Raw genomic sequence first — 71,699 nt, 5'->3', positions numbered from 1 at the left:
TTTTAGCTACGCATGCATATAAAGAACGTCAAAAACGGAGCTCGTATGCGAAAGTTATGGATTTTAGAAGTTCAGGGCTCAAAATTCGAAAAATTTCGCATGAACAATAACCGGACACGTCACCTCGCCGAAGCTGCTGCGTCACCGAGGATGTGGCCAAATCCAGATGCGACGCGTGTCTCTATTCCCTCAGACTGAAGCCTCGGCCAATCAGAAGTCGCCTCGTAGCCGCCGCGTGTCCGAGTCTCACAGGGCTACGTCCGAGCTTCGTAGCTCGCCTCCGTGTCTCGCCTCGCACCAACCACCTGTCTCGCTCCTTCGCTGCCACGTCTCCCTTCCGTGTCCGAATGTCGCAGCTGCTACGTGGAAGCTTCTCAGCCACGACGACCTCGGCCTCGCACCCTATAAATAGGGGGGCTGCGAGATCTCCCGACTACTTTTAGAAATTTGACATTTTTCACCCCTAAACTTATATTTTGACTATTTTGACTTCCCCCGAAGCCCCGGTATCATTTTTAAAGCCCGGAATACGTCCCGAAGTGCCCGAAAACCCAGAAAATTTTATCTTTTCGGTTTTGAAGCTCCAACTCTCGCAGAACCCGGTTTCTCAATAAAACTCTCAGAAACGATCATTTTAAGGAACGAATTGCTGCCCGATTATCATCAAATCAAGTGAGTGTATAGTCACTTTCATCTTACATATAGATATGAAGTATTTTCTATAAAATACGTGTTATGTGTAATTATATTGATTGTTTATTTGAGATGATTGTTGAATACAATGTTTTATACAAGTTATAAACTGTATATGTATTTTATCTACAAATATGTTGGGTAGAACATGGGTAGACAAAATAGTTGATGTGTCTTAAAATGATGAGAGGTCTCGATGTTGTTGTTGTTCCAGTCATCTAGCGGAGTATGGATGACGACCACAGACTCTTCTAGACAGTCCAGTGGAACGCTAGCAGGCTCGCAACCTATAGGTGTTGTGAACGATGTGTTCACCGATGTACTCCATCCCCCTCATGGTTGCCTTTAGGACATTTATTGTTGAGAAACCCCCTTAGCAGTAGTGTTCATCCCGATGATAAAATCCTTAGACTAGGTCCCTTGTATAGGTGTTTAGGGACGTAAAGTGAGGATAATGGGAATGGGTAATCAGGGTTATTGTTGGTTTGATGAAATTAGTAAATTTATTATTGATCGATGAAATTAATAAATTTATTATTATTTGTGGGTTAAAAACCCTATATGCTCACCAGGCTCCTAAGCCTAACCCACTCAGCTTACTGTTTTACAGGTAGTGGACTCAGAGCATAATTATGATGATGATGAGGGACTTTTCGATTATAGGCCATTAGTTGTAAATAACTGTTGTAAGGCTTATAATGTACTGTTTATACTTATGTACTGTATCGAACATGACATCCCGAGTCTTTTAATGAAATACATTTCTAAGGAAATGCTTTTGATAAATCTTTATCATATTATTATTTTGGGACAAATTCCGCAATTCTTTTATTAAAAGGTTACTCTGATTTTGAAATAAAGTATAAACAAAACCAGTCTTTTCTAGCCGTGAAATTGGGGATGTCACACTACATGTGGTTATGATCTGTTAGATCTGAATCAAGGTAGACAGTATGTTATGCTCTTATGATCCGTAGGGATTGGTATGTTAGTGACCTACTAGGTTGGTGCTCTGGTTACGAGAGAATTTTATGATTAATGATCAGTGAGATAGACTGTAGGCCCCGTAGGGTGGCCCAGTCAGGCCGATGGCCCATTATGCATGTTGATTGATTGATTATTACTAATATGGTATTGTTAGTGAGGTATTGGTATTTTGGGGGTAGCTCACTAAGCCCTCGGGCTTAAAGTTTTCAGTTTATTGTTTCAAGTACTTCAGAAGATCATGGCAAGGCGAAGGTGTGACCGTACCGCTCCTCATCCTTATGATATGATTTTGGGACACTCTGATGGATAATAATTTGAAAAAATTATTGTAAAAAAATGCTTTTTGATTTTTATTTATGGTTGAAAAAGTTTCGATTTGGCGTAAAATTTATGGGTGTTACACCCAGCGTACGTAGAAGATCTTGCATCACCTTTTTAATGAACTACGCTCAACGTACTCATAAGGTACACCTCACGTAAGGACTGAAATTGCCAAACCTTTATACTTAAAGCCAAAATTGAAAAGTACCTGGAACACGGGAGTTAAAAATCTCCCACACTTGAATCATACCTTATCCTCGAAGGTCGCTGCAACAAACAAGTTTGGTTAGCTCTCCCCCATCTTATCATCAGGCTCCCATGTCCATTCAGAGCTTTTCCGGTGCTGCCATTGCACCTTCACCAGGTTTAACACCTTATTGTGCAGATTCTTGGTCTTATTGTCAAGAATAGCAATCGGTTTCTCCACGTAGTTCAGGTGCTCATCGACCTGAATGTCATCTAAAATAATCACCGCAAAATCATCGGCTAAACTGTTTCGCAACTGAGAGACATGGAAAGTGTTGTGGATCTAGCTGAGCTTATCAGGAAAATCTAGTTAATATGCAACCTTACACGTCCGGGAGGTAACCCTGAAGGTACCAATAAACTGGGGGATCAACTAGCCCCGCTTTCGAAACCAAATGACACCTTACAAGGGTAACATAAGTAGATAGTCCCCCACCTGAAACTCAAGGTCTGAATGACGATGATCTGCATAACTCGTATGTCGGCTTTGTGCAATCACAATCAGTCACGCACTTATTTTATCATCTCCGTGGTCTTGAGAACTACTTTAGTACTCCCTATAACCTGATGCCCGACCTCGCCCCAACAAACGGGGGTCCTACACCTCCTTCCGTGCAACTTCTTGAAAGGAGTTTGATCAATACTGATGTTTTGGTCAAAAATTACACAAGTAATAATCAACCAAATTAAATGAGAGGATGTGATGTTCAGATTGTGTAATAGCAAGTAGTAAAAGAAAAATGACATGATGGTTTACAAGGAAATCCCTCGATCCTTGCTAGGATCTCCGACATAAAAATTTCGGAGGTGATAATGATCACCTGCCTTGATGATTTTATTGATATAAAGTAAATATTACAATGATTTCTTAGTAAAAATGAGCAAAGAATTTCGTAGAGTAAGCTTAAACTAAAGAACAGTGTGTTGTTTGCAGATTACAAGTGTCGATTTATAGTCTAATCCAACCAACAAGATGTCCGATATTTCTAGGATCCTCTATGACCAACTTCATGAATGTTATTTGACTAAGTATTCCAGGTCTTTAGCATAGTTGAAATTATTCTTCGTTGAGAATTTGTCTTCCCTTGACTACTATTGCACACGTGTTAGTTATAGACAAATTTTGATTGTTATAAATATTGATAAAAATAATAATGGTATTTAATCGGGATCCTGATGTTTCTGAGGATCCTGGATATTTGAGGATCATGTATATAGTAAGGATCCTGGTCCAAACAATTGCCCCCAAGTTATTCCTGAAAATATATGGGTTTGTTCCGCAAATATTAAAGGAATAATTTAAAGTAAATAGATAACAGGGATTTGAATTTGATTTTTGAGGCATAAGTCTTATCTTTATTGAGATAATCGAGAAATTGTCAAATCATCTTTGTCATCTTTTTCTAGCTATAAATGAGGGCTTTCAGTAACTCCTCTTTTTACTCTTTCAAATCGCCATCATCTCGTTGTGAAGGTAATCATTTTTCCCTTTCATTCGTTCTCCTGTTATTTTTTATTTTCATTGTCATGGCTAAGAAAATTAACCGTTCTCGAGCCAGCATTATTATTCCTTTCGAGAATGATTTTAACGATCAAGGAATCTTAAGCTATGACAAGGTTTGTTCTTTTGAAAATGAAGACATGGAATCATTGAAATCCATCAGGGCTTTCCCTTCTGATGTGGTTTTTCGTCCTTTAGAGGCTTCTGTTTAACCTGATTTTGTGTCACCAACATGGGTTTGTTTTCCCGAATATCCATTCACTCTAGGTTTAAACTATCCTTTTACTGGTATAATTCGTGATTTCTTTCTGTGTACCTAAATCTCCTATATCCAAACTATGCCTGTGGTTTGAAGGATCCTCTTTTGGATTGATCGCCTAAATCAGTCCAAAAATATGGACATTGGATTAACTGAGTTGGCCTCTATCTATGATCTTTCCACTTTTGGTTCCTCTCACTTCCTGTTAAGAGTTAAGACAAATAAACCCCAGCTCATTCTGAAATCTAAACAAAACGACAGTGCTTGGAAAGAAAAAAATTTCTTCGTGAGGCATGATTTGATTCCTGAGGGGGACTCCCTACCAAGATCATGGGTTAAAAAGGGTAGGTCAAGCCTAGAAGATTTCTTCAAAGGCTCCTTATATAAGGAGATTAGGTTGCTTGGTCACCAAGTAAATTGATCTAGGGCTTATCCTTTAAACCCTAAATTTGGCCCCAAGATTCCTCAACTATATAAGGCCATCCCCAGCACCATATTTCGTACACTCCTCTCTTCCCTAACGCTTGGAAAAAAATTGTTACTCTCCCCTCTCCTCCTTCAAGTCATCTTATTGCTAGCTTGGGTGTGATTCCATTAAAGGCACGACATTTGTGGTGCTACCTTTCAAGAGATCTACAAGTGAAGGATCATTGTTATTTACTACAATAACATTAAGGTATCTAATTCTCAACCTTTTTGATATTTTCGAAAATAGCCTATACCATCTAGGTTTTCTTATTTGGTGTTCATAGTTATAGGTTCAATAGTGAAAACGTAGATCCTTAGGTTGCATGAAACTTGAGAGCTTTTGTTTTGCATAAAACCTATAAAGTAAACCTAACCCCATATAGATAGTGCCTCCAAATCTTCAGGGAAAAAACCATAGCCCCAAACTCCAAATCTTGTGTAGCATAATTCGCCTCATGAGGCTTCAGCTACCTTGAAATGTATGCAACCACGTGTCCTCTTTGCATGAGAACTCCTCCTAAACCCGAGATAGACGTATCACAATAAACCACAAAATCATCCATGCCCTCGGGAAGCGAAAGAATCAGGGCTTTACATAATCTTTGCCTCATCGTCTCAAATGCTGACTGCTACTCAACCCCCCCCCCCCCCCACCGAAAAGTAACATTTCTTTGTCAAGCGGGTCAATAGCACAACAATTTGTAGAAATCCTAGATGAATCTCCGATAATATCCTGCAAGACCTAGGAAGCTCCGCATCTCATATTGGGTCCTTGGAACCTCACATCTCATCACGTCCTCAATCTTTGCTAGGTTGACCAATATACCTTTCTGGTTGATGATGTGCCCCAAGAACTGCACCCCGCGCAACAAAAACTCGCATTTGGAGAACTTGGCATACAATCTCTCTCTCCTCAGGGTCTCTAACACCACCTGCAAATGATCCTCATGTTGCTCCTTGGTCTTTGATTAGACCAAAATATTATCAATAAACATGATCACTGGCTGATCCAGAATCGGTCTGCATACTCGGTTCATGAGATCCATGAACGTTGCTGGCACATTGGTGAGACCGAATGGCATCACCACGAACTTGTAATGAACATAACGAGTCTTGAAGGCCTTCTTCTGCACATCCTCATCTATGAAACTCATCTAGTGGTAACCTGATCGCAAATAAATATTGGAAAACCAAGATGCACCCTAAAGCTGGTCAAATAAGTCGCCGATCCTCAGAAGTGGGTAACGGTTCTTCATTGTTAGCTTATTCAACTCCTGATAGACAATTCACATCCTGTGTGAGTTGTCCTTCTTTTTTACGAACATGATCGGTGCTTCCCATGGTTACCTACTCAGTCTAATAAACCCATTTTCTAGCAGCTCCTAAAGTTGCATAGACAACTCCTGCATCTCTAGCGGTGCCAATCAATATCGTGCTTTTGCCATCGGGACCGCATCGGGAACTAAATCAATGTGAAAGGCCATCATCGCAGATCTCAATGCTTGGCCGAACTCATCCTACTAGTCACGTGCTCGACCTCTTAGTAGGTAAGATGTAAACCCTACCTTTTCCCCCTCATGGAAAAAAACTCATCCGTTGAGCTTTCTCCATGTTGGTGATCCAGCATCAGCTATCAATGGGGTCCTTATCCTCGAAGAACTTTGGAACTCCTAACTATCCTACAATGATCTATGCCCAAAAGTTCCTTAGTTGCTCATCCATAAGCTCTATAATCCCCACCTTGATAGTACCAAACATCATAGGAGTATCATCCAAGATACCGCGAGTAACCTCGACTGCAATAAACTTGCATAGCCTCTCGTCCATCGGTTCTATGCCTGAGCCAGAAGCAGAACAAGAACCTAAAACAAAACCTCATCCTTAAGTGATCACCACCATACTTAAACTGAAATACAAACATATAAATGATCATCATAAAACTAAAGGGAACTCCCACCATACATGTCTCCTTAGAATCTTCAAGATTGTCCTTGTCTCAAGTACAAATCTCGTGCTTCCAGTAGTACGATCCAAATACTACAATCCTGAATCCTCTAAGTCACACTAAATCCATATGCCAATCCTATTTAATACTGCATGCAAATTCTACTATGGCATCACCTAGGCTCTCCTAGGAATTCTCAATTCGACCGCCTCTACAATACTAAGAATCTCAACCAACACTATTGGTTTCCTTAAGCATGCAAATTATACAAAAGATGGGATCACATAGACTATCAAATAATGATCCAACCCTAAGTCCACAAACAAACAAAGAACAAGAAATGAGGCTAAATCGATCATTTTAAGGCTATATGATCCTAACTATATACAACTTTTAAAGTATACACTTAGTAATTAACTAAGTCAATATCAATTTCAAGTAATATGTAGCATCCAATTCTCCTAGGCTATAAGGCATCACACAAATCAGAAAATTTTATCATACGATTCCTGAAGGTGTCTTTAGCCCTACTCAAGCATGAAATTCATATATAAGGCATACTATTCATAACACATAGATATGGGTATTTTGGGAATCACTAACTTGATCTTGGTTGATTGCATGCATCACACCCCCCATCCCTTCTATTTTGTAACAAAAAATCTTTTAGAAATTTATTTATTTTCTTCTGAAAAGAATATCAATTCCTCACTTTGAGATCTGACACACCCAAAAGTTTGCCTGAATCTCTCAAACCAAGGTTTTGATACCGACTTGTAACATCCCAAAAACAGTGATAAAATTTTCTTTTTTAAATTCATCAATCACATGTATCATAAGTCTCGAAAACATCCATGATACAACATATCCCAAAACATCAAATTAAAAGAAATCATAATTGTGGAAACATGAGGGTGAGAATGTTGTGCCATCATGATAGGCTCTTCCGTTTCATTCCTAAAGTACCTAAAACCATAAATATAACTATAAGAATAAAGCTTAGTGAGCATCCCCAAAATACCACATACAACATACACATAAATATAACAACATGTGGCTATGTCGAGTTCTTATCATCCTTAGGGTCCAAATCAACCTATATACAAGCAAGTAGTTATGTCAGTCCATATCAACCCCGAGTCCATATTGACTTTGAGCCCAGACTGGTTCAATAGATATATCATACAATCATATCAATAAAAGTCACATAGTCATATACATCCATCATGTACGAAATAGTGGTCCGACATTAGTGCCTTTGACCCACTAGTGTGGAGAGAAGACTCACCTCAAACTGAAGATATTTGAATCACACACTCCAGCTGCTACTACCATGGCTCCTCACACTGATCACAACCCAAATTCAACCCTAATTAATAATCGGTATTTTAACCCATAATCTGAGGTCTAATTCATCTTTAATCATACTAAGGGTAAAAGACCATTTTGCCTTTCCCAAACAAGACCCAAATATGTCAAGTCCCAAAACCCCTAATGACCCAAGGCCCAAAAAAGGCCCAAATGAGTTTCTAGGAGTATGTCACGCATACTCTTATTAAGCCCAACGTATACTTGATCTCGGAAGGGTTACGGGGCCACAGCTCACTACGCTCAGCGTAGTCAAGGGTTACGCCCAACGAAACCTCCTAGTGCACAAACTATTAATCAAGCTCTTAATGCATAAAGACCTAACGTCCAAACTTCAGATCTAACCCTAATGAATGTCTTTTATGTTGTGTTTCACAGACATCATGGTTGGGACACGCCATACACCAGGGGGCAGCAGCGTTGGCGACCAGTAGATTCGTTGGATGATTCATGACGAGGTAGTCGTGGGGATCCGGGAGGCCATACCGAAGATGTTTGGGTCTATCAAGACCATGCTGATTGAGAAGTTTGATGAGAGATATGCTGCTGTCATTGAGGCAGCTGCTGCTGCAGCCACGGCAGTTGTCGCTGCCGTGAGGCCACAGGGGGGTGACTCGTTGCTGTACCGAGAGTTCAGCAACACGAAGCCACCGGAGTTTGATGGGACTTAGGATCCGATAGTCGTGATGAGGTGGATCTATGACATTTAGGGACTTTTCTACACCTGCTCTTGTATGAAGTATATGAGGGTATGGTTCGCTCTGAACCAACTTCGCTTGGGAAAGAAGGACTGGTGGAAATTTGTGAAGGCTGATTTCACTCCTGTAGAGATTACAACGGTGACCTGGGAGAGGTTCACCACCATTTTCAGAGATGAGTATGTTCCTCGGTGGAGAGGGAATGGTTGGCGTAGGAGTTCTTGTCCCTCAAGCAGGGGACGGAGTCCGTGACTGTTATTACACGGATGTTTCATGAGAGGGCGTTGTTTTGCCCTAAGCACGTGTCCAACAAGCAGGAACGTATGAGCTGATATCTAAGCATACTGAGGAGAGATATTTGTAAGTTCATGGAAAACTCAACATACCAGACATTTTCCAAGCTCCAGGAAAATTCCTGGAAAAGGGAGATTGAGCTAGAGACATAGGCCAGGGAGGAGGACGGGTCTCAGAGGAGGGACAGGCGACCGGTGCAGTCACATCTGGCAGCCAAGCGGACAAAGCCTGCTGATTCGAGATCTGGGGGATAGAAGGGTCGCACTTTTTGGAAGTAAGGCAAGAGCCATGAGGGAGTATGCAGAACGGGGGTGTGCTAAAGTGTGGCAAAGAGGGGCATTTTGCGAGTGATTGCCCCAAGGGGTTTGCAGTTTGCTTTCAGTGCAACCAGACGGGGGCATCAAAAGGCCAAGTGCCCACAGCTACTTCAAGGATCTGCACCCGCTTCTAGCGCTACCGAGGTCCGGCCAGTGAAGGCCGAGGCACCGAAGGCTCGTGGGAGATCCTTTCAGTTGACAGCGGAGGAGGTTCGTGCAGTGCCCGATGTCGTGGCTAGTATGTATTCATTTATTTACTTGCACTGAGTTTGAGATATTTTTCTTATATTGTGGTATGCATAGGTACTTTTCTTGTGAGTTTTGTACTTGCTTTAGTGTTATTTGACTCGGGTGCGAGTCGATCTTTCGTGTTATTAGCATTTAGCCAGCACATCAGTATCCGACGAGATGCGTTGAGTTGACCTCTGTGAGTTTTTGTAGCCGACGAGCGAGCGGTGTATGCTATTGATGTGATTCGAGGATGTGTACTCGAGATTTTCGGTGTTGGGCTTCCGATTGATCTGGTACCAATTGCGATGGGGGATGTTTCTGTCATTGTGGGCATGGACTGATTGAGCCAATTTGGAGTTGTTATCGACTGCGAGCGTCAGCTGGTGACCATACGAGACCCTAGTAAGGGAGTACTTACGGTGTATGGCGAAGGTACCCGATCTGGGTCAGCATTTTGCTCAGCTGCTAGAGCGAGATAGAGTCTACAGCAAGGCTGTAAAGGGTTTATATCCTATGTAATGGATACACGAGTTACCGTAGAGAAGCCAAGTTCTGTCGATGAGGTATCGATAGTGCGTGAGTTCCCGGATGTTTTTCCCGAGGAGTTGTCAGGTGTGCCTCCGGAGAGGCAGGTGGAGTTCCATATTGATTTGGTTCCAGGAACTGCGCTTATTGCCAAGGCACCCTATCACCCTACGCCACCAGAGATGCAGGAGTTATCCTCGTTGCTTCAGGAGCCGTTGGGGAAGGGATTCATCCGACTGAGTAGCTCGCCATGGGGAGCGCCGATACTTTTTTCAAGAAAAAGGATGGTTCACACCAGATGTGCATTGATTACCGGGAGTTGAACAAGTTGGTGGTCAAGAACCGTTATCCACTACCGAGGATCGACGACTTATTCGATCAGTTGCAGGGTGCATCTTGGTTCTCCAAGAAAGACTTGAGGTCTAGCTATCATCAGATGAAGGTGCGTGATGAGGATATTTTGAAGACAGCGTTTAGGACTCATTATGGGCACTACGAGTTCGTGGTGATACCTTTTGGGCTTACCAATGCACCAGCAGCATTCCTGGATATCATGAACCGAGTGTGCATACCGATGTTAGATCGATCAGTGATTGTGTTCATTGATAACATTCTAGTGTATTCGAGATCCAGAGAGCAGCGTGAGGAGCATCTGAGACAGATCCTTGGAGTATTGAGATCAGAGAGGATTTATGCCAAATTCTCCAAGTGTGATTTCTGGTTACGAGAGGTCCAGTTCTTGGGGCACCTCGTTAATCAGAATGGGATATTGGTCGATCCGGCCAAGATTGAGGTTGTTATGAGTTGGGAGGTGCCGAGATCCCCCACCGAGATCAGGAGTTTTCTGGGGTTTGTCGGCTACTAACGGAGATTTAATAGAGACTTCTCCAAGATTTCCGTTCCTCTCACTAGATTGACCCGGAAGGGCGTTGCTTTTACTTGGGGTCCCGAGCAGTAGACCTCGTTTGAGAATCTTTGCCAGAGATTATGCGAAGCACTGATGTTAGCTTTTCTGGAGGGAATGGAGGATTTCGTGGTGTATTGTGATGCATCTAAATTGGGGTTGGGTGCGATGCTTATGTAGAGAGGGAACGTGATAGCATACACGTCGAGGCAGCTGAAGCCTCATGAGAAAAGGTACCCCACCCACAATTTGGAGTTGGGGGCAGTGGTGTTCGCCTTTAAGATATGGCAACATTATTTGTATGGCGTTCGGTCTACCATATACACGGACCACAAGAGTTTGAAGTATCTGATGGATTAGCCCAACCTGAATATGCGTCAGAGGAGATGGTTGGATGTGGTAAAGGATTACGATTGTGAGATCCTGTACCACCCGTGCAAGGCTAACGTAGTAGCCGATGCTTTGAGCCGCAGGGTGGAGAGTGCCCCAATTTAAGATATATGTATGAGGATGACGGTAATGACTCTAGTGTTGGATACGATTCGAGAGGCCCAGACAGAGGCTATAAGACTGTAGAACCTCAAGAGAGAGCGGGTGATTAGGCAGGTGTCCGAGTTTGTTACCGATAGTCGAGGGCTTATGACCTTTCATGGTCGCATTTGGGTGTCGTTTATGGGCGGGGCATGTAGTATACTGATGAAGGAGGCACACAGGTCGAGATTCTGGATCCACCCCGGGGCCATTAAGATGTATCTGGACCTGAAGAGAGACTATCGGTGGCCTTGTATGAAGAGGGATGTGCGTGGGTAGTAGAGAGGTGCTTGACCTGTTTTCGGGTTAAGGCCAAGCACCAGCATCCGCATGGCAAGTTGCAACCACTAGAGGTTCCCCAGTGGAAGTGGGAACAGATTTCTATGGACTTCATCACCAAATTGCCAAGGACCGTGAGGGGTGTTGATGCAATTTGGGTGATTGTGGATCGGCTGACAAAGAGCACTCACTTCCTTGCTATCAGTGAGAGCTCTTCTGTAGAGAGGCTAGCAGAGATATATGTTAGAGAGGTGGTGTCGCAGTATTGAGTGTCGATCTCGATTGTGTCAGACCGAGATGTACGTTTCACTTCTAGGTTCTGGAATAAGTTCCATGAGGAGTTGGGTATGAGATTGCACTTTAGTACTGCTTACCACCCACAGGCGGATAGCCAGAGTGAGCAAACGATACAAACGCTTGAGGACATGTTTCGAGCATGTGTTATGGAGTTCGGGGGAATTTGGGACACATACCTACCTTTGGACGAGTTGTCTTACAACAACATCCACCATTCGAGTATTGGTATGCCTCCCTTTGAGCTTTTGTATGGGAGGAGGTGTTGGACTCCCATCTGTTGGGGAGAGGTAGGGCAGCGAGTGATGGCTAGCACTGAGATAGCGCTTAAGACGACTGACCAGATACAACAAGTCAGACATAGGTTACTGACAGCCCAGAGCTGCCAGAAGAGTTATGCGGATAGGTGGCGATCCAAGCTCGAGTTCCAGGTTGGAGACTTTCTACTCCTGAAGGTATCTCCTTGGAAGGGAGTGATCCGATTCAGGAAGAGGGGCAAACTGGGGCCCCGATACATTGGTCCTTTCAGGGTGATCGCCAGAGTGGGCAAGGTAGCATACCGTTTAGAGTTACCCGAGGAGTTGGGTCAGATCCATGATACCTTCCACGTATCCCAATTGAGGAAGTGTATAGTCGATGAGACGGCAGTAGTGTCGCTAGAGGATATTCAGGTGGATCCGAGTCCGAATTACATTGAGAGGCCGATCACGATCTTGGATCGGAAGATCAAGGTTCTGAGTAACAAAGAGGTGCCCCTGGTTCAAGTCCAGTGGCAACATCGAAGACGGTCTAAGCTGACTTGGGAGCCAGAGACGGAGATGCGGGAGCAGTATCCAGAGTTGTTTGCAGAGTGAGACTTTGAGGGTGAAGTCTGATTCTAGTGGGTGAGAATTTTAACATTCGGATTTCCAGGTATCATAATTTAAGTATTTAATTTTGAGTTAAGAAGAGAGACTCGACGAGTTGACGCCTAAACTCATCGAGTAGGATCACGACTGGTGACTCAGATTAATGAATGGACTCGACGAGTCGGTGAGTCGACTCAGCTAGTCTGCGCTATTGGCAGAAACCCTAAATCTTTGGGTCTGATCCCTATTTAAAGGCACTTATGGCCTTCATTTGCAGCTACCTTTCCAGAAGAGAGAACCCTAGCGAGCTTGAGTGTGTATAGTGAGAGAAAGAGCTATCTTGAGCTATTTGGTGTGATTTTTCAAGAGAGGAGAAGAGTTCCAGCAAGAAGGACCAAAGGAGGCTATTGTTTTGAGTTATTCAAGCAAGGAGCTTCATTCGGAGGTACCAAATCGAACCCCTTTTCTTCCTTATTGTATGGATTCCATTTTTGGGATTAGAGCTTGAATCATTTCATTTTTGGGGTTTGGAATGCCTCAAATCGCTCTTGCAAGTTTGTGTTGTAGATCTAGACCTTTCTAGGTCCAGAAAGCCCGAAAGTATGAAGCTTTAGTAGTGTAGACCTTACGGTTGGAAGTTAGGAAGCTATAATGGGGTTTTATGGTATATAATGCAAGATACACCATGCATGGACACCAAGTTCAGACCTTTACATGATTTTTGGGTGTTAGAAGGCCAGATCTATAAGTTAGAGAAACACATCTGACCTTAGAAGGTCAATGAGTAATGCCCTAGAGGAAACTCGCCGAGTCCATTGGAGGAATTGACGAGTCGGACCGGGTTGCCCCGCGATTCGTGACTAGTGGTAACCCGTTGAGTTGAGAGGTTAACTCGACGAGTCGAGTGAGGCCTTAAGAGGAGTCAGAGGATACGCATGGACTCACTGAGTCACCCAAGTGCACTCGGTGAGTCTGTTCAAAGTTGGACCGTTGATTGAGTTGATTTCAGTTGACCTTAGGTTTGGTCAAACTGATTTAAAGAGAGGTCAGGAAGGGTAGAATAGCCTTCTACCCATTCTTAGATAGGAGGGACTAATGAGTAGTATTTATGTGCAGAACGGAGGGTCATAGGAAGTGAGTCTTCTCACTATACATTACCTAGAGTGGTATTTATGTGCAGACCGGAGGGTCTTATGTGTATGTGTATGTTTGAGATTTATGTGCATTGTGTTATGTATGTTATGTGCTATATAGACCGGAACAGACGATCCAACAACTCATGAGGCCAGGGGGTCCTTGATCAGACCGTACCGGAGGGTCCAATAATTTAGACCGGACCGAAGGGTACAACATGCTACGGGACTGGAGGGTCCCGCTGAGACACATTGACCGGAGGGTCATACCGAGTTATAGCCTCGAGTGGCTTATGTGATGTATGTGGTATATTTGGGAACTCACTAAGCATTTATGTTTACCGTGTTATGTAATATGTGTTTCAGGTACCAATGAGGATCGTAGGAAGGCACCGACATGATTTGTACCCACTTATGGAGTATTATGTATTATGTACTTGAGATTCTGGGATATGTTTTTACTGTGATAACAGTTGATACATTTGAGTTTTGAAATTACTTTATGAGATGTGTTATGTTTTAAATTGATAAATTGTTTTGGAAATTCACGTTGTTACAACCAAGATCCCATTTTTATGAATCACAAGGCTCTGGAATGAAGAGAAACACTCCTCATCAGGTATGGAGTTTCTCAAACTCAAAAGATCCAAGACTATGGGACAAAAGTGAATAAAATTTAACAACAAGCTAGATCTAAGGAAACATTCATCAAGCCCAAAACTTTATACCTTATGGAGTTTGCTAAAAAGGTGCAAATCCCAGATCTACAAATGATTGAAGCCTCCAAGTGCACTTCAAATATCTCATTCCTTCAATAATAGACACACAACACTCAAAAAGCTCAAAATCTCACCATGGAAAGTTAGGCTTTGCAAAAGGGGCCATTTAGAAGATGAAGGTTGAAGGTAAGGGAGGGCTTAAGGTCATAAGGTCCTTTAAATAGGGTCCAAAACCTAAAAATTAGGGTTTGGTATCTTCGTGAGTACACTCAGTGGACGCAAAACAACCAACGTCGCCTTTTTAATGAACTACGCTCGGCGTACCTATAAGGCACGCCCCGCGTAAGGACATAAATTGCTAAAATTTTATACTTAAAGCCAAAACTGAAAAGTACCTGGAACATGGGCGTTACAGCTTAGCGAGTTCCCCTAAAATGCCCACACAACAATATATATATATATATATATATATATACACACACACACACACACACACACACACACACACAATGCATGCACACTGGACACACAACATAAAACTGGATTGTCCTCGTGCCCATAACATAAGACTGGATTGCCCCTTATTCGGCCCTCAGCTTATGACTGGCTTGCTCCCGAGCCCACAACATAAGACTAGGTTTCCATCCTGGCCCTCAGCTTATGAATGGATTCCTCCTGGGTTTGTTGGCTTACAGCAGAAAGCAACATTGCCTCAACCCAAACACACAATGTCGACATATATAAACATTAATCAATAACCAGTAAGTACAAGTAATCATACAGATCTACCAAATCTAATAGATCACTACAATATACCACCATCCTACACACAAGGACATATACTGCATTATAAAGTATGGTGAGAAAATGCACCTCACAATCTAGAAGATAACAACATTGTTCACAGATCCAATAACCGGCATTATAGGTCACCTATACAACAAACAGGGACCAAATCCCAAACTCCAACCATAAACCCTATTTTTGGCCTAAATTCAAACTTGGTCAAAAGTCAACAAATAAATTCAAAGTCAACACTCAAGGTTCATTCAGCTAGTCGACACGTCGTGACCACCCGTTGGTTACGTCGTGGCAGAGTGAAGACAGAACAATCACGAAACAACCCTCGTCACGTCGTGACAACTAACTTGTCACGTCGTGAAGAATGCTTTGAACAACTTAATTCAGTAAGCTCTTAATCCTTCAAGCCAATCAACCAAACATTCTAGAAGGCTTTCTCCATCTCAAAATACCATAAAAATCATTGCTTTTAGACATCATGTCCAATGCATGTCTTAAACACCAACTAGGTCAAAATGAAAGGAAAATGAGATCAAATCCCACACATGGAACCCAAATCTCACTGATATTCACGATCTGAGACAAAGGGATACAAAAGAGTCACAAGAACTCATAAAGTTACCAACTTTATGAGTTTCCAACACTCAAATTCCCTCAAAGGGTTAGAAAAGTGAACCAAACCCTAGATCTAACATGCTTGAGCTAAAAAGGCAAGAACTTGCAGACTTACAAGAGTCCTAATGCAACTCAAGATGATGAGGGAGTTGCTTGCTAGCTAAGATAGTGCACATAAATGGCTTCTCTTCTTCTTCTTCAAGGCTTTAAATCACCAAAAATGGGCTCAAAGATCAAATATGGAGGATTAAGGTTTCTTGAGGGAGAAGGGAGGTGATGGAGGTTGAGGGTGTGCAAACCCTAGCCCCTCACTTCCCTTAAATAGGGGGCCAACCTCGAAATCGGGATTTTCACGCACAGGATGTCATGACGTGACAAACATATGTCACGTCGTAATAGCCAATGAGATGCACGTTCCTCACCGGGCACCGTCATGTCGTGACACAAACGTGCTCACGTAGTGACTAAGGCTTTCATCCTTAAAACTTCAATAATTATGTAGAAAGCATGCTTACCTGAGACTGTACATTACACTCTAATAGATAATAACACTAACTAGTTATTTATTTGTTTCCTATAAAACTTTGGTAAAGTCATACATATATTATTTAAAAAAACTTATGCCAACCGTTTATAAATTTATAAGCTATTTGAAAAAACTTTGAATTGAATCTCACTATATATACTTTTTATTTTTGTTTTTTTAGAACGACTTATACACACATAAACTAATTTACTACTTTACTCTTAAACGTACATATTTCATCCACAAAGACCAAAGACCTTTTTATTTGAAAATTTGTTTGATCCAGAAGGTTTTTGAAGATCGTATTATAGATGTTGTTATAACCTTTTATTTACTATCAAATGTCATCTATAGAAATAACCCTATAGAAATAAAGTGTGTTCAGCACAAAGAATTTTGAAAGCTTCTTGAAGCTTTAAAAAAAGGGTGAAAAAAATAAAGTTTTGTTTGGTAAAAGAAGTTATTAACTTTTATTTTAAACAAAAAGTTTTTAACCCAAAACCTAGTTAAGGTAGTTTTTAGAAGTGTTTACTTCAACTTATTTTTTATTATGTCATTTTACGTTTTTTAAAAATAACAATTACTTTTACAAAATATTTCTACACAAATAAAAACTATAATTTTTAGTTTTCAATTACTAGTTTCCAACTTCTAGCCAGTTGTACGAACACCGTCATAAGTATTTAAGATTTTTCAAACGTGGTACGCAACAATGAAAATCTTTCATATATGTGTGAATTCTATTTAAAATATCTCAATTTAATTTCATATTAGAACATTGTTAAATGAATAATTATACAAATATGAAGCCTATTTATGCGAATTCTATAAAATCAGTTAGAAGTTTAATTTTCAACTTAAAAATCAAGTTTCATGCAGAAAAGATTTGCATGCTAGACCTACCGGTCTATTATATTTAAAATCAATTTACATAACAAAAATTATTGAAATGATTAGTATCGTTTTATTTATAAAAAATAAAACAATGCAACTTCAATCATCGGAATAAATGAACTGTTGGGAAAATAAAAACCAAACAATCTCATAAAAATTCTCATAATGAAATACGGATATTCCCATAAAAACCATTTCTCACATTTCATTCGTACATGTATTCTTTGCTAACCTAAGAGCAATTTTTTTCTTTAAATAAAATAAATAACAATACAGATGTACTATCTTATACTATATTAGTTATATATTTCGACCAAACACCAACTTAAGTAATCATAAAAATGATACTCTCATATTATTTTAGTTTGCCTGAGACGTGGATCTTTTACAAAAAAAAAAAATGGCATCCTTGTTATTTTAATATTTTTTTAATCAAAGGCCTTAGTCAAAGCAACTTCAATATATATCGTGGTAACAAAATTTTAAAATTTTCAAAAGAACACGTGACAAAAAAAAAATGTATTTGCTGTTGGTGTTTGGTCTCATCCTTGCATCTCACAAATTATTTGTATTTAAAATTTTGAACAGGATATGACACAACATGTTTGATTTGTCTAATTGATGTTTCGATGAAAAAAATATACATGACATATAAATGTACTTCCAGTTCCAAATTAAGAATGGGACCACATCACCACAATGTGTCCATTCATGTAATTGCAATTTGCATGTGCCTCGACGGGAATTAATTCAAAGCTCCAGGACTTGACAAGGTTTGATGGCCGACTGAAAATGATTTGATTGTATAAATCTAAAAAAAGGAAAGAACGTTTTTTTTCTAATTCCGAATTAAAACAAGAACAACGATAAGCGATAAGATTAACAGATCGTCACGGTTGAATACTTTTTTTAGTCATTACGTATGAATTGAACAAGTCTCGATCATATTCTGATATATACAAGTAAATGACTATATTAAATTTCAATTTATTGCGGTATGTATGTTTAATGAGATTTATTTTTCAAGATGACTTTACCTAATATTACAACAAAGACTTTGTTGCACTCTTTTCTTGAATTATGAGTAGTTTAGAGTACTTGGATTTGTTGTTTCAAAAGAAAAAAAAATCACATGTTTCAAATCAAAGGGTATGTGGTTTAGTGGTATATGAGTTGACGAAAATATGCACTGCAGTCAAAGATTGAGGTTCAGCCCTGTTTGAAAAGAAAATTATAAGTTTATGAGTAGGATAGTAAATGCATGACTTAGCAGCCCTGTTTGAAAAGAAATTTATAAGTTTATGAGTAGGATAATAAATGCATGATTTAGCGTTTAAAAAACATGTTGTAAAATATATGAATAAGAAATAATATTTGGATATGTAATGGAAATATATTAATAGTTCATAATATTGTATTTATCCAAGTTTTATATCCTCACAAAAAGACGTAGCACACAACTTCATTTTGAAAGGTGAATTTGTGAAAACGTTTGGATCACAACAGGTCAATTCGTGACGATTAACATTTGATAAAGAAAGAAGGAGCAACGACCAAGGAATGTGATGATAAGGTTTGTTAGTGTTTGTTTTTAGTCTGCAGATCTTCGTAACCTCTTATGTCTGCACCGCGCAGACCACACGCAGACATTAGCCTTCGCAGACTGTTTGTTTTTTTTTAAGACTGCAGACCTAAAAATGTATGCGCGCCCTCTTTTTGGCGCAGATGTGGACCAGACTCTTCTAACATCTTCAGACATCTTCTAGCCTAAAAAAACATATATATCTTTATTTTTTTCAAGTTTTTTTAAATTTATATTTTTTTCAACTTTATTAATGATAAACAATTTGAAAAAAAAAATACAAAACTTAAGAAAAAAACGTTCGACGATACAAACATGATATTTTGACAAATTTATAAATATAAATTTATTACAATAACAGTCGTTGAAGTTGTTTATATAAATATTAAAAAAAATCATAATATATTCTAATATTTTTTTGACAAATTTTGTAAAACATTATTTAATACAATATCATCAATTTCTCGAGAAAATATTTATGGTACGTTTTTAATGAATTTAATTGAAAAAAATCAAATTTTATTTTCATTCATTTATGTATCAAATTTTTTGATCACTAATTGTAATGTTTAGTTATAACTTTGCAACCAAAGTTGTTGGTTTTTATCAAATATATACGTTAATTTAGTATCATTTTTATTTTTATTTTTTATACAACAATACATAAAAGTTGATATAGATTCTTTAATTATTTATAAGAAAATCATAAAAAATATTAAAAAATCATTTTGAAGTTAAAAAAAATCAGTTTATTTAGATTTCAGTTAATTTTAGTAGTCCGCGGATGAAAAAACAAACAGTCTTCTTTTTTTCAGACTGCAGACGTTTGGTTCACCTCTTCTACTGCAGAGGTCTACAGATGTGATCCGCAAATTGCAAACATTTTGCCTCAGGAAAAAAAAAACAACACCTAAGGTAGACTTTATTTGGTCGGAATCTTCTACTATAATAAATAAAAGGTTTTTTGTCAAATGTTACATTCTAATCCAATTTGTCAAATGTCATTTTGTATTTATTTTGAATTAATTTTTTTTTCCACATATCATTTTATAGGTTTTTCCATTTTAATAAATTTCACATGGTACTTTAATATAAGAATTACAATAAATATAGTAATTGATTTATCTTTAAAAATTCAAAATTAAAGCTCATTAGTTTATTTTGTTTATTTATTTAAATTTAAAAGATAAAAAATCAATTTTAATAATTTATTAATTTTTTTATTTCCTTATAAATCTAAAGTTCATAAATATTTAGATATTTATATTTAATTTTTTTAATTAACCCATGTAATACATGGATCTTACACCTAGTGATAAAATAAATTTAAATTTGTTTTTTAGAATCGATAACATTATTTTTAAAATTTTAATGACTTAAAAAAATAAGTTGATAAAAAAATGGATGTAGCATTAATCCAACTGCTTGAAATATATTATGTACTTAACAAATATTCAGAAAACAATTTATTTGTTAGTTAGAAAAAGTGATTATTAAATAGAAATTTTGATTGATTAAACTATGATAAAATAACAAATTAGTATAAAAAATTGATAGGCTGTTTTTTTATGGTTTTAAATAATTATAAAGTTGGTCCCGTTTAACTAAACATGGATAACAATAAGTATTAAAATATTAAATGGCCGATTTACTATTGTTTTGTTTTTGTTTTCTTATTTTCTTCTTTTAAGTTTTTAATAAAAAAGAATAAAAAGGTAAAAAAAGAAAAGAAAAAATAAACCCCTAGGTTTCCTCTTTGATATATTTCCACTACGAACATCATCTCACTTCTAATCTCACCTTACCATGTAAGTCTCTAGCAAGCATCCCCTCACCTCACTCTTTGTGTCTCCAGCAAGCCTCATCCTTTTGGTCTCCACTCAAAGGTCTCCACTCAACATTTGTAGATTTAATCGACAGTGTAGGTTTGTTGGTGAAGGTTTAATAATGAATGTTTGTTAAAAATTGCTCATCCCTTCGGTTCCCTTCAATTCGATCTATATGGTCAAAAACACATGTGGATTTTGTTTTCATCCCATCCACGTCCCATTCTAGCTTCTAATCCGACAAACCTTGATAGGTAAAGATGAGAGGTTTGTCCATCACTGACTCATCCATATGGTCGAAACACACATGTGAATTTTCTGCCTTTTTTCAAATGTTGAATATTATATATAAAATAACACTAACAAGAACCTAACGAATCAAAAAATTACATAGGTATGTCTGGAATCAAATTTTGAATCCAAAATGGCCATCCGATACGAACGTTTTGTTTTCTGTGCACAACTCAAATTTACAAGCACGTAATAATATTATCATAAAGCCTATATCGCCTCGGTCTATATATTGAGTAAGAATCTTTTAGCTCGAACAATAAACTAAGTTGGGAAATTAAAAAATGTAGAATATGTAAATAAAAATTAATCTAGGAACAAAAGTATGAAGAAGAACAATGATATAGATCATTTGTTAGAAAACATTCTCTTAATTGTTGGGCTTTCATGTATCCTCCTGTTTTTCGGTGGAGATTGGATGAGATATTGAGTATTTGACCACATATCACGGCCATTTGTTGTTATGATGTTATAATCGTAGGACTTTAGGTGCATTTACTTTTTTTTTTTTTTTTTTACTGGAAACTAATGTTGCATGTTGTGTCCTTGTTTATATATGACAAAATCGCCAACAAATGTATACATCTTACACCACCTAATTTACATATTCTTTAGGAGCATATATTTTCTTTAATGTGAACTTCATAAGACAAAACTCCATTCCTTACCTTCCACTTGCAACAACTACAAAATGCAAGTTTAGAAAAATCAAAGCTATTAAATGGCACGATGAAACATGATAACTAAAATTCTCACCATACCTTTGGTCCATTTTAAGTTTTCAAATTTTCTAACATTGACAGACAAACATTGGTGTCCTATTTTTGTCATTTCTTATGATATTCCAGGCAGGAGTATCGGTTGCAGTCACCGCAGCATTGACACATATTCATAACGGAAACAAAGGTGGCGGTAATGGTCAAGGAACTGGAAGCTCGAGCCAAGGAATGAACCAAGTTCCTACAAAAGTCTGCACCTACAAAGACTTTTTGAATGCCAAACCACGAACGTTCAATGGAACAGGAGGCGTGATAACTTTAAAGAGATAGATGGAAAAGATTGAGTCGGTCTTTGAGATCTGTGGATGCCCTGAAGAATGCAAGGTGAAATTCACAGTTTACACGTTTGTCGACCAAGCGCTTTCGTCGTGGAACGGTCATGTGCAGGCTAAGACACTCGCAGTGGCAAATGTCATGCCATGGGAGAAGCTCAAGGAAATGTTGATGGCAGAGTACTGTCCCCGTGGGGAGATACAGAAATTGGAGCAGGAGTTATGGAACCTCACCGTACAAAACTCAGACATCGAGGCTTACATCTCAAGGTTTAGTGAACTAGCCCTTCTGTGCCCGGGCATGATCACATCAGAAGGGAAGAAGATTGAGCGGTTCATTTGGGGATTAACTACTCCAATCCAAGGAAACGTGATTGCGGCAAATCCAGAAACTTTTGACAGTGCAAAAAGGCTAACTCATAAGCTTTACGGCCATGGCAACAAGAAAGGAGCCAAAACTGCTGATACAGAGACCAAGAAGGAAAGAATAACAAGAAAAATAAGGACAACAAACAAAAGGGACGACAGAACCAGGGATCCTCCAAAAAGCAACAAAACGTAGCAGTTCACGCTGTTGTTGCTCAAGTTGCGCCAGTACCAACTACTCCAGCCTTAACTACGCAAACCACTACCAGACAATACTCAGGAACTTTACCAAAATGTAACAAATGCAGCTACCACCGCCACGGCGAGTGCAGAGAAATACAATGTACCAACTATAACCGCAAGGGGCACACCATACGGTACTGCAGATCTCAACCCTAACCAAACCAACAGCCAAACAACAACAACGTCGGGGCCAACCATACTTGTTATGGATGTGGAGGAACTGGCCATTTTAGGCGCAATTACCCCAAAGCCAACAACCAAGGAGCAGGAGGATCGGGCAGGGTCCTGACCTTGGGACAAGGAGAGGTAGTTCAAGACCTAATGGTTTTCATTGGTACGTTCCTCCTCAACAACACTTACGCATGCATTCTATTTGACAATGGAGCTGATCGGAGTTGTGTGTAACACCCGTAGATTAGGACTAGTCAATTTAAGGACAATAAGTGTCAAAAAATGAGTTTTTGATGGAAGATTATTTTGAAGGAATAATCTTAACTAAGTTGTAGTATATGTTACAAGGATTACGTACATATAAAGAACGTTGAAATCCGAGTTATAACGAAGAAGTTATGACACGTCGAAGTTTCGCGATGGAACCAGCACGACGCTAAATGACGTAAAAAGTGAATTTACCTTAGAGCGATATTTAGCCTTAGCGATCTAAACAAAAGTCATAGAGTTCATTAAATCGTGAGCGTGCATAAAAAGAACGTCCAAATATGACTTCGTATGAAGAAGTTATGATTTTTCTAAGTTTCGACTTAGCGGTATGCAGCCCGAATATTCGATTTGAGATCGAGCGGTCTTTAGTCGAAACAATCTAAACGAGAATCAAAGATCTTGTTGATAGTAGTGCAACGGTAAAAAGACAGACGAAAATGGACGTCGGATGAAGAAGTTATGAATTTATAACGGAGTTTTCTTGTCCCGGTCTACTAAAAATAAATAATAAAAATAATTCAAAATTAGCCGACGGAGTCTAAACGAAAGTTGTAGAGCGTAGTCTCACCTACGCGTGGATATAAAGAACGTCGAAAAAGGAGTTCGTATGAGGAAGATATGAATTTTTGAAGTTTATTAAATAATTAAAATATTAAATTTAATTATAAATTTCGATATTATCCGAATGGGGGGGAGTCAGCGAGCTTATCCAGGTTACGCCCAGCGTAACCTTAATTATGCCCAGCGTAATTCGGTGGTTCAGCCCCTATAAATAGATGTCGAGTGCAGCCGAGTCTTGGTGCTCCATTCTTCCCTTTCTCTCACGTTTTTACCTCGTTTTGCGTGCAAGAAACACCCCGAAGCCCCGGTATCATTCCCGAGACCTGAAGCAAGTCCCGAAGCCCCGAAGATCCCGAGAAGTGAAATTCCCAAGCCGAAGCTCTACCCGCGAGAAGCTCGGTTTTTGTAAAGATCTTCTAGATCTACCGTAGAATACTACTTTTACAAGCCGTAGTGTTGTCCAAGCATCGTCTAATCAAGTGAGTGTATAGTTACTTTCTTCTAACACATAAATATTAAGTATTTGCTATGAAATACGTGCTATGTATATAATATAAAGTTGTTTATATGTGTAGGTGTATAGTCTCTTTCATAAACACGAGTATAATACAAGTATTGTTTGAATGTATTAAGTATATGTTTGGGTGAGTGTATGGTTACTTTCTTCTAACACATAAATATGAATTATTTGTTATTAGATATGTGCTATGTGTTTATATATTGTTGTTTATTTGAGATGAGTGTGGAATGGATGTTTTATATAGTTTTTAAATGAGTTAAACTATATATGTATTTTATATCTACAAATATGTTGGATAAGACATGGGTAGATGAGATCCGTGAGTATGGATCAGATCAAGAGGTTAGTTTTAGATTCGTGAGTATGGATTAGACCAAGAGGTTAGTTTTAGATCCGGGAGTATGGATCAGGTAAAGAGATAAAACTTGTTATTAGTTTGGGAGTATGGATTAAGACTAAGTTAATTGCCCCTAGTCCGGGAGTATGGATTGGGCACAGTTATTGATCCGAGAGTATGGATCAGATCAGGATTAAGGTATAGTTAATTGTCCCTATTCGGAGAGTATGGATTGGGTACAATTATTGATCTGGGGGTATGGATCAGATCAAATGAAAAGGTTAGTTTTAGATCCGTGAGTATGGATCGGGTGAAGAGGATAGTTTTAGATCTGTGAGTAGGGATCAGGTAAAGAGGAAACCTTTAGATACGAGAGTTTAGATCGTGTCGTTGTGAGGATCGATGGGTGGGATAAGAGTTGCCTTTATATGGTGAAATTGTACAAGTTTGAATGTTCTATAATTATAAATATATGATATAACATTGTGGGATGAAAACCCTATATGCTCACCAGGCTCCCAAGCCTAAGCCACTCAGTTTTCTTTGTATCACATGCATCGATACGAAGACATATTTCACAGAGAGATTTAAAGGAGATATAAATCATTAGTGTAATTGAATGTAAGTTCTGTTTATGCTTATATGTCTGTATCGGAACATGACATCCCGAGGTTTTATTATTAAATGAAAATGCATTCTCTTTGAGAAATGTTTTGATAAGTTATTATTATATCTTGTTTTGGGAACAAATTCCGCAAGCATTTTCTTTAAAAAGATTACTCTAATTTTAAAAACAAAGCATAAACAAATCGGTCTTTTCTGGCTGTGAAATTGGGGATGTCACATTGTGTGAGTAATAAATTCAAACACTTACTAAACCAACAACCCCATAAGCTAAGCTAAGCCTTCACGGTGGAGATGGCTAATAAGAGAACCGAAACAACCAAAGACATTTATGTAGGGTGCACATTAACATTAAACAACAACTCATTTCAAATAGATTTGATGTCGATTAATATTAGGACCTTTGATGTGATATTCGGCATGGATTGTTTAAGCCCCCACCATGATGACATTATGTGCCACGAGAAGGTCATTCACCTTCACCTCCCCAACCACGAAACCCTAATAATCTACGGTGATAAACCTGGCGCTAATCTCCGTCTTGTCTCGTGCATCAACGCATAAAAGGCCTACACAAAAATGTAATTATTGTATATGTTTTATTGTGTATGGTACTTTTGGGAAACTCACTAAGATTTGTCTTACAGTTTAAATTTATTGTTTCAGGTACTTCAGATGATCGGGGTAAAGCAAAGGTGTGATCGTACACATCCTTTGGTGATATGTTTTGGAGATATTATGATATATTGATTTTGGAACATTTGTATTTGATCTTGGGTTTTTATGATTTGGGTTGATTGAAAACAATGATTTCATTTTAATTAAAAATGAAAATTTTATCGTGGTTTTTTGGATGTTACATACACACACCTTTTAAAAAGAAAACATATAGACTAATAACTATCTTATATCCATATATACATTTATCTTTAACCCCCTTAAAACGAACATACAACTTAGTAAAACAAGGTCGTTTATTCGTTATTATGTCAACATCTATTTTTCCTATAGAACTAGAATTTAACCTCCTTATTTTTTCCTCGTAACTCCACAATATGGCATATTGCTCTTTTAAATACCATTATAACTCAGTCAATGCATGTTTCTTTGCCTTACGAATCTTTAAGATATATAAACATATATGTTGAACTTATTGGTGACAATAGTTTATAATTCCCTTAGTGACATGGGATGGTCAGATATAAGCCCCTTTTCAAAATGTATACCAAATTGTTAATATGTGATAAAGGTACTAGAGTTGAAGGTTCTAGAATAATAATGGTTCAAGTTAATAGATTTTATTGAAAATGTCTCTTCATTCTCCTTAGTCCAAGAAGCTCAAAGCCTAAATGGATAGTGAACTTTATCTTCAATTATCACATTTGATCAACAATCGAGCATGTTCATTATTTTTCCACAAAAGTTTGCAAAACTTTGTAGACATCTCTTAAACTATTTTGGAAATTCAAAATGTATTCCTAAATTTTGCATAATTTTGTAGACATGACTTTCAACTATGTTGTGTAGTATCATAGGTAGGATACTTTGGTTTTCCAATATCATGTTCACTACCACATTCACATTCATCCACATCCTCTTTTGCTTTACCACTAGGACACAACTAGTTTAACACTTCCCATTTAGAGTGTTTTTAAACAAAGGATTGCCCTTATCATCTTAGACATGCTCTAAAACAAAGGATTGTCGCTATCATCTTGGACATGCGTAGAAGGTTCCTGTGGGGTGTATCGGATGTGAAAAAAAAATACTTTTGGTTTCATGGGTTAAGGTCGTTGCTTCCAAATAAAAAGGGTTGGGTCAATTCAGGCTCTTAATATTGGCTTAATTGTCAAATAGTGGTGGAGGCTTAAAACTAGTAACTCATCCTTTTCGAGCAATGTTATTTCTAGCATTCACAAACTTCACGGTAAATCGTTCCATTATATCTCTAAGAAATCTATATCGAGGGTGTGGAACAACATTGCTTGTATGATAATGGATGTTGGTAAATTTAATCTTGGTTTTCATGACATTTTCAAAATTAACGTCAATTTTGGGAACTAAACTTTATTTTGGCAGGATGTTTGGTTTGGTGATGAAGCTCTAAAACTTAGATTTCCGTCCCTTTACTCTTTCGAAAGAAAGAAATTGTTCATGGTTGTTGACATAATCAACTCATCCAACCCTTTATGGGACTTATTCCCATGTTGTTGCTCGCCTGATTTATGACGTTAATGCTTTATGCAACATCATTGGTGGTACCACAATCTCAGGCGCATCTGACAAGTTTCTGTGCCTAAGCATCTGATGGCTCCTACATTGTCGAAACCCTCAGGAAGAAAATTGACCAAAATTCCTCAATTACTTATAATTCTCTTGTAGTCTGGTGCAAGGAAGCCCCCAATAAAAAGTGATATGTTTCGTTTGGCGTGCAGCTAAGGGTCAAATTTCGTTCATCGTGGCCCTCTCTCATTATGTCATTCCTGTTCATTCTACAGGATGTAGGTCCTGTGGTCACCTTGTGGAATGTGCAATGCGCAGATCATATTTTGGTTAATTGTTCCTATGTGTGTATGGTTTGGGACTGGATTGGAAATGGTGCGGAGTCACTCATGCTCCTTCGTTTAACATTTGTGACATCCTTTAGTATGTTGTGAGTTGGTGTTGATGTCCTAAAAAGCGTTTGGTACTTACTATTGTTTGGTATGGTATTTTTTTGGAGCATTTGGAAAACTAGGAACGACATAATATTTAATAAAAGGACAATCTCTCTTTCAAAAAAATGCAGATATTGTTATTTCTACGGTTTATCTTTGGTTGAAATGCAGAGGTAACTTGAGGAGATGTTATTGGGTTGATTAGGGTATTTCTCCATTTTCTTATTTGTAATTCTTTGTTGATTCCTTTTTGCCCTCGTCTAGTTACTTGCTAGGCGTTAGGTCTTTTATATATATATTTTTCATTTCCATATATATATATATATATATATATATATATATATATATATATATATATATATCTTTATTTGTAGACAAAATTATTTTACGTATTTTAGTGTGTTTTATTTATTTTTTTTAATAAAAATAAAATAAAATAAATTACAAAGTAATTTTGAAAATGCAAAAGAGCTGTAACAAATAAATAAAAAAGAAAATGAAAATGAAAATGGTTAGTGAAGTTTGGTGGAGCAACCAAGTAGTGGATTTTAAAGGAATTTTTATTTTTTTAATTTAAATATGAAAACCAACCAAACATTTTAGTTGACACTGCGAATGGGTCTTATGGGCGAATGGTCTATTGGGCAACAAGTGTGCGCTAAGGGAAACGAACAAAATTAACTGTGAATAATTTAACCTATAAAATATTTTATTTTTCTAATAAATTAAATACCAACAAAGTATGAACACAATGGCAGAAATGAATATTCTAGTTTTTAAAAATTTTAATAGGGGATCAAGAGAGCTAGAATGAGCAGGGCATGGTAGTTGACAATTCACGAGGTTGCTGCAGGATAAGCTTCTTTTTTTCTCTGCCATAAATCTTCAATAAATGCTCAACAGTCAATTTAGTTCATCCCCGTCGTCTCCACAGACCACAGTTGCCTATTTTAGAAATTCCCATTCCCATCATATCTACCTACCTCTTTCCATCACCCTACCGAACGATTATGGAAACTACTCAGGTAGAACATCGATGGGAGGACCAAGAATATGACGAATTGGAGGAGAGTTTGATTGATAGAAGAAAGAATCTGAAACAGACGCCAATTTTCACGACCATCAATGATGATTTCAGCAGCAACAATGGTGCTTCAGTTGGTTTCTCGAATGGTGAAGATCAAGAAAAAGAAGAAGAAGAAGTCAAAGATTTAAGTCAACAAAATGGCATAAAGGTTGATGAAGATGATATAGAGAAAGAGAAACTACAGACCTCGGAATATCTTGTTTATTATGACGCAGATAAAGGTAAAAATGTGAAGATCTGGTAGCACAGTAGATATTTGAAGTTGTTTTTTTAATTCAAGATGCAGAAAATGGACTATAACAAATTCACTTTTGACTGTAATCTTATATACCCTTGAAGACCCACCTTTTTGTCTCCCATGTTTTTTTCTTTATAACAAGACCCTACCTTTCTCTTTCTTCATATTCGGGTTCTTCAGTGTTAAGGTGATTCTAGGGTTTCTTTTCTCTGAAATTCATCTCTCTTCATTCCTTGATAAGTTTAATTGATTTCTGGGTATTGGATTATAGTCTGAACATCTTTTTCTATATCCTATTTAGTAGTGACCGGATTAAGTAATATAATTATACAACTTTAATGTTATTTATAACTCTGTAAGTGGAATTGATGTTGTAAAGATTAGGCATTCCATCCAGCCTCTCACCTATCTAGCTTTCAATTCGCTAAAAGCAAAAGGTAACCCACATGTTTAATGGAGATTCTTCTTTTAGATAATTAAGAAATTGCATCTTTTCTTTTTTTCCTTTTTCTTTGACTGAAGGAATATGGAAATGTCGAATCTGCTCCTGGGATTATGAGGGTAACACTTGTGTCACCAATCATAATCAGAGAATCTGTTTGTTTCATGAAACCAAAGGTATACACCCCTCAATTCACGACAAAGGTCTGAAAGTTGCCATCTTTACAAACAAAAGTTTCCATAGTAAATTGGGAAGATTCGTTAGCAATTTAGCATAGTTGTTGTGTTAATGGACGTATATAAAGATTTTAGAATAAGATAGTAAATTAAAAATAAGTCTAATTTGTTGTATATTTTCAGATGCTGGGTTGCGTCTTCAATCATCAAAAGGGGAAGCAAATGGTGTTGATTCAACTTTTCATGGGAAAATCCCCATGAAAGACAACATCAATATAACAATACATAATCAAGAAAACGACTTCAATATAAGAATACACAATCAAGAAAACGGGAATGGCCTGGACTTTGTTATCAACAACCAAATTGGTGAACATGAAAAGCAAAATAACTTATCGGATAACAGCCTTCATCCATCAGAAATATCATTTGAAGAAGTTGACAAAACAGAAAGCAGCGAAATTGAAGTGATCAAAGATGTTGAGGATGAATTTGATGTGGAGACAGTGATAAAGAAGCAAGAAACACATGATTTATTCTGTCCAAATTGCAATTCTTGTATCACAAAAAGAGTTATTCTTCGTAAAAGGAAACGGAGAATCCCGGTTCCTGGTGATATTGCAAAGCGTAACAAGCCCGAAACTTCAAATCCTTCAGAAGTGAATCTTGTTTCTGATGATATTCAACCCCTGATATCTAATGAAGATGATCATGAGAGGGATCCAGATGTATTCAGATGTTTGTCGTGTTTCAGCATTTTTATGCCTACAGGTTTGAATGTTGAAGAAATTATCGTTAAAATTGGAGTTTATTTTCATGATTTCATAATGCTTGTTTGATGTTGTAGGGAATGGATTTAAGTTGTTTGGTAATAAAAGCAACCGAGAAAACAATCAAACTTCTCATAAGGAAGTGGCTGTGAAGGAAAGCTGGTTTTCTAGAATTTTTGCATCAAAGAAGGTGGAGCAATTAAACAACCAAGGTAAATTACACTCAAATGATATGCAAATTTTTTGTTCTACCCAAAAAAAAAAGATGGATTTTGATTAATGTTAATCTCAAAAAGGTGTGGTCTCTGTCTCTGTTCCATCTTCTAACCTTGAGTGAGCTCTCACTATTGTAGGTTCATCAACTACCACAATTGTTAAAATGGATATGGAAAATGGTCAAGTTCAATCAGCTACTGTTACTGTTAATCAGCAACAACAATACTCGAATCCCATAGATTCAGACATTCCTACTCCAAGTAGTGTTGTTAATGGAGATGAGAATGCACTTCCTTCACCACAAGGATTCGATACTATTAAACAACCGACTGCTGATGAATCAGATAATAATGTAAAAGAGAGCAACGGTAAGCAAATTTGTTCATTCATTTGATTTTTGTAAAGTCCCACATCCCATCCACCTCTATATCTGTTGGAGTCTACCCTTTCTCCATCATAAGGGTTTTTTATGAGAGAAAATCAAAGACTCCACATTTAAGGTGGAACAATTACACTGACATGACAAGTAGTTGTACTACTGTGTTGTGTTTAGACTTTTGACGATTGATGCTAATGGAACAAGAACTGCAATTTGTTTCCTACCAAAAAATGCCTAAACATGAATTTTGTAAGATCACATACCACCAATGGTAACATGGATATGGAAAAAGATCAAATCAACTCAGCTACTCCAAGTGTTAATAGAGATTACAATGCATCTTCAGCACAAGGATCTAATACATTTAAACAACCAATTGCTGATGAATCAGATAATAATGTTATAGAGAGCAACGGTAAGCAAATTTGTTCATATATATATAGAAAATTTACAAAAAAGAGGAAATTAAACTTTTCAAATTGATTAGAATTATTTTTGTTTCCCTGCAATTTTTTCCCTACAACAGATTCCCAATTAGCAGACAACACAGATGGCGATCAGCTAGTTACATCTTACCATACAGAGTTCAACAGCCAAAGTGATTACCCTGGAATGTTTGTAGTGAAGCCACCACTCAATCATGCGGAACCTGAACAAGATTTTGTTTTTTCACATCATCCTGATGGATTAACGCTTCATGTTCCTCCAAACATCGGATCTTTAATCATCGACAATTCACAAATGAACCAAGTGCTTGATGTCACCATTCAAAACAACAGTCCAGGTAATTATTAACCAAATCAATCATATGATGATTTTTTGTCTCAAATCGATGTAAAATTGTCATTGTTTTAGATCTTGAAATCGGGAGTCGTGCTGTGGAGCAAGGTGGTGAAACGGCGGCAACAAGTGGTCGGAGTTTGGACATTGTTAAAAGCATTGTCTACGGTGGGCTTTTAGAAGTAATCGCAAGTCTAAGTGTTGTGGCTTCTGCAGTTGGTGCTGATGCTTCCACATGTAAGCAAAGCGAAAAAGCAAGCAATGCATTTCCTGTTTCCTGTTTGGAATTATCAATTACTTTATATATTGTTTATTGTTGCTTGCAATGCAGTGAATGTGTTGGCATTGGGATTGGCCAACATATTTGGCGGATTGCTGGTGATTAGTCATGATGTAAGTAATAATAAGTTGCTCGCATATTAGTGTGTGTGTTATTTTGCTGTGATGCTGTTTGTTAATTTACAAATTACAATTACAATTACAGCTTTGGGACCTGAAAAACGAAGGCAGAGGATCTTCTCCTTCAGAAGAGGATCGATACCAGCAACTTTTGGGGCGAAGAGTGGATTTCCCGCTTCACGTGTTGGTTTCTCTGTTATCGTACCTTGTATTTGGGTTCCTTCCACCGGTTGTATACGGGTTCTCATTCCGTGAGAGCAACGACAAAGATTTCAAGCTTCTGACGGTGGCTGCCGCTTCGATTGTGTGCATCATGATACTGGCGGCCGGAAAAGCGTATGTGCAGAGCCTCAACAGGTCTTATATCAAGACTATTTCCTACTACATGGCGTTTGGGTTTGCGGTGTCGGGTGTTTCTTATTTGTTTGGTGGGTTGATTATGGAGTTGTTGGATACGATCGGTTTATTCCCACCGGCTTCGGGTCCAGTTTTGAACCCGAGTTTTCCTTTTCATGGAGCGGGTGCAGACCCGACCCTACTTGCAACGTATTAGTCAATATTCTGGAAGGGAGTGGGAGGGATTTTTATGATTTTCTAGTTTTGACTTTGAGTTATAGCTTGGAACTAGGTGAATTTTGTTGCTCTCTATTTTGTGCCTGAGGTTTGAGGTTTTGCATTGCACATCATTTAAATGTGTGTAAGTTTTTAAAAGTAATAAACTCATAAAATGACACATCTAAATAAAAAAAATATGCTACCTAATAATTTTGTTATAATAGGTGCTTTTTCTTTAAAGTAACTTTTTGATTAGGAACTTTATGTGAAAATAAACAGTTTTAAGGATGGTATTCTCAAACAAAAGAAAATTTTTTTTCTTTAATTTCAGGTTTTCTTAAAAGCTCTAAAAAAAAGGTGTTGTCAAACATGGCCTTCATGTTACCATTTATGTCTTAACTAATAAGTTTAACTCAGGTTTACATTGAAGTAGAGGTAACCTATTATTATACCATAAAATTTTGAATTTCAACTACTTGATAGTTGATATACCTTGTTCTTTTGCAGTTTTGTTGTTGTTATGCAAGATAGGATATGACAAACTTATTACAGTATTTGGAATGTATTTTACTAGAACTTCAATCGCTTTCAATTTGGTTTGTGTTTGTGTAAAATACTTGAATGCACTTCCATCGTCACCATAAAAAACAAAATAGCCCTAGAAAGCTTTCCCAGTATAACAACACAAAACCATAAGTGGAATTCGATTAAACCAAAACAGGAATAGGAAGTAAAGGTCACCACAAAACTTGATAAAATTGAAGTTTCAAGTGAAATTATTGAATAAAGATTTGACCCATGAAAAGTCAAGTCAAAATCAGTATCTTTTTAACACATCAAGATGAATGAATTATGGTGATGTTGAGGTAGGTAGCTAAAGCTAACTAGCTGAATTTCCTTCCTGTCAACTCCTCTGCTTCATATAATATGTGATTTATAAGTCCTCTTGCTGCACTGCAAAATGCAAATACACAAAAATCAAAAAAGTTTCTTCTAAAACTGACACAAGTCTAACACCAAAACAATCAAATATAAAACTATACATAGTTTATAAATTGAAATTTTAGTCTAGATCATCAAAGAAAAAGGACTTGTGTAAATATTTGCTAATCATAAGGAGAGCATAATTAGGGTGAAATATGGAATACATTTTGTCATTATAAAACCTTCGTGTTGTAACTATTAATGAATTTAACACACACCTCTCTGTAGTCTATACATATAGTATCTTTGTAATTTATGTTAATATGAGAATATTACATAAAAAATAAAATTAGTGTGTTTTCTGTTTGAATATGTTGAAATTTTTCAGCCATCATGTTTGATCTTTTTGTCTGTTAAATGAATACTCCTTTTTACTTGACATTGCCTCTAGAACAAAGGGTAAAAATGGTGATTTAGATTCATCAAGTCCAAAAAAGAAATGGTCTTTATTCATACAACACTACACAGAACACATTTATCCATACAGCACTTGATTGGAAATTTAAGAAACAGGCCCTCAATCTGTAACTTCCTGGAAAACTTTAATACTAAGTATATATTTTTTTTAAATACTCGGTTGCTTGTGGAAAGTATATAAGCCCCAAAGACCAAAGAAAAAAAAAAAGCAATTCGTAAGGATTGATGAGTTCTCAACCTAAATACTTTATATATTTGAACATGTGCATAAAGATATGTCTAAAAAAAAAAAAAAACTTACTCATCTTTGAGCTTTTGAATCCTCTCTGGGTCTGTTTCATGCATGTGCTTTCTGAATTGCTGCCTCACCATTTGAACAACAAGCTCCGTGTTATGTTGCTACAGTTTCAAGGGAATGGAGTACATGATCAAACTTCAACACATGAAAAAAAAATGTTTGAAAACCTATCACACACATACCTTATGACCAACGTACTTTGCTCTACGTAGACATTCACGATATAGCTGTAAATCAGAAAAATAAATAAATACTATCAGAATCTATGATATAACAGTGTGTGTGTGTGTGTGTGAGAGAGAGAGAGAGAGAGTAACCCTAATGGCATTGTTGGCAAGTTCAGGAGGTAGTGCTGTTTGAAGAGAAGGCATTTTGTTATAAAATCTCTTCCAACTGGAGCTGTTGATTTCAACATGATCAAAGCATAAAGTATAAGTTAATCACATTATTAAGAAAGAGAACAATGTGAGTAACCCTAATCACATTATACACACTCGATCTGAAATTGAAAACATTCTACCCGATTAACAAACCCTCCCGATTAGAAATAAAGAAACAATAATAAACAACTAAATAACTGATTAAAAGCAATCAACAAATACCAACAGATTTCGAAAAATTTGCAAAAATACCTAAAATTTTGAAATCCCTTTACCGGGCAAAGGCCAGAGCTGGGGGAGTGAGGGCTGTTTGGCAGGAGATCTGAATCAGTTAGAGGATCTAAATGAAAACATATTGTTTGGTTACACATCTTAATGGTTGTGCTAAATGATAAAAATGACCATTTTACCCTTATGAACGAACTATTTTCTGTTGTATAAAATATTCAAATCAACTGGCTGAATAATTACAAAAAAATACAGTATAAAACATCATACAAAATTACCATCCTTTCGATAATCTTTTCATCTTTTGACCAAAAATCACATAATAAAATTTCTATTGCAAAATTACACAGATTACCATCCAACAATTCGTATGACAATTCTCATATCATTGATAAGATCATATGACACTAATGAAAAAGTAATTGAATTACATTTTCCAGCTATTATATTAGGCTAGCCAATAAAAAGGAATGAAGACAAATAGATGTGCAAGGTCAAAGAGGTCCAACTTCAATATCAATACCAATGCTAACTATGTACATAGAATCAAAACTAAAATCAACACCAGTACTAGTTGCATTGTATGTGATAGTTTAGTCGAGTACAACATTGAGCAAAAAGGCTTCAATTATCACCATCAGTTTTCAGCATATAAACAAAACCAGAAAAAACGATTTCAAAATCGATTTTCAGCAGAAAATGAAAAAATCGATTGCACTTAAACATATTCAAATCAAAACTCGATTTCACGCCTGTCAAATCAAAAGCACTCCGCATAAACAACACCATAAAAGTCAATTTCACCATATGCTATCGACATGTTCTTGATTATAAAAAATTGTCACTTAATATCTGGATGTTATCAACAGATGTTATCTACACAGAAATAAGACTGTCTTCAACAAAATAAGCCACATCCACTTTTCGACAGACAAAAAAGAACCAGGGTAACAAAATAACAAGATCCAATACAGTAGGTTCGAAGTGTTGGTAACCCCGTTGTTGGAAACATAGTCGACTAAAAGAACAGAAGAGGAAATCGAAAAAATCTAAAACAATGGTCGAATCCAGAAGAGGAATTTCAAAAAATACCTTACCTGAGACGAAGAGGAAGATTGCTGCCGAAATCGATAGTTGCAATCCCAGTTGCCGGAGTCGATGCTCGATCGTTGCTGACTTGCTTCAATGGTTCGATCGTTGTTGACTTGCTTCAATGATTCGATCTTTGGCTCATGGCTGCTTCAGTCGTCAGTAAACGAAGGCTAAAGGGGGGCTAGGGCTTTTTAGAACACAAAACACAATGAAAGAAATGCGGTGAAGCAACTGGGAAGGGTGGGAACGACCCTATTCTTTTGGATTTGTATTTTTTTTTTTTTTAAAATGAAATATATATTCCATTAATAATAATATTTTAATGTTGCGATGCGATTCGGTTAATTTGCGGTTTTTTTAAGATATAACCGCATTGCACCGAAAAATTGCGGTTTTTTTATTTTCTAAAACCGTACCATCGGTGATATGTTCGGTTTCAGTTTTTCGGTTATTTTGCAGTTATTCGGTTTGCGGTTCGGTTTTTGCTCACCCCTAATTCTTGGGTTATCTTTTTCCTCAAAAGTATTAATATTTTGTTCGTTTCTATAGTGTCATTCAACCACGCACAAATGAGTAATACTTTTTGTTCGCTAAAGATTTGCATGGTCATCTGTTTCTATATATTTGAATTTGGAGGTTTATACCTTGGTGTAATTGTCTAATTTTTACAATGTGACTTTTTGGGTCCGAAATGTTGATCATTCGTTATGGTCTCGATTCAATTGTGTTTCCATGCAACAAGACATGAGTATCTTATTTTCAAGTCAATACGGATTGTTGGTGTTCCGTTTACCCTTCTTGCAATACTCTATATAATTAAGAATAACGCTAACCTACAAGAAGAAAAACATATTGCCTATATAGTGATCTCCGAATGAAAATGAATACAATCACTCTAAAAAAATCTTAATATTGCAAAGAATGCCCCCCCCCTCCCCACACACACACATACACACACACACACACATATATATATATATATATGTGTGTGTGTGTGTGAGAGAGAGAGAGAGAGAGATTCTAATGTGGGATGACTTTTATGTGATGAGATCATATTTAGAATATGTAGAAATTTGCTATATTTTAAGAATAAATATGTTGCTTTATAATAAATGTGCTATAACTTATTTACTAAATAATAATTATCTTACATTAATCTATAAACGATGGCTAGATAATGAACTATTATATTACATCACATAATAAAGCTTGATAATGGTTGATAATGGTTTTTAGGCTAGCTTTGTCCTCCTAGGTATTAACGTTTTGTTCATCTTTGTTGTGCCGTTCAATCATGCATAAATAAGTAAAACAAATTGTTCGCTAAAGGTGTAACACTCGGTTATTTCAACTAAATTTTCATCCTTATTTAAAAGCTTAAGTGTTTGGGAGTTTGGTCCTACATAGGACGTAAGGTAATGTCCTATACAACGCGTATGAGGGAATCATATTACGAGGATTAAATGATCTATGCGGGACATAGATCAAGTTACACAGCACGTAGTTGCCCATGACCGAAACCCTGATCTTGGACATTTAAGCTCTATTTAAGGGTTCTAACTCCCTTGAGGCCTTTCAATCATCAGCCTCCACCTCCTAAACGACCCTTTTGAAACCTTAATCCCCTTTTTGAGAGTTTTGAGCATTGAGTGTGTTTTGTGTTTACTTGTGAAGGAAGAATAAGATTATGGAACCACTTAGGAGCTCAACCCCAACTTAGATCCAGAAGTTTCATCCCCTCAACCATCTCCAGAAGGTGTAAAGTTCCTATCTTGATGAGTTTTTATGTTAGATCTAGCTATGCTTAGGATTTCATGCATTTATCCCCATATTCATAGTGTATATGAGTAAGTGTTGCTCCAGACCATTAAAGTGTCATTTCTAAACGTTTTTAGGGTTGCTAAATCATAAAAATGAGAGCTCGAACACTCTCATCCTCCCATGCATGAGATTTTGAGCAATTGAAGGCTTATTTGACATAGGGTTTATGTAACATCCGGGTTCTCAGGTATCTTATTTTGTGCATTTATATTGAGTTTTAGAGAGGGACTCGGCGAGTATGCGCTCAGACTCGCCGAGTAGGATTGTGCATGGTCGGACTGATTTAATGGCGGACTCGGCGAGTCCACGCTGTTTAATGAAACCTTAATTCTCCGGGGCCTGAGCCCTATTTAAGGACCTTTTAGCCACCATTTGTGGCTATCAAACCCATGAGAAACCCTAGAGAGCATAGAGAATGCTTGTAGTGCAAGAGGATGGTTATTTCATCATTCTAAGTGTGATTTTTGCAAGAAAGAAGGAAGGAGTACAAACAAGGAAGGTTGAGGAGCTCATATTTATCATCTATTCATCAGATGAGGCTACTATAGGTACTAATATGTGCTTAAACTCGTGTATTTGGTGTTCTAGTTGAATCTAGAGTTTCCTTGTGCATTCTTTGGATTGGATTCGAAGTATGCGAGGTCCCAATGTGGGGTTCTTCTTAGATCTGGACCTTAAGAGGTCCAGAGAGTCCCATTCACATTGCTTTTTGCTACCCCATTAGAGATATGGCCCTAGGTTGCCATTTTAGGGGTTATTTCACCCAAATAAGCTTTTTGGTCATTGCATGAGTGTAAAGGTCAGACCTTTACGTGATTATAGTGGTTGGTAAGGCTAGATCTATGGACTGGAGGAACAAATTTGACCTCATGAGGTCATTTGAGTTTGAGCATGGCATGAACTCACCGAGTCCAAGAACAGACTCGACGAGTAGGATAGTTTTCCCCCATGAATCACACAGTTGGTGACTCGCTGAGTTGGGGAAGTGACTCGGTGAGTCATTCGGGATTTTGAGGACTCGAGTTCATGACTGAACTCGTCGAGTCACAATTGTGCCCTCAACGAGTCTGATCAAAGGGTTGACCGTTGACTTTTGTTGACTTTTAGGGTTTGGTCAACAATTGGACCTGGGAACTGTTTGAAGGGTAAAATGGCCTTTTAGCTTTCTTATAGGACGTGTGAGGATTTAGTTTAGTCTGGAGAGTTGTTATTAATTGAGATGATCGTTTATGTGTTTAGGCAGAGGCTAGATCAGTGTTACGCAAGCGAGATATTACCGAGACATCCGAGGTGTGTCTTCTCACTATACTTTACCTTGCGTAGGTAACAGAGTTATGTGATATAGTACCTTGTATACTATCTATGTGATGTGTTGCACTACATTATTTTTATGTGATTTATGCTGTGAGTATATTAGAGTTAGGACCGGAAGGTCCACAGAGTTAGGGCCGAAGGTCCTACCAGAGCTATAGCCTTAAGTGGCTAATATGTGCTATATGTGGTATGTTGGGGAACTCACTAAGCTTCGTGCTTACATTGTTCGTGTTATGTGTTTCAAGTACTAGTAAGGATCGCGGGAAGGCGCCGGCATGATCAATACACACACGCGGAGCTTATTTATATGTTTTGATCTTGGGATTTTGACTTATGTGGAATATAAGAAACCATGTGTTTTATAATATTGTGAATAAAATTGTTCTTTAAAATGTGAAAATTTGTTTGAAATTTTTCGGTGTTACAGTTTGGATAAATGCGCTTTGTATGCAAGCAAATTGATAAAGTCGGAGACTTTATCCATTAAGACGTCCATCTGGTTTATATCTGGAAGTTTGGTGGTTTAACTTTCTATATTAAGCACTTAATGAGAAAGGTGATCAACAACGTACTACACATGGCTTAGTTTTGGTTACACAACTTATTTTTTTAACATGAAAGATCTTACTGTTTGTTTTTGTTGAGCTTTTGGTCTTTCTCTTACTTAAAAAACTATTTTCTTTTGATTTTTTAATTTATTGTCCCTACTGTTTGTTTTTGTTACGCGTTTGGTCATTATTTTATTTAAAAAACTATTTTTCCCTTGATTTTTTAATTTATTTAAATAAACACACCCTCAACCCACCTCCTCACCTTACCTTATTTACACCCCTACTTTTCCTAATCTAAATAATAGTTTTTTTTAGGTAAGATAGGGACCAAACGTATAATAAAAATAAACATTAATAACCAAACGCGTAATAAAAACAAACATTAAAAACTTTCCAATTAAAAAAAATAAACTAGGGACCTAACGTACAAATTACTCCAAACCATAGTAGCAAGTGGAATTTACTTTTTAAGTAAATTATCCGTAACATATTCCCTGAAACCAACTAGTTTCTTTTCCGGTTTTTGTTTTGCGTTTTAATACTAGAGTGTATGTACACAACAAATTTTCTATTATTAAAATTATCGAATTTCTTTTTATAACTTGACCCAAGACACTCGGGCCCAAATCGTCCTAATCCAACCCAAGTTTTTTTCTTTTTCGTTTAAATAACACAAAACCCTAAATCCACCCTACCTGCCATCGGACATAACTTTTGCGATAGAGTGAGAGAGAGGAGGAAGAAGGAAAACGCAGCCATGGTAATGAATCTCTATTTCGCAATTGATCTGTGAGTCTTTGGAGTTACTTGTTAAAACGTCGTGGATTGTCTTTGATTGAAGCTTGTAAACATAACGTAATGATTCGAGTAGATTGGAATTGTTAAAATTAGCGACATTTTATTTCAGTCCTATGTATCTGTGATCTTTAGGAAAGTTTTCCTTTTGTGAATTATAGATGAAGTGAAATATAGTAGCTATATGTGATTTTAGGCACATATTCGTTAGATTATATCGTAAAAATGTTTTGGTCTCGACATACATTACATACGCGAGGCAGCTAATTGGTTGAATATAGATATTTTGTGTATCTAGGATATCTTTGCATCATCTTCTAAATTTACTTCATGTCATTGCATTTATAATAAGAACACAAACAGGTGATCAGTCTATGGGTTCGGGTAAATTGGTCTCTTTTAGGGAACTAATGTAGTTGTTCATCCTTTAACAGATACCCCTTGAAAAGGAATTATTCGTTATTAATTAATATCTGATTGTGGTGTTTTGTTTGATTTTGATAGTCTAAAAGAAAGGTTCGGGAACCAAAGGAAGAAAATGTCACTCTTGGACCTGCTACTCGTGAAGGAGAGCTTGTATTTGGTGTAGCACACATCTTTGCATCCTTCAATGACACCTTCATTGTAATAAGCAATGGTTTATATGATTTCTTTGTTTTCAAGATTAGTATTTGTATGGATGTATAATGTGTCTATTCTTTTTGTGTGTTTTGCAGCATGTGACTGATATCTCTGGAAGGGAAACCATGGTGCGGATTACAGGTATCATCATCATCATCATCATCATCATCATCATCATCATCATCATCAATTTCTAGCTGCAAATAATATTTTTTACTTATTTTGTATATGTATACCAGGTGGGATGAAGGTGAAGGCTGACAGGGATGAGTCGTCACCCTATGCAGCTATGCTTGCAGCACAGGATGTCTCCCAAAGATGCAAGGTTTATTTTCTTTTTTCAGTTCTTTAAATCAAGAATTGCAAAATGCTTAAAAGGTTTTTTGGTTGATTTATGATTTATAGGAACTTGGCATAAATGCTCTTCACATAAAGTTGAGGGCAACTGGAGGTAACAAGACAAAGACACCTGGCCCAGGTGCCCAATCTGCCCTCAGAGCTCTTGCTCGTTCTGGCATGAAGATTGGTCGCATAGGTAAATAAATATATTCCAAATTAAATTATGTTTTGGCGGATGGAACGGAATCTGAGATTACATTCCATGTTTTTTCTTTTCTGTGATTGCAGAGGATGTGACTCCAATTCCTACAGATAGTACACGTAGAAAGGGTGGAAGAAGGGGAAGGAGGTTGTGATGTGATGTGGGTATATGCAGCAGCTGTGTATTCAAATGGGTTTATGTTGGGCCAAGTTTTGTTTTTTGGGTTAACATTTAGTTTGTTGAATTTTGGTAGACATGTTTTGTTGTTATACTCTTTTTGTGCTGTATTGGAGTTTAAGATGTTTTTATTACTTCAAATATTTTAGTTTCATCCCCTAATTTTTGGCGCTTAAAAACTTTTTAGAACGGTATTCAGACTAAACCTTCATACATATGTTTTGGTAGTTAAGAAAAACTTAATACTGAGTCTCACTTTTTGAAATATGTATTCTTTGGAGTAAATTATAGAAATGGTTTGTCAAAACTGACATATTACTCATAAAACCGTTGATTTTATGCTTTTCTCCATTGACGTGGCAATTGAGTTGTGTTGTGTCGAAACCTTAAACAGGTTGAAAGTGTTTGACCCTAATCTGATCTGTTTAATTAATCGTGTTAATGTGTTTATTTTCATGTCGAGTTTGTGTTGGGTTTTGTATGAGGAAAAAATTATAGTTGAAAGACTAAACCTGTTGAAATAGTCGGAGTTGGGTAGGCGGAAAGATTAGGAAATGGGGAGGCAAAAGACGAGATTATGGGAGAGAACGAAAAAATTTAAAATGAAGTATTGATTTAGACTGCTAAGTCATTTACACTTATAAAACGATTAAATTCAAAAGTTTTCTTTTACTTATGGTTTTGGTTTTGGATCCTTTTACTTTATTTAAAATTTTTAAAAAACTTGCATATAAATAAACGAATCGTTTTCAAATTGAAATTCTCAACTCTACCATTATCAGTTTAGTTTTCGTATCGTGTAAACCTGTTTATTTAAACTGGTTGAAATATCTTACTTAACCTGTTTATTTTGTGTTAAGTTTCGTATCGTGTCAGTTTTTACCACATCTATTTCTCCAAACTTCAATGCTTTTTCTCAATTGCATGTTAGAGACTTTGGGTCCAAGCTTTTTTTTTTTTTTTTTTTTTTTTTTAAAGGTATTTAAGATTGCAAGTTTTGTTGAATTTTCATAGGTGATAGATTAGGTATTTGGTTGAATGCTCATGTTTTGGTATTTTGACAAAAATGCGGGTTTTCTTATTTAAATAAATAATTTTATCAGATTTTAGATTTTTTTTTCATGTTTTCTGCTTTTGTTTTTAGATTTATGTTCAAGTAGAGTTCTATTTTTACTTGATTTGTGTTTTCTCAATGGTTAATGGTGACGATGGTCATATGATGGTAGTGATGCTGTGATGGTGGTGGCGAAGAGGATCATTGATGGTGTTTAAGTATATCCCGAATAATAATATTAAAAAATTCTGAGGAAAATAATAATAATAAATAGGGTTATTGACATGAAGGCACAATGAAGTTTTTTGTTTGGTTTTAAAATGCCCTTAAAGTAAATTTCGTATCTTTGACCCCATTAAAGTGTGTAAAATTACATGACATTTTAGCAGTGGCGGAACCCTAGGGGCCTAGAGGGGCCATGGCCTCTTCGTTTTTCTGCTAGTATTAGCTTTGCAACATTCAAGTGTGTCTCTTAAAAATTATACAACTCTTGCCCAACAAAAAAACAAGAAACAAACGATTATGCCTGGAAAAGGGGAAGGTTTGTGCTTTTTCAGGGTAAGAAGGGGTAGAGAAAATGCCTCGAGCCAATATTCGAGTACCAGACGCTACAACGCTGAAGTAACCGATGCCATACTCCCAGGAAAAGCTCGAACGACCTTCAACAAAAGGTTACATGTACCCAAAACCGACACAGATGGGTAGGTAGAGAATACCTAGGCGCGCGAGACAACTCTCTAAGGGACTCGACAAAATAGCCCCGTAATTTCGGGAGAAGGGGTACCTCCTCACAAAGGGGGTCGTAGTGACCAGGCCTGAACAACTATTTACCAAAAACACAAGTCTCCAAGTGATAAAATAACAACACATCAAATTTAGGTAGAAATAGGTCCGGTCACATAAAACAATACAAATAAACTTATAAAAAGTCTAAAAATATATACTTTAGATATCAAATTCAAGAAACCCTAGTAATCATCCGCAGCTACTAATGTCCCCGATCACCTCTAACGAGTGGCTTACTGGTCCTCAGCTTTCAGTCAGCCATGTCTTTCTCTCACAATCTTCGAGTCCCCGCTACTTGTTGTCACGCCACTGCCCGAAACCAGCTTGTGTCATTCTCTTTGTATGTATTACAATAAATTTCTCTCATCTTTTCCTTTTTTTTTTTTTTCTTACCTTGACTTTTTTCTTTCTCTTTTTATTTGAACAAAAAAATAATATATTATAGAAGTGTTAATATGAAATGACATTGTGAATATCAAGAAAACTCTTAGCTGTAATGTGATAACGTGTTGTTATTGCTATGAATACCTTTTCTGATATGTTACATATAAAAATTAGCACCTTGTGTTTTGTTTTTTTGTTTTTTTTTTACATTTACATTTACCTTCCCTTTTTGTTTTAATCGATCCTTAGGAGTCAATTGTAATGATTGTGTTATATAACTTATAACTTAATCAATTTATTGATATCATTTATAACTTTTAGTTTAATTTTATTTAATATATTTATAGTAAATTGTTTTTATAATATGATTCATATTAAACATTTTAATCATCACTATTCCAAGTTAAAATTTGGTTTTTTGATTGGTAAATCTATCAATATTTATTCAAGGATGTATTTTTTCCTTTAAATCAATGATGTATTTTTCGTCAAAACGACTAATCGTTCCAACTGTGTTTATTATTAATCCAACCTCCTTGGTTTCAATGCTCGTGTTCCACCCTTGTATTTTAGTAGAAGCAAAACGGTCACACGGTCATTAACTAGAAACTATCTCTCCCAGTAGACTCCCACAAACGACATTTAGATGTAAAGGTCACACGACATCCAATTCCAGTTTGTTAGTGTTGCTGTCATCGGTGTGCTTATCCCATAATTGTTGAAAACTATACATATAGAAAATTGTATATGATAATAATGAAGAATGGATCACATATTAACTTAAGCGATTGAAAACTATACACAGAGAAAATTTTATATGATAATGATGGAGAATGGATCGCATATTAACATAAGGGAAAACTTAGAATGACCTAATTGTAATATTTTGTATTTTCTATTTTTCAACCTATCTAGAATTATATCAAGGCTAGCATAAATAGAATAGTCATACAAGTAGTGGAGTAGGGAGTATTTTACATTTTTTTAGTCCATAACAATTACTTGGGCATGATGTTGTATCTTTGGAGAGCCTTTCTAATTAGGACAAAGAGAACAACTTCTATTTGATCTAAAAAGTCTTATATTCAACTTGTTGATTTCATTTTATCAAAGAATGATGTGAGAAACCTTCGGACAACATCATCTTCGTCGCCGTCATCATTGAAGACGGCAAATATTATCCTCCCAGCTAAAGCAGCTTAGTTTTGATACATATGCAAGATTATCACCGTGCTGGAAGCCATTTGTCCTTCCTTCCTTCTAAGGCCGAACGATATCATAACGGGAAATGGGTGAGGGAAACTTCCCTCACTCTGGAACACCATCCCTTGGGTGAGGGAAGTGAACCGTGGGAAAAAGGTGGGGGGGAGGGGGTGCTGCACTCTCTCTCTCTCTCTCTCTCTCTCTCTTCATGCTATTGGATAATTTTTTTTCTTCCTTTTTTTTTTAATCTTTTTTAATATTTATAAAATTATATACCTACTAAAAAATATATAAAATATATCAAAATTCATAGTCATTAATTACTTACACAATTATTATAATATATATGTATGAAATATATTTTATAAAAAAATAAAAAAATAGTGAAGGGGGCTTTCCACCCATTCCTTGGGATTTAGGTGAGGGAAAAAAAAAGTGAGAAAAAAGGTGGTGTGGCCCACAAAAAATGATGGAAACATCCCTCTCATACCCTCCGGTCTAAGGTATATTACTTCATATTCATAAAATTATATTTATTACTTTTTACAATCTATTTAATAAATACTTTTTTTAACTACAAGTGTTTGGTAAATATATTCTTTTTACTTTCCTAAGTTAAACAACTCAAGTAAAAAATTGCAATATTTTAACCCATGTTCCTAGGCGTCCTTCACAAAAGAATATGTGAAATGTGAGATAATAATCATAAAAGTCGAGAACAATAACATAATCTATCAAATAAATATTAATATTATAAAGTTGAACCCGTAGAATGAACAAAGATCACACAGACTTTTGAGTGATATGTTAAACAACTATGTTTTTAATGGCGTTGTTTCTTTTTGACGCAAGTTTTTATTGGGCTTTTATGTTATAATATTGAGGTGAGCAAAATCGATCTCGCAAGTTTTTTCATTTTGATGCAAGTTTTTATTGGGCTTTTATGTTATAATATTGGGCTTTTATCAAACTCACAATAATTCAAAATTTTCTACAGATAACACATCTTTCATTTAAAGTATTAAAGGCGAAAACAAAACACACAATTTCGTAAAACAACCTCACAAACACCATCCTATATATATTTTTTTATCTCTCTCTCTCTCACACACACACACACACACACACACATATATATATATATATATATATATATATATATATATATATATATATATATATATATATATATATATATATATATATATATATATATTTCAAGAGATACCTTGTTTATATTTTATCGATTCAAATCATGAAGGACAAAAAAAGAAAATAAAAGTCTAAAAAATTTCATGTTCAAATGTGATCCATCATTGAAAAAGATACACTATTAACCTTTTGTCCAAATGAAATCATATAACCAAGTTTGTACTTGATTTTTTTTTTCAAAAAGCAAAAATACAAGAATCAAATACGTGCATTTTTATTATCGAATTGATTATACATTTCATTGTGATTGTTGTTTATTTAAGCAAATAGAAACAAATTTGTTATTCGATCAAAAAGAAAAAAAGAACGACCTAATTTCTAAAATTATAAGAAAATAAGGAACATAATAAGTTACAATAGCTCTATAAACCGACAATCACATTCAATTGCATTAACCAAATACAATTTATACTTGTTTTAAACCGTATAAAAACATTTAATTGATTTTCAGACTTCACAACTCTATTTATACCTCAAACAAAACTAGAAGATCATCACAATTTACAAAACACAATATCATCATGGCCTTTTCTCTTGATATCTCATATATTCATGTTCTATTTCTTGCGTTTTTAACCATTTTTTTTCCACTTCCCACTAAAGGAGACCTAATCGATGATGTTTGTGCCCAAATGCCAGATAATAAACCTCTTTGTTTAGACACATTAAGAGCTGACCCACGTTCTAATACACAAAATTTTCAAGTTTTAGCACAGATTTCATTTGATGCAGCCATGAAAGATGCCAGTGGTTTGCCACCATTTGTCGAGTCGCTGCAAATCTCAGTGAGGGACTCAGGAGTGAAAGAAAGGATTTCAGGGTGTGTGAGAAACGCTGAGAATGCTTTGGGGAGTATTACACAAGCAAAGCAATTTTTGGAGTCAAGACGTTATGGTATTGCATATGAGAATGCCCGTTTGGCTAACAACACATTGTCTATATGTGGACATACTTTTTTAACACCACCGGCTATTGAGCCACTTGAATTAAAACAAGCCTTCGATAGGTCGGAGGCTCTTATTTCTATTTTTATGGTTGTTACCAGGCATATGTTTTGATTACTACTATTTGATATATATATATATATATATATATATATATATATATATATATATATATATATATATATATATATATATATATATAAAATGTAATAAATAGTTGAAGCAAATTGTTATAATGAAATTTGTTGAATATCATGCATACATAAAGAATCTGTTAATTTGTTACATGGAAAATGTATCACATGCATAATAGATTAATAGATGCAGTTGTAGTAACAGAACGTTCTATTCACATAATTAAGTAAGCAAATTCAAAGCTAAACATTTGACTAATAAATATATAGTCGATCACATATATCACTATATATGCCTAAACCCATTACTTGCTACTCGATGTTGCATTTGCATGACATACATAAAACTACTTTCTACATACTTTCTTGTCATTCTTTCTGGAAAACATCTTTTATGGGGTACATCTATAGAATATTATTGACCTCTCAAAAAATCGGAAGTACGATCAATGCTGTAATAATAGATAGAAATGAGAGTGGGAGGCTACAATACACAAATAAGTGGAATTAATGCATTGCTATTTCTTGCATTTAGCCCCTGAAAACATGCTTGTTTCTTATTTTAATTACTTTTTTCTTATGAATGCAGTAACGTTTGTATACTTTTATGTAATATATATATATATATATATATATATATATATATATATATATATATATATATATATATATATATATATATATATATATATATGTGTGTGTGCTAAACAATATCTTCCATCAGGTTGCTTCACCCTTCAAGGTGAAGGAATACACAGTTCATGATGAAATAGGAAATGTGTTTCTTTACGTTGTGATGATACATAATTAATAGAAACTAAATTTATCAAAGGCTAAAGAAAGATAATATATAATATTATAACAACCAACTTACCAAAAGGCTATAAAAGAAAGGCTGTAAAAAGATGATATAGCAACTAAATTACCACATGCTATTAAAAAGAAGATTTTTCATCGTCTATTGCAATGTCATCTAAATACAAACAAATTATCACTGCTAGAATTGGGTAAAATATTAGAAGTACATTGACCTAATAATAATAGTAATATTAATAAAAGTAAAATGCTATAATTGGAATGATATTTCATAATTATCTATTTCTGTTTTTTATGTTCTGACGGTGTGTGTGTGTGTGTTTATGTTCAACTTGTTATGCTTATGGGGACAAAAGTACAACATGCATGTACGTTGTTTGCTGCTTTGTCACTAGAGAGTGCTGGAAATACGGGTTTTATTGCTGAAAGAAGGTTAATGCCTCGAGAAGCCATAACTAAACTATTGCTGAAGTTAATCCTTTCTTTTCCAGATTAGTGTAGTTTTATAGATGCATTTCCTTTAGTTACCATCGAGCATTATATTATATTTGGGGCGAAATGCAAGAAATAACAATTTATTTGATTAACTTTCATAAAACAAAATTACAAGAAATACATTCATTTACTATTCATTTTCTTGTGATTGTTGTTTATTTTAGCAAATTGAAATTAATTTCCTATTCGATCAAAGTAAAAAAAAAAAAAAAAAAAAAAAAAAAAAAAGAAGGGTATACATAGTTACTAAGGCTATGGGGAATATACGACCCTCACTTTTTAAATGCCACCAAAAACTCCCATAGTATAAAAAAGGATAAGAAAATATGGCGCACAATAAGTTACAATATCTCTACACATTCAATTGCATTAATCATAAATATTTATAAACATTAATTAACGTTAATTAAAATATTTAATTGACTTCCATATGTTCACCCTTTGCAATCATACTTATACCACCCAATTCACAAACAAAACAAGAAAAGCATCAAAACAATATCATCATGGCCTTTTCTCTTGAAATCTCATATATGCATATTCTATTTCTTGCATTTTTAACCACTTCCTTTCCATTTCCCACTAAGGGAGACTTAATCGATGACATTTGTACCGAAATTCCAGATGAAAAATCTCTTTGTCTGGACACTTTAAGAACCGATCCACGTTCTACAACACAAAATCTTGAAGTTTTAGCACAGATTTCAATTGATGCGGCTATCAAAGATGCCAAGGGTTTGCCTTCATTGGTTAAGTCAGTAGTAAACAAAGTGAGTGATCCAGAAGTGAAAGCTAGGGTTTCAGGGTGTGTGATAGATGCTGAGATTGCTTTGGCCAACCTTATACATGTGAAGCAACTTCTGGACTCAAAATTTTATGTGGCTGCCAATGAGAATGCTCGTGCGGCCAACGATCAATTGTCTGTTTGTGAAAATAGTTTTCAGCTACAACCACCCGCTATTGAACCGGTTGAATTAACACAAGCCACAAATTTGTTGGAGGCTCTTGTTTCTATTTTAATTATTGTTACAAATCATATGCTTTGATCTTATTGTTTATAGCAAATAGTTGAAATAAATTGTTATATATGATTCAATGTCACAAATGAATCAAGAATATTTAAAATCATTTGATTGTGGAGTTTGTTACAGGGGAGATCTTTAGTATGGACGGACAAGAGAGAATGAGTCTTTGTCCCATGCACTTCTACTTATATTGGATGTTGTCCAATTGACATGTATTTTTTTTTCCTTTTTACTCCATATGTAAAGTGACTAAATAAGTAATAATGTCTATTTGGATAAAATGATGTATTCTTAAAACCAAATTTTACAATCAATTGTCATGTAAAAAGAGCTAGAGAGAAAAAAAAAAAAAAAAAAACTGCTAATGTCTGATTTCTAACATGTATAATGACAATGATGCTAATAAGCCCAAAAGCTATGAGACCATAGGATTTTGAAAAACCTGTGGAGAGTTTGGTATTCATATTTACCAATGTATATCTAAAACCTTGCAGTCGAAAGATATCTTACCCTGTTAATGAGCTTTTTACATACTTGACATATCTATTCTTCTCCTAAAGTGTACCGCATTTTCTTGTGAATAATTATAAACATTGTTTATCCAGACAACATTTTATCCAAAAGGAGTTTTATAAATGAAAAATATGAAAATTAAACAATACCAATGTGAAATCACTTAATGGCTTCTTTTTCATATACTACATTAATGTCAAAATTATCCGATGTTACGATGGAACTCCATACCCGTGCTTGCACATCAACCCTAACACCCTATGTAATTTACGTTTATACCCTTCATCTTCCTCTTGCTCGGAATAAGCCTTATACAATATAACAAAAGTCCTTTTAGAGCAACCATAATTAAACCTCTCCATCTCAACAAGAACCTCCTCCATTTCCTCTATCCGCTTATGTGAAGCAAACATCCACAGTAACCCATGGAAGAGCGAGCGGCAGATTCTCCACCCCGAATCCCCGGCCCGTTTCACAAACCTCGCCAGCTTGTCAACCGCGTTATTCCGTATATAAGTCGCTGCGATAGTCTGCATGATTTTGACCGCGTTCACACTTGTGTTACGGTCAAACGCCTCGTCTATTGACCGATCCATTTGGTCAACCAAATCCTCTTGTGCATAAACCCGTATAATCAAAACATTCAACCATGGTCTGTATTCGTTTTCCGGAATCATCTTCATAAGCTCCTCGATTCTTTTGACTCGATTCCTATTACTGCAAATGCTTTTGCAGTATGCACATATCATAGCTCGTATCAAAGGAATATGTTTTTCCCGAATGTGTGGGCCCCCGATCATATTATACATCTCTTCCATTTTCTCCAAATTACCCGAATGTGCATACCCACGGAGCATTAGCAAGCGGGTTTCGAGATCGGGTCGGATCGATCCGGTTTCCATCATTCGGTATGTATTCTCCATACTTTCCCACATCCATGCGGTTAGATAACCCGCGATCAGATTATTATATGTGGTCAAAGTAGGGGCAATATTGGAATCTTTCATTTCTTGGAACACGGCCTCCATTTGATCTATGAGAACTCGATACCCAAAAATGGATATGAGCATGTTGAATGTGGCTGATGTGGGATGACAATTCGTATCTTGCTTTAAATCGTGATAAACTGATTGGCATTTTTCACTTAGGCCATTCCACATGTAAACACCCATGAGGGCGTTGTAAGTAGAGGTGGTTTTGATCCGTTTTGTTGTAGCTTCTGCGAAAATTTCAAGGGCAAGATCGACATTTTTCATTCTGCCTGCTATTTTGATGCCTTTTGCATACTCTTCTGAAGACATGGGTCTATCTTCTCGTTCCCTTCTCCAATTAAAAACCTGAGGATTTATGCAACAAACTTATACATTTTTTTTTATCAATTTATGCAAAAAATATGGTAAAATGACGCATAAACTGGTAGCAATACACTTTGCAAAATGTATCCAGTTATAGCAATTAATTAGGTAGAATTTATAAAGTACAATGCTGTAATTGGAAGAAATGAAAGTGAAATGGTGTAATAAACCAATCAATGGAGGTAGTTTGCTATTTATTGCATTGAACCCTGTAGGGAATAATCTATCTGCTGCTGATCACCACCATAGTTAACTGTTGCAGCTGGAATTCAATTCAATTCAATTCTAGGTGGCATGAAGAATAGCACATATGTAACTGATTATAATTGTATGACACCATGTAAAAATGAACTTCATTTTGAAATACTTTTTCGAATGTCTCATTTCATCAGGTTCACCAAGTCTGATGTGAAGGACAAACAGATTAAGATGGCAATATCAGCTGCATTTGTAAGTGTACAAGTTGGTTAACTTATTAATAGTTAATAGTATGTAACAATTGTAACTTGTAAAACATTTGGGCTTTCAGAAAGAATGTTCAATTTCATTTGGGCAGATTGGTTGGATTTTATTGGAAATGTGTGCAGTTTTTACCATTTGTATTTGTAGATAGAATCTTCTTATGATTCTTAATGCAAAATATTTACTTTAAAAAGGCACATCAAACACCCCGTTGAACAATCAAATTTGACATATATTTTTCTGAACTAATTTGGGTATTATATTAGGAATTCCATTAGCTTAGTAATTCCATCAGGCACAATTAGATTATCTATCATTTGTCAATAAATTGGCATAGAAAAACCATTAGCTTGAACTAGTTTATACATTAAATCCCTAAAAATTAGACGGAAAAAAAAAAAAAAAAATCAATTACCTTCATAGCCAAATGAGGATTAGACTCCAATAACCTGAGAAGCTCAAGCAAAGCAGCTCCATTAGAATACATGGTGAATAACTTCCACCCCTTAACTTCCAACAAATTTTCAAATGAATTTTCATCTTTCACATTCTTCATCAATTCATCTCGGAATACAGACACTTTTTCAATCAATTCTTCTTTAGCTCGCACCTCAGCGTAAGCCCATTTATCAGCAAACTGTCCATACAAATCTGACATGGTTTTGGAAGATAAAGAGTGGGATTCTCCCGTACAAAACCATCGGGTCGACGTGGGTATTGTAGTTTGATTCGTTAGGGATTTGGGTACAGAAAATCTACGGTGGCAACACAACAGCTCCAATTTTGCTGCTGTAATCTCAGATATTCTAAATACCCTCTTCATGTTTACATAGCAGAGGCTTATTTGAGCTGGGGGAGTGTGGGCTGTTTGGCAGGAGATCTGAATCAGTTAGAGGATCTAAATGAAAACATATTGTTTGGTTACACATCTTAATGGTTGTGTTAAATGAAAAAAAAAAAAATTATGAACGAACTATTTTCTGTTGTATAAAATATTCAAATCAACTTGCTGAATAATTACAAAAAAATACAGTATAAAACATCATACAAAATTACCATCCTTTCGATAATCTTTTCATCTTTTGACCAAAAATCACATAAATAATAACACTGTACTTTGAAAATAACCAGTGATAGCTCATAAAACAATATCTATTGCAAAATTACACAAACTACCATCCAACAATTTGTATGACAATTCTCATATCATTGATAAGATCATATGACACTAATGAAAAAGTAATTGAACTACATTTTCCAGCTATTATATTAGGCAAGCCAATAAAAAGGAATGAAGATCATATAAAATATCAATACCAATGCTAATTATGTACATAGAATCAAAACAAAAATCAACACCAGTACTAGTTGCATTGTATGTGATAGTTTAGTCGAGTACAACATTGAGCAAAAGGCTTCAATTATCACCATCAGTTTTTAGCATATAAACAAAACCAGAAAAAACGATTTTCAGCAGAACATGAAAAAATCGATTGCACTTAAACATATTCAAATCAAAACTCGATTTCACGCCTGTCAAATCAAAAGCACTCAGCATAAAGTGGATTTCAGCAGAAAGAATCGAATCAGAAGCACTCAACATACCAGTTCGAAGGAGGCGGTGGAGGAGGAGAGAGGTGGACTTTTAGAGCACCGGAGGAGGTGTTGTCTAAATGTATGAAGTGAAAAGGGGGCGCCGATGTTTAGGGTAAATGGGCAAAACGGGAAGTTTCATTCACACCCCCAATTCGGTATGAAAGCTGCAACCAATCGGTCTGCGATCTGAATCTTTTCGATTCAGACCTTTGCCTTTTAATTATAAAAACAGATTTTCTTGGAGGTTTTATGTCATTAGACATGATTAAATTTTTACTTATTTTGAGAAAATAACAATTATTGTTGTGAAAATATCCCACTAAACTATTGAGAATAATTAATCCGCCAAAAAACAAAATCAATCAATTTTTATTCCATGTGAACTAAACTATCGTTTAACAGTGGAAAAAGAGATGCTATATTTTTAGAATCTGTCTACAAAAACTTTAAGACATCTTAGCCTTACATACCATTAACCTCCTTTGAATTTCAATAAATATTTGGGTAATTTCATATGCTATCGACATGTTCTTGATTATAAAAAATTGTCACTTAATATCTGGATGTTATCAACAGATGTTATCTACACACAAATAAGACTGTCTTCCACAAAATAAGCCACATCCACTTTTCGACAGACAAAAAAGAACCAGGGTAACAAAATAACAACATCCAATACAGTAGGTTCGAAGTGTTGGTAACCCCGTTGTTGGAAACATAGTCGACTAAAAGAACAGAAGAGGAAATCGAAAAAATCTAAAACAATGGTCGAATCCAGAAGAGGAATTTCAAAAAATACCTTACCTGAGACGAAGAGGAAGATTGCTGCCGAAATCGATAGTTGCAATCCCAGTTGCCGGAGTCGATGCTCGATCGTTGCTGACTTGCTTCAATGGTTCGATCGTTGTTGACTTGCTTCAATGATTCGATCTTTGGCTCATGGCTGCTTCAGTCGCCAGTAAACGAAGGCTAAAGGGGGGCTAGGGCTTTTTAGAACACAAAACACAATGAAAGAAGGGATAATGACTTTGAAATCGTAACGAAGTTTCGAGTTTTGTCACATTTAGTCACTAAATTTTTTTTCGTTATCTATTTGTCATTGAACTATTGAAAATGTTCACATTTTACCCATTTTACCCTTATGACCGGATGTGAACAGTTTCAATAGTTCAATGACAAATAGATAACGAAAAAAAGTTTAGTGATTAAATATGAACAAAATCGAAATTTCGTTTCCCTCTAAAAAGTTCAATGACTAAATGTGAACAAACTTCCTCTTGTATTATGTTTTACCAAATTATTTATTTTTGTTAAATTGTAGCAACATTTGTTGATGAAGAAATCTATTAAATAAAAAAATTAAAAAAAAAAAAAGAAGAAAGAAAACCATGAAAATATATTTAAAAAAAAAAACAAAAAACCAAAACCGAAATAAAAAACCAATAGTTTGACATTTTCCAAAATAAAAAATCAAAATTTCCAATCTGATTTTGGTTTTACAAAAAAATGAACCATTCTCACTGATGTGAATTATGACCATTGGTTTGGCATGCAAAATTTGTGACATCCCATGAATATGTAGTTACAACATCGTCTGAACTCGTAATTCATAGTGTGGGGTTAGAGTATCATCGCATGAATACGTAGTTACAACATCGCCTGAAATTGTAATTCATCACCTACAGGTTATGGGCATGCTGGTGTTTCCACTGGATTGTCTAGAATAGTTCGTGGTCACCATCTATACTCTGGTAGATTACTACCTCGCCACATTGTTGGTTAAGGTTATGGTATCTCCTTTCAATCTACATCACATATTCATCATCATCTATTTACCTAATTATCATCACCTTTCTATCATCACCTATCTCTCATCATTTTATTTCATCAGATTGTTAGTTAAGGTTATGCTTCCTAACTTCGAACCCCAAGGTTTACTCTACTAAAGCTTCATATTCTCGGCTCTCTAGACCTAGAAGGGTCCAGATCTATCACACCAAAAAGCTCAAGATAGCTCTTCCTCTCACTCTACACACTCAAGCTCGCTAGGATTCTCACTTATGGGAAAGGTAGTCGCAATTGAAGGCCATAAGTGCCTTTAAATATGGCTTGGGCCAAAAGATTTAGGGTTTCTGCCAACAACGTGGACTCGTCGAGTCGCCTCACCGACTCGTCGAGTCCATTCATTAATCCGAGTCATCAGTCGCGACCTTACTCGACAAGTTAAGGCGTCAACTCGTCGAGTCTCTCTTCTTAACTCAAAAGAAAAATACTTAAATTATGATACCTGGAAATCCGGATGTTACATTTTGTTTTTTTACTTCATAGATTTCTTCATCAACAAATGTTGCTACAATCAAACAAAAATAAATAATTTTGCTAAAACATAATACAATAGGAAGTTTGTTTACATTTAGCCATTGAACTTTTTAGAGGGAAACGAACTTTCGATTTTGTTCACATTTAGTCACTAAACTTTTTTTCGTTATCTATTTGCCACTAAACTATTGAAATTGTTCACATTTTACCCTTATGACCGGTAATAGCCGGTCATAAGGGTAAAATGTGAACAGATTCAATAGTTCAATGGCAAATAGATAACGAAAAAAAGTTTAGTGACTAAATGTGACAAAAGTCGAAAGTTCGTTACCCTTTCAAGTCATTATCCCATGAAAGAAATGTGGTGAAACAACTGGGAAGGGTGGGAACGACCCTATTCTTTTTGGATTTGTATTTTTATTAAAAAAAATAAATATATATATTCAATTAATAATAATATTTTAATTTTAATATTGTAGTGCGGTTCGGTTAATTTACGGGTTTTTTAAGATAAAACTGCACCGCACTGAAAAATTACGTTTTTTTTGTTTTCTAAAACCGCATCATCGGTTATATGTTCGGTTTCGGTTATTTTGCGGTTATTCGGTTTGCGGTTCGGTTTTTGCTCACCCCTAATTCTTGGGTTATCTTTTTCCTCAAAAGTATTAATATTTTGTTCGTTTCTATAATGTCATTCAACCATGCACAAATGAGTAATACTTTTTGTTCGCTAAAGATTTGCATGGTCATCGGTTTCTATATATTTGAATTTGGAGGTTTATACCTTGGTGTAATTGTCTAATTTTTACAATGTGACTTTTTGGGTCCGAAATGTTGATCATTCGTTATGGTCTCGATTCAATTGTGATTCCATGCAACAAGACATGAGTATGTTATTTTCAAGTCAATACAGATTGTTGGTGTTCCACTTACCCTTCTTGCAATACTCTATACAATTAAGAATAACATTAGCCTACAAGAAGAAAAACATATTGCCTATATAGTGATCTCTGAATGAAAATGAATAGAATAACTCTAGAAAAATCTTAATATTGCAAAGAATGCCCACTAAGCATTATCAATGATTAATGCATTGAAAAACAAGACCAAAAAGAAAATTATATATATATATATATATGTGTGTGTGTGTGTGTGTGTGTGTGTGAGAGAGAGATTCTAATGTGGGCATGACTTTTATGTGATGAGATCATATTTAGAATATGTATAAATTTACTATATTTTAAGAATAAATATGCTGCTTTATAATAAATGTGCTATAACTTATTTACTAATTAATAATTATCTTACATTAATCCGTAAACGATTGCTAGATAACGAATTTGTAACATCCGGATTTTTACCAGGTATAATGTAAGTTTAATTGTGTTGTTTTGTAAGAGGGACTCGGCGAGTCAGGGCTCAGACTCGCCGAGTAGGGACGCGGGTTTGAGCGAAGGTGCGCGCTTGGACTCGGCGAGTCCAGGGCATGGACTCGGCGAGTCTGCGCTGTGTTAAGAAACCCTAAATCCCCGGGTTTGTGGCCTATTTAAGGGGCCTTATGGCCGTCATTTGCGCTCATCCAACCCCCCCAGAGTGTGTCCCTAGAGTTCTTGAGCGTTTGGTGAAGGAGTGAGAGCAAATCTTGACCTTGTGAGTGTTGTTTAGCAAGAAGAAGGAGGCTCTAGGCAAAAGGAGGCAAAGGAGGTTGCCATTTCGTGGATTTGGAGCTTGGATCATCACTTTAGAGGTAATATTTCGGACCATTTCCTGTTTGGTGAACTTGATGCAAGTTAGGGTTAAATATGATCATTTATGGGGTGATTTGGTGCCCTTTTTGTTCCCTCTTTGAGTTGAGACCATGGATCTGGATCCATAGAGGTCCAGGGGGCCTCACTCATCAAGCTTTATGGGTAAAAATGGAGTCCTTGGCCTTGTGTTGAAGTGATAGAGTCAAAATCATCATTTGTGATCATGTAGAGGTTATTCATGCATCAAGACTGGGACTTTACGTGCTAAATAAGCATGGGGGGACTGGATCTATGGATTAGTGGACTGGATCTGGCCTTTAGAGCAAGATTGAGTTAGTGCATGGCATGGACTCGCCGAGTCCGAAGAACAGACTCGGCGAGTAGCTTGAATGTTACACGACCACTCAGCGAGTGGCCTCGCCGAGTTGGGATGAGTGAACCCAGTGGGTCAAGGGGGAGTCAGGATGGACAGGTGGACCGAGTCAAACCGGACTCGCCGAGTCGTTCTGGAGACTCGGCGAGTTGAGTCGTGGTGGCCCCACAACTCGTGCCAGGTGGAGCTCGTCGAGTTGGGAAGGGATGCTCGACGTGTCAAGAGAGAGTTTCAGGGAAATTGGTGATTTCGCTCAGACTCGCCGAGTCGCTATAGTGCACTCGCCGAGTCCGGTCAAGTTGACCGTTGACCAGCGTTGACCTAGATTGTCCTGTTATGGTATGGTTAACCCTAGTTGGGAAAGTGTTAATTAGAGATATATTGTGCTATAGGGGGGACTTCAGCTCGGCAGATCGAGTGTTTAGCAATTTCAGGGTTACGGTTTACCGAGACACACGAGGTGAGTCTTCTCACTATACTTTACCTTGAGTAGGTAACCAGAGTTATGTGATAGAATATTTGTATGCGATGTATGTTATGTGTTGTACTGCATTACTTTTATGTGTTTGATGTTGTGCATGTTTACAGAGCTAGAACCGGAAGGTTCACAGAGTTAGAACCTGAGGGTTCACAGAGTTGGGTGCACGGACCCACAGAGTTATAGCCTCGAGTGGCTAATATGTGTTACATGTAGTATTTTGGGAAACTCACTAAGCCTTGTGCTTACAGTGTTGATGTTATTGTTTCAGGTACTAGTGACGACCGTGGGAAGGCGCCGGCTTGATCCGTACACACACGTTTGGAGCTTGACATTTTGATCTTGGGATTTTGCAATGTATTGTTGAACAATTTAAAAGGGGTTGTTTTTATGAATATTGATGGAACTATGCTTTTATAAAATCGAAAATTTTGTTTGAAAAATTGAGTGTTACAGAACTATTATATTACATCACATAATAAAGCTTGATAATGGTTGATAATGGTTTTTAGGCTATCTTTGTCCTCCTAGGTATTAACGTTTTGTTCATCTTTGTTGTGTCGTTCAATCATGCATAAATAAGTAAAAAAAATTGTTCGCTAAAGATGTAACAATCGGTTATTTCAACTAAATTTTCATCCTTATTTAAAAGCTTAAATGTTTTGGAGTTAGGTCCTACATAGAACGTAAGGTAATGTCCTATACAACGCGTATGAGGGAATCATATTACGAGGATTAAATGATCTACCCGGGACATAGATCAAGTTACGCAGCACGTAGTTGCCCATGACCGAAACCCTAATCTTGGGCATTTAAGCCGTATTTAAGGGTTCTAACTCCCTTGAGGCCTTTCCATCATCAACCTCCACCTCCCAAATGACCCTTTTGAAACCTTAATCCCCTTTTTGAGAGTTTTGAGCATTGGGTGTGTTTTGTGTTCACTTGTGAAGGAAGAATAAGATTATGGAACCACTTAGGAGCTCAAACCAGCTTAGATCCATAAGCTTCATCCCCTCAACCATCTCCAAAAGGTGTAAAGTTCCTATCTTGATGTGTTTTTATGTTAGATCTAGTTATGCTTAGGATTTCATGCTTTTACCCCATATGCATAGTGTATATGAGTAAGAGTTGTTCCAGACCATTCAAGTGTCATTTATAAACATTTTTATGGTTGCTAAATCATAAAAATGAGAGCTCAGACACTCTCATCCTCCCATGCATGAGATTTTGAGCAATTGAAGGCTTCTTTGACCTAGGGTTTATGTAACATCCGGATTCCCAGGTATCTTATTTTGTGCATTTATATTGAGTTTGTGGGAGGGACTCGGTGCTCAGACTCGCCGAGTAGGATCGCGCATAGTCGGACTGATTTAATGGCGGACTCGGCGAGTCCATGCGTGGACTCGCGAGCCCACACTGTTTAATGAAACCCTAATTCTCCGGGGCCTGAGCCCTATTTAAGGACCTTTTAGCCACCATTTGCGACTATCAAACCCCTTAGAAACCCTAGAGAGCAGAGAGAATGCTTGTAGTGCAAGAGGAGGACCATTTCATCATTTCAAGTGTGATTTTTGCAAGAAAGAAGGAGTACAAACACGGAAGGTTGAGGAGCTCAGATCTATCATCCATTCATCAGAGGAAACTACTAGAGGTACTAATTTGTGCTCAAACTCATGTATTTGGTGTTCTAGTTGAATCTAGGGTTTCCTTATGCATTCTTTGGATTGGATTCGATGTATGTGAGGTCCCAAGGTGGGGTTCTTCTTATATCTGGACCTTAAGAGGTCCAGAGAGTCCTATTCACATTGTTTTTTGCTACTCCATTAGAGATACGGCCCTAGGTTTCCATTTTAGGGGTTATTTGTGACAACCGTCAAATTCTGGTCAATTCAAAGTCAAATAAAGTCAACAAGTCAAACCGGTCAGCTCAACTAACCCTTGTGTACTTGGACTTACGTTCAGTATTTACTAAACAACTCGCTATTCTAATAAGAAAACATGAATCGAAAAGTACGTACAACTAGATCTCTTTAACCTAAAAACTGTAGTACGTGGCGAGCCAAACTGATAAAACAATGATGCATACTCATCGGGAGTGTGTAAGATCCTTAAACAAGGCTTAACAGGGTTTACGAACCATGCATTGCGATGCCGGACACTCACAATTGTCACACACGGAACCACTCTCAATCGTTTTCACTCTATCTCTCTCTATGTCAGATCTCTCCCTAATCTCTCCAAGTATGTGAAATCTCTCTCTAGTATCTCTCTGTATTAGAAATCTCTCCAAGAATGTCAAATCTCTCCCTAATCCCTCCAAGTATGTGAAATCTCTCTCTAGTATCTCTCTGTATTAGAAATCTCTCCAAGAATGTCAAATCTCTCCCAAATCTCTCCAGGTATGTGAAACCTCTCTCAAATATCTCTCTGTATGAGAAATCTCTTCAAGAATGTCAAATCTCTCCCAAATCTCTCCAAGTATGTGAAACCTCTCTCAAATATCTCTCTGTATGAGAAATCTCTCCAAGAATGTCAAATCTCTCCTAAATCTCTCCAAGTATGTGAAACCTCTCTCAAATATCTCTTTGTATGAGAAATCTCTCCAAGAATGTCAAATCTCTCCCAAATCTCTCCAAGTATGTGAAATCTCTCTCAAATATCTCTCTGTATGAGAAATCTCTCCAAGAATGTCAAATCTCTCCTAAATCTCTCCAAGTATGTGAAACCTCTCTCAAATATCTCTTTGTATGAGAAATCTCTCCAAGAATGTCAAATCTCTCCCAAATCTCTCCAAGTGTGAGAAATCTCTCCCAAATCTCTCTCAAAAGTTTCCCGTAACTTTTTAGAATCACTCGGGTCATTCCGGCCCTTAACCGGGTCAAAAACGGCTTAAAACGGGGCGAAAACGAGAAAAATAGGCTTTAGGAACCGAAACCGGAGTGAGAAGCCTCTTAGGACCAGAGACCGAGCCTCTGGTGGCTAAGAGACCAGAGACCGAGCCTCTGGTGGCTAAGAGACCAGAGACCGAGCCTCTGGTGGCTAAGCACGCGAGACCGAGCCTCTGGTGGCTAAGAGACCAGAGACCGAGCCTCTGGTGGCTAAGAGACCAGAGACCGAGCCTCTGCCTCTGTCGCTTCACGCTCTGCTCCTCTCGGTCTCTGTTCGCTACTCCGCCCCTCTGTTTCGCGCCCTCTGTTCCCTTCTTCTCGCTCTGTCTCTGTCTCGCGCCCTCTGTTCTCTCCTTCCCCCTCTCGGTTCCTTCCTTTCTCTCCTTCTTCCCTCTCGGTTCCGCCTCCCTCTCTCTCTCGGTTCAGCACCAGAAGGCCGAGCCTCGGCCAGAACTCGCATTTTTGTCACTTTTAGCCCATTTTTGATATTTTTAACATTTTAAGCCCGTTTTTCGTGATTTTAAAGCGGGATTTTCTCCAGAAATTATATTTTAACATAATAAACTCTAAATATTCATAATTTAAACATATTTTGATGAAAATCATTATTTAAATAATAAAAATCAAATGGGTGAATTATTAAAGGTGGAGTGTTGACTTTGCCTTATCCAATGTCACAAGCAACCACCCCACACCCACTCTTTGACTAACCACACCTCTCCACCTTACCTAGGTCACATCAAAGTCCTTTCCACCCAATTTACACTCATTCCCACGTTTTTAGATCTGGAACAAACATCCTCTCTCCTCATTTTCTCTCATTTGCCCTCATTTCACTAAGTATCAAACACCACTTTCTCTCAAACTTTCCCACTCCAAACTCGAGATTCAAGGCTGATCTTCACGTGTTCTTCCACTCTTAGTAAGTATAATTCATCCTCCTTATGATTATTTCACTTCATTCTACTCAAATCATGAATATCTTACACAAACTCCATCATATTGGCGTTAGAGCTTCGAATCTTCAAGTGATTCTTCAAGTGTTCTTGGGTTGAACACTTCTCTTCTTCAACAATCATCTACTGAAATCACTCAAAGTAAGTTCATACCCCTACATTTTCATGTTTTCTCAAGTTTTCAGGGGGGGAATACAAGTTAAAATACTAAGAACATAACTAAAATTTTCTAACAGCCTTCATCAGAAAAGTTCAACTCCATTCACGGACTGTTTTGGGCATCTTAAACATTGTTGTTTTCAAAACTGTACAAGGTGCAAATAGTTCAAGTTTTTAGCTTTAAAATGGCTACTTGCACATCTCCATACGATTTTTCTACAATTTATGGTGATTTTTACAAAACTGCCTATCATTTCAAACAACAATCCGGACCAGTCTGTGATTTTGGACTTTTTCACCCAAGTTGGAGGTCATTAAAAATTGTGATAAAAATTATGAGTAAACTAGACACATTTTGTGGACTCTCAGAATTTACGGATCTAGTTTTCGACTTCGTATGATTTTTCTATGATTTTTCCAAAAACAGGGCAGAATGGCTAAAGTTAGCCAACAGCATGTAAATATCATAACACTTTGTATTATGTTGAGCAAAGTGTATAATCATAAGTTCAAATATTTGAATGTGTTTCCTTATTAGGTTATCATTATGAGCTGAAACTAAGACATTCATATTAAATATTATTCATTCATTTTGGAACACGTATTATTTAACTATAACAAGTATAGTTTGAATATATTTGTAACACTAATACATTTCCATAAAAGGGTTCATACATATTTCATACATTTTAGATAAACTATAATAGGTATAGTTTATGATACATCACTCAACGCACTCGTACAAGAAGGGTACATTCATACAAGAAAGATTTATATTCACACACATTTCACGTAAACTTGTTACCCTATATTGTGAGACTCTCTCTCTCTCTCTCTCTCTCTCTCTCTCTCTCTCTCCCCGTACGTCCGAGTGCGGGATATAATTCCTGGTAGTTATAATCAGAATCTCCTTGAGGGAGAACGTGATACTTGTATATAGATCTATATTGGGATTGACACCCCACACCTTGCTGCTAGCTACAGTTGGACCTGCAGGTCTACGGGTGACAAATGTCATTTCATTTTTCGCGACACTGAGAACGTCGTGGCAGGTTCACATAGTCATAGTATGATTATAACGACTCACATAGGGATATAACAATCCATAAGTTTACGGGATTTTATTTTTAAAACCTAAATGAGTTTTACGTCGATTTAAAATCACCTTTTTATCTCTATGGGTACAAATACAAAGTGTCGGGTCTCTATACAAAGTTATTATGATATTAAAACTATACTTCCTCTAGAATTGTTAGACTTCAACTATAGTCGTTGAGCGTATATGTTTGAGTCATATAAGAATTTAGTCTTGATTGGCCTAGAATTGGTGGTGCCCGCCTCATCTCCTGTTCCTCGTTGGGTTGTGGACCTAGGGCAGACCCACTATATTCAACGTTTTATCTAATTTAAATCTTATATAACTTATATACACTGGACGATTATAGAGGAACTCTACGGGTCATTCTAGGGTTCATTAATGCATCATATAGGAATATTTCTATTCATACTTAACTAAGAAAATATTGGATTTTCTGGAAATCAAACTATATCGATTTTACAAGGAAAAGCGGTTTCTACTTCAAACAAAACTCTTATGAACTCACCAACCTTTGTGTTGACACTTTTTAAAACTACTTATATTCTCAGGAAATCAGTGAAACAGGAAAACTTCATCGCTTTGAGGATGGGACGTTAAACCGTCAACAATTTATTTTGTCATCATAATGTAATTGCTTTTGAAACATGTAAACATATACTTTGGTGTAACTTTTGCAATTATATTTATGGTGGTTGTTTTTACTTTGAGCACTATTATACACGTTGTTGTGATACTGTACATGAAGTCCTCCACCCCCGAACGTTTCCGCCATCCTTGGTTTGGGGGTGTGACATTATTTCACCCAAAGAAGCTTTTTGGTCATTGCATGAGTGTAAAGGTCAGACCTTTACGTGATTATAGTGGTTGGTAAGGCCAGATCTATGGACTGGAGGAACAAATCTGACCTTAGGAGGTCATTTCAGTTTGAGCATGGCATGAACTCGCCGAGTCCAAGAACAGACTTAGCAAGTAGGATAATTTTCCCCCATGAATCATACAGTTGGTGACTCGCTGAGTTGGGGAAGTGACTCGATGAGTCATTGGGGATTTTGAGGACTCGAGTTCATAACTGAACTCGCCGAGTCACAATTGTGCACTCGGCGAGTCTGGTCAAAGGGTTGACCGTTGTCTTTTGTTGACTTTTAGGGTTTGGTAAACAATTGGACTTGGGAGCTGTTTGAAGGGTAAAATGGCCTTTTAGCATTCTTAGAGGACGTGTGAGGATTTAGTCTAGCCTGGAGAGTCGTTATTAATTGAGATGATCGTTTATGTGTTTAGGTAGAGGCTAGATCAGTGTTACGCGAGTGAGATATTACCGAGACATCCGAGGTGAGTCTTCTCACTATACTTTACCTTGCGTAGGTAACCAGAGTTATGTGATAAAGTACCTTGTATGCTATCTATGTGATTTGTTGCACTGCAATATTTCAATGTGATTTATGCTGTGAGTATATCAGAGTTACGACCGGAAGGTCCACAGACCTAGGACCAGGGGGTCCACATAGTTAGGGCCCAAGGGCCCACCAGAGCTATAGCCTTGAGTGGCTAATATGTGCTATATGTGGTATTTTGGGGAACTCACTAAGCTTCATGCTTACAGTGTTTGTGTTATGTGTTTCAGGTACTAGTGAGGATCGTAGGAAGGCGTCGGTATGATCAGTACACACACACGTGGAGCTTATTTATATGTTATGATCATGGGATTTTTACTTATGTGGAATATAAGAAACCATGTGTTTATAATATTGTGAATTAAATTGTTTTTTAAAATGTGAAAATTTGTTTGAAATTTTTCGGTGTTACAGTTTGGATTAATGCGCTTTGTATGCAAGCAAATGGATAAAGTCGGAGACTTTATCCATTAAGACGTCCATCTAGTTTAGATCTGGAAGCTTGGTGGTTTAAATTTCTATATTAAGCACTTGATGAGAAAGGTGATCAACAACGTGCTACACATGGCTTAGTTTTGGTCACGCAAGGTGTAGCCTTGTTATGTCCCGTAAAAGCCACCTTGTGCTCTACGCAGGGCGTGGAGCAGTATGTACGTATGTCGTAACCTAGTTGAAGTTGATCGTTGGCTTTTTTTGATCGTTGACCATTGACTTTGACCAAGTTTGACTTTAGGTCAAATGGAGAATTTTGAGTTGTAAATTGAGATTTGGTCCCTGTTTGTTGTGTAGGTGACCTGTAGAGCCGATATTTGGGTTTGTGATCAATTCAACTATCTTCTAGACTTCAAGGTAAATTTTTCTCGCTATATTCATGGGTCGAAGGCATCAATTGTAACATCCCAAAATAAGACCCGTAAAATTTTCATTTTTAAGTTTGTAAAACAGTATACCATATCATCATCATAAAACCAAGGTAATCAAATTTTATCAATACATCGTAATAATCATAATGAATCACATTATGCGGAATCAGGTAGTGTGTGCTCTACAATCATCCCGAGCTCTTCTCTTTGAAAACAGAAGTACCTAAAACATAAAATGAAAACTTAAATAAGAAGAAAAAGTTAGAAATGTTGAATTGGAACCATATCATGATGGTAGATATGTTAGTTTGTCAGATGTTTATGCAGTGGTCAAGAGGTGGGATGAAGCAAGAACAATGAGAGAGGTTATGAAGGAGAGAGGAGTTAAGAAGTCTCTAGGACGAATCTTTGTGGAGATACTTGGATCACCTCACAGATTCATAGCTCATGATAAAACTCATCCACAATTTGAACAAATCTATAGCATGTTGAGTTTTGTAGCAAAGTAATTGAGTGATATAGATTCTGAAACGTTACATGATTGCATATATGTGAATTGTATACTCTTTTATTAGAGAGGATTTATGTATGAAAATTTGGTATTCATACTAAATGTTTCTTTATCTCCTTTGATGCAAACTCAATATTTGGTTTCTCATTGGGGAAGTGATGTGAATTCATTAGGTTCATATAGCTATGAGACATTAGGAAAACCCCGTGATATGTATGATAAGCTAAGGATCCATGTGGATGACTTATTCTTTGCATGGAAGGCAATAAGTTATGAATATCCAGGGTTTATATATGGTTCTTATTCAAATAGATTAATGGCATATTGCAAGTGTAAAGTTGTTTTTTAATGGAATTACTGAACATATGCTTAAAAAAAGCAAATAATGGTTGGCAAATCCTGCTAGTACTATTAAAACATTAATGAATATGATATATTGATTAGGTGAGTGATATGATAAATCAATTTTTGATAGTGGGCTGATCTAAATTGTGTATGAGGTGTGTTCATTTCAATTTAAAGTTTTAATTTTTGTAAAACACCGAACATGAGAAAAGTATTGATGTGTTTTCTGTGAAACACCAAACATGAGAAAAGTATTTGGTATTTCCTATTTTCATTTTGATAAGTTCAATATATAGGGTGTGAGGATAAATTTCTATTTTCTTAACTTGTATTTAGTAAAATCAAGAAAATAAATAAGAAACAGTTTTAATAGTAATATGAATATGCACATACATATGTATGATACATCCTTCACAGGTTTTATTTAACGGGCAGAAGATTTATGAACATATTCACCAAACTAAGTATTAATTTTGTACCAAACTCATAGTTGGCCTAAATTGTGTTGAGCATGAGATGCATATAACAACAATTAGGTGGCTCACAACAAGAATCTAATTCCCCAAGAAGCACAATGAATCTATGTAGGATTTGAAAGTTAGACTCAAATAAAACTTATTTATGGCATTGTCGACTTGGGCACATAAGTAAAACTCGCATTGCTAAGCTCCAAAAGGATGGGATCTTAGAGTCAACATGCTCATAGTCTTTTGATGTATGTGAATCATGTGTATGTGGCAAGATGACCAAAACAACTTTTACCGGTGTTGGTGAAAGAGTTTCGAATCTATTAGGACTCATACATACTAATATATGTGGACCTTTTAGAACAATGACCAAAAATGGTGAAAGATACTCCATTATATTTACTAATGATTACAGTAGATTTGGATATGTGTATCTCATGAAACACAAATATGAAGCATTTGATGTCTTCAAGGTTTTCCAAAATGAAGTACAAACTCAATTTGGTAAAAAGATTAAAACCATACGATCAGATGGTGGTGGTGAATATATGAGGTATGAGTTGGATGAACATCTGAAGAAGTGTGGCATAGTGTCACAGCTCACTCCACCATGAACACCTCAACATAATGGTGTCTCAAAAAGGAGAAATCGTACTCTACTATATATGGTGCGATCGATGATGAGTCATACTTCCCTTCCTCATTTATATAGGGGTTATGCCCTTGAAACAACAGCTCAAATTGTAAACATGGTCCTAACTAAAAAGGTTTGTAAAACACCTGCGAGTTATGGCATGGAAAGTTTCCATCAATGTCTTACTTAAAGATATGGGTTGTGAAGCATGTGTTAAAAGAGAAACTTTTGACAAGTTTGACTCTAGATCTCAAAAGTGTTAGAAATTCGGGTAATAAAAAGGCTTGGAAATTCTAGGAATCGTGTTAAACACTTTCAAATTAAAGTATTACTCCCAATATCTAATCGGATAATACTCATAAAATTTAGAAAACATAAAAGAGAATGTTCAAGATGTTATGAAGAAGAACTGTACCAACCACAAATTTCGAATATGATCATATAACAAGAAAAACTTTATGTATTCAAACTGCCACATGACAATTTATGTCCTAAAACCGTCAAAACATCATAAACCAACTTAAATCCGGGTCTAGAAGATGGATCACAAAACCGGGTACATATACCAAAAATTCGGATTTTTGATGCATTTTTTAATATAGTAATATAACACTGGATTGCCCTCAGACCCACAATCCTCGTACTGGATTGCCTCAATCCATAACGCACATATGGATTGCCCCAGGTTTGTTGGCTTACTGCACAAAGTCGTACAACCTCAACCCTACACCAATATGCCATCATATGCAAACAAATAAATAATAGCCAACAATTCAAGTAATCATGTAGATCTACCAATCTAACAATTCTCTACAATATACCAACATCCTCCATACAGGGACACATATTACAATACAAAGTATAGTGAGAAAACTCACCTCGCAGACTAGCAGACAAACAACACAACTCTCAAAGGTCCAAAATTTGTACTACTGGTTACCTATTCAATAATCAGGAACCAGGTTCTTAAACTACAATCCAGTTGACTCGACTCGCCGAGTTGTTCTACCAACTCGTCGAGTTGTTCTACCAACTCGCCGAATCCATGCTCCTCAAATCCTAAACAACCTCGACTCCACTTATCGAGTCTAATGAGAACTCGACGAGTTCTCCTTCATCTAACACTTCGGGACTATCTTCAATCGACTAGTCGAGTTGTTCTACAACTCACCTGTAATAGCCCGGAATTCAGGTACGACCATTTAACCCTTCATCTTTTCCATAAATGTCATTTTGGCCCTTTGTGTTGGGCGAGTACGTTGGGTGTACAAAGAGTACGATGCGCGTACTCGTGCGCTTAATTGAAACGCGTTGTCACCCGGGTACGCTGGGCATACCTAAGGTTACGCCGGGCGTAACCGGTCCAGACCCAAAACCATAATATGACTTGAGGGCTATAAAAGGAATGAGATGGTCTTGTCCCTCAGCCACCATCCTTCAGAAAGAAACCCTAAAAGAGCATTTCCTTTGTTTTTAGCTTGGGTGTGAGTGTTCTAAGCTTTAAAGTGTCATTTCAAGGTAGTAAAAGAGAAGAGGAGTCCATTGTGGAGGCTAGAAGTTGGTGGACAAGTGTAGATCCGAGGACAACAAAGGTTGGAGCTTCTTCCTAAGGTAAAAAGTTCAGATCTTGCCTTGTAGTTTATATGGTGTGCTTCTTGGACCAATTTCTAGGGTTTTTGGTCCCAAGATGGAGACTTTATGAGCAAATAGTCTCCATTGGCCTAGATCTATCATATTCCAAGACTATATGAGTTGTATGTTCATAAAAATGCAATCTTGGATGTGGATGTTAAGCCATGCATGAGATCTAGACTCTTGGAGGAGAAAAGGAAAAATGTTAGAAGGTGTGGGGAACCTTTTAGCCATGCCAAGGCTTAAAGGTTTCGACTTTATGGTCTAAGAAGTATTATTTTGGCCAGATATGGAATATAGGGTTATGTCTTAATCGTTTAAGACATTAGAATATGGAAGTGAGAATCTGGGAAGTACGTTGGGCGTAATCCCAGTACGTGCCGCGTAGTAGGATGCGTTCCCCGTTTCTGGAATGCGAGAGTACACCCCGCGTATAGAAGCTGTTGACTTTTGTTGACTTTTAGGGTTTTGGTCAACATGTGGATTTTTGAGTCAAGGAGGGGTGAAATAGTCTTTTACCCCTCTGTGGGATAATGAAAAAGGGTGTAGCTTAGTCTTGGAAGCCTATATTAATTAGAATGATATTTCGTTGTGAATAGGTGGGGTTGGGTCGTCGTTTCGAGATTCAGAGATACCTGGCACGTGAGATTCTAGACTTCCTACGAGGTGAGTCTTCTCACTATACTGTACCCGGAAGGGTATCTATGTGTGACCGGAAGGTCGGATATGTTATAAGATGTATGCATTGTATGTGATTAAGTTAACCGTTTTGTATGTGCTATGTATGCTATGCTTGATATGGGTCGGAAGGCATTGTGATGTGGACCGGAAGGTCGACACGGGTAGGACCGGAAGGTTTACCGGGTTGGAACGGAAGTCCCCTGAGACACATGGACCGGAAGGTCATGGCCTGGAGAGGCGTATATGTGTAAGTAGTATTTTGGGGAACTCACTAAGCATTTATGCTTACAGTTGTTGTGTTATGTGTTTCAGGTACTAGCGAGGACCGTGGGAAGGCGTCAACATGATCTGTACACATTGCCGGAAGATTTATTTATGATCTTGGGATTTGACATGTTTTGTATTATGATTATGATACATTGGATTTTTATGGTTGATTTGGATGTAAATATGTTTTTAAAAAATGAAAAATTGTTTTGAAAATTCACGTTATTATATCACCGAGTCTATCTTCATCGGCTAAGGAGATTGCCTTGGACTCGCCGAGTTCTTCCTTGAACTCGTCGAATACCATGATCTTCATGTCCCTCATGGGCACAAACTGGCTGAGTCCTTCTCTAACCCCCACTCACCGATCCGACTCATAAAAAGAAGGGTTTGGGTTTTGCGACCCGACTCGCCGAGTTCATTAGCTGACTTGCCGAGTCCTCGTTGTGACAACTATATTCTGTCGATTTCAGTCTATTCCAACACTTCCAACTCATATATATGGACTCCTTATGTTAGCATTGCACGTAAAGTTGCTAACTTTACGTGCATGCAAGGTGTTATGAGGCTATAACACCCTATTCTAAACTACAATGGAGGTCTAAGTCATGAAAGGAAGCCATAGCTGAGTAAAGCTTCTCACTCAGAACTTCTAGAGCTCAGAAATGCTCAGATCTAATCTCTATTTGTCCTCAAAGGCTCAATACTCAGGTTAGCCTTGGAAATGGTCCTAAAAGTGACAGGATACTAGC

General features: G+C 36.7%; 6 protein-coding genes across 18 annotated transcripts; 4 read left to right on the top strand and 2 right to left on the bottom strand.

The window, feature by feature from the left end:
• The first annotated feature begins 28,664 nt into the window (after positions 1-28,664).
• On the top strand, positions 28,665-33,069 carry LOC145001091 (membrane protein of ER body-like protein). Of its 4 annotated transcripts, none has more exons than XM_078960421.1 (9): positions 28,665-29,204; positions 30,023-30,610; positions 30,687-30,821; positions 30,963-31,193; positions 31,551-31,619; positions 31,731-31,988; positions 32,060-32,221; positions 32,316-32,377; positions 32,469-33,069. In XM_078960421.1, exons 1-9 carry the CDS (start codon positions 28,907-28,909, stop codon positions 32,934-32,936), a joined length of 2,271 nt encoding a protein of 756 aa, XP_078816547.1. In that variant the 5' UTR covers positions 28,665-28,906; the 3' UTR covers positions 32,937-33,069. The 4 variants fall into 4 exon arrangements, with proteins under 4 accessions (XP_078816547.1, XP_078816546.1, XP_078816549.1 ...); XM_078960420.1 differs by having other exon boundaries at positions 31,497-31,619; XM_078960423.1 differs by lacking the exon at positions 28,665-29,204 and adding an exon at positions 29,343-29,408 and having other exon boundaries at positions 31,497-31,619.
• A 546-nt stretch (positions 33,070-33,615) lies between these two features.
• On the bottom strand, positions 33,616-36,578 carry EMB2786 (COMPLEX 1 LYR-like protein). 6 transcript variants are annotated; one of them, XM_078960428.1, is made up of 6 exons: positions 36,338-36,578; positions 35,270-35,323; positions 34,955-35,036; positions 34,820-34,864; positions 34,641-34,738; positions 33,616-33,892 (listed from the first exon to the last, which is right to left on the bottom strand). In XM_078960428.1, exons 3-6 carry the CDS (start codon positions 35,006-35,008, stop codon positions 33,823-33,825), a joined length of 267 nt encoding a protein of 88 aa, XP_078816554.1. In that variant the 5' UTR covers positions 35,009-35,036; positions 35,270-35,323; positions 36,338-36,578; the 3' UTR covers positions 33,616-33,822. The 6 variants fall into 6 exon arrangements, with proteins under 6 accessions (XP_078816554.1, XP_078816553.1, XP_078816555.1 ...); XM_078960427.1 differs by having other exon boundaries at positions 35,270-35,357; positions 36,343-36,578; XM_078960429.1 differs by having other exon boundaries at positions 35,270-35,339; positions 36,343-36,578.
• Positions 36,579-40,669: 4,091 nt separating this feature from the next.
• Positions 40,670-42,319, top strand: LOC145000695 (small ribosomal subunit protein uS11x). The gene is made up of 6 exons (XM_078959956.1): positions 40,670-40,783; positions 41,323-41,442; positions 41,535-41,580; positions 41,679-41,764; positions 41,845-41,974; positions 42,067-42,319. The coding sequence occupies exons 1-6, from the start codon at positions 40,781-40,783 to the stop codon at positions 42,132-42,134; spliced, it is 453 nt and encodes a 150-aa protein (XP_078816082.1). The 5' UTR covers positions 40,670-40,780; the 3' UTR covers positions 42,135-42,319.
• Positions 42,320-47,317: 4,998 nt separating this feature from the next.
• LOC145003166 (pectinesterase inhibitor-like) lies at positions 47,318-47,854 on the top strand. The gene has a single exon (XM_078962299.1). The coding sequence runs from the start codon at positions 47,318-47,320 to the stop codon at positions 47,852-47,854; it is 537 nt and encodes a 178-aa protein (XP_078818425.1).
• A 1,837-nt stretch (positions 47,855-49,691) lies between these two features.
• On the top strand, positions 49,692-50,231 carry LOC145003165 (pectinesterase inhibitor-like). The gene has a single exon (XM_078962298.1). The coding sequence runs from the start codon at positions 49,692-49,694 to the stop codon at positions 50,229-50,231; it is 540 nt and encodes a 179-aa protein (XP_078818424.1).
• Positions 50,232-50,821: 590 nt separating this feature from the next.
• Positions 50,822-55,147, bottom strand: LOC145000337 (Tetratricopeptide repeat (TPR)-like superfamily protein). 5 transcript variants are annotated; one of them, XM_078959543.1, is made up of 3 exons: positions 54,936-55,147; positions 52,956-53,438; positions 50,822-52,060 (listed from the first exon to the last, which is right to left on the bottom strand). In XM_078959543.1, the coding sequence occupies exons 2-3, from the start codon at positions 53,361-53,363 to the stop codon at positions 50,936-50,938; spliced, it is 1,533 nt and encodes a 510-aa protein (XP_078815669.1). In that variant the 5' UTR covers positions 53,364-53,438; positions 54,936-55,147; the 3' UTR covers positions 50,822-50,935. The 5 variants fall into 5 exon arrangements, with proteins under 5 accessions (XP_078815669.1, XP_078815666.1, XP_078815667.1 ...); XM_078959540.1 differs by having other exon boundaries at positions 52,956-53,404; XM_078959541.1 differs by having other exon boundaries at positions 54,941-55,147.
• Between the last annotated feature and the right edge of the window lie 16,552 nt (positions 55,148-71,699).

This window comes from Lactuca saligna, chromosome 6 (assembly GCF_052625555.1).
Source record: "Lactuca saligna cultivar CGN05327 chromosome 6, ASM5262555v1, whole genome shotgun sequence".
Lineage (NCBI taxonomy): Eukaryota > Viridiplantae > Streptophyta > Magnoliopsida > Asterales > Asteraceae > Lactuca > Lactuca saligna.
Note: the sequence above shows the minus strand (reverse complement) of the source record. Positions and strands in the feature narration are given on the sequence as shown.

Bases quoted from the DNA above. Each gene is read 5' to 3' on its own strand.
- LOC145001091 (XM_078960420.1), top strand. From the start codon at position 28,907: ATGGAAACTACTCAGGTAGAACATCGATGGGAGGACCAAGAATATGAC. The intron at 29,205-30,022 runs GTAAAAATGTGA...GTATATTTTCAG, and splicing joins TTATTATGACGCAGATAAAG to ATGCTGGGTTGCGTCTTCAA. The intron at 32,378-32,468 runs GTAAGTAATAAT...TTACAATTACAG, and splicing joins TGCTGGTGATTAGTCATGAT to CTTTGGGACCTGAAAAACGA.
- EMB2786 (XM_078960428.1), bottom strand. From the start codon at position 35,008: ATGCCTTCTCTTCAAACAGCACTACCTCCTGAACTTGCCAACAATGCC. The intron at 34,865-34,954 runs GTTACTCTCTCT...TCTGATTTACAG, and splicing joins TTGCCAACAATGCCATTAGG to CTATATCGTGAATGTCTACG. The intron at 34,739-34,819 runs GTATGTGTGTGA...TTGAAACTGTAG, and splicing joins CAAAGTACGTTGGTCATAAG to CAACATAACACGGAGCTTGT.
- LOC145000695 (XM_078959956.1), top strand. The intron at 41,765-41,844 runs GTTTATTTTCTT...TATGATTTATAG, and splicing joins ATGTCTCCCAAAGATGCAAG to GAACTTGGCATAAATGCTCT. The intron at 41,975-42,066 runs GTAAATAAATAT...CTGTGATTGCAG, and splicing joins CATGAAGATTGGTCGCATAG to AGGATGTGACTCCAATTCCT.
- LOC145003166 (XM_078962299.1), top strand. From the start codon at position 47,318: ATGGCCTTTTCTCTTGATATCTCATATATTCATGTTCTATTTCTTGCG.
- LOC145003165 (XM_078962298.1), top strand. From the start codon at position 49,692: ATGGCCTTTTCTCTTGAAATCTCATATATGCATATTCTATTTCTTGCA.
- LOC145000337 (XM_078959543.1), bottom strand. From the start codon at position 53,363: ATGAAGAGGGTATTTAGAATATCTGAGATTACAGCAGCAAAATTGGAG. The intron at 52,061-52,955 runs GTAATTGATTTT...ATAAATCCTCAG, and splicing joins ATCCTCATTTGGCTATGAAG to GTTTTTAATTGGAGAAGGGA.